The sequence below is a fragment of the Dendrobates tinctorius genome, unplaced genomic scaffold (genome assembly GCF_039654945.1).
Source record: "Dendrobates tinctorius isolate UK_male_01 unplaced genomic scaffold, ASM3965494v1 ptg000195l, whole genome shotgun sequence".
Lineage (NCBI taxonomy): Eukaryota > Metazoa > Chordata > Amphibia > Anura > Dendrobatidae > Dendrobates > Dendrobates tinctorius.
In genome coordinates, this window is record NW_027361862.1 from 1,983,413 (window position 1) to 2,055,501 (window position 72,089).

Below are 72,089 nucleotides of genomic sequence, written 5' to 3' on the forward strand. Positions count from 1 at the left end.
CTCTATACAGTATAATGAGGACATATATTGTTCCATACAGTATAATGCCCTCTTATATTGCTCCATACAGTATAGTGAGCCCCATATATTGCTCCATACAGTATAATGAGCCACATATATTGCTCCATACAGTATAATAATCCCATATATTGCTCCATACAGTATACTGAGCCCCATTTATTACTCTATAGAGAATAATGAGCCACATATATTGCTCCATACAGTATAATGATCCCATATATTGCTCCATACAGTATAATGGCCCCATATATTGCTCCACACAGTATAATGAGCTGCATATATTGCTCCATACAGTATAATGGGCCCATATATTGCTCCATACATAAAAAAATAATCAAATACTCACCTCTTTACATTCCCCATTGCTGCACTTGCCTCAGCATCTTCTGACTGCACTGCACGGTAGAGGGTGCGCTGTAGTGATGTCATCGCGCCCTCTGCCCTGACATGTCATAGAGAGACAGAAGACACAGAAGAGACTGAAGCAGTGTGGAACGGGGAGAGGTACGTATTGGAGAGGGAGGACGATGCCCAGCGCTCACAATGGGCTCCCCCAATTCATGAGCCCCATAGTGTGCCAGTGTCCCTGACTGTGAGTGGGCCCCCAGTTCATCCAGGGCCCCTGGCACTTGCTATGTTGGTGACACTGGCCCTGAATGAGATTGAATTAATGTTTGGGACTAGCCCACAGTGGGAGGGCTTTGCGTTAGGGAAAGCGACTGCTTCCAATAGATAGGATTTCGAGAGTGAAGAGAGCAGTGCTGCTGTTGGGGTGATTCACAAAAGGAAAGGAGACTTGAGGACAGGAATAGCAAAATTGTGAAGTAACCGATGAGACAGAGTGGACTTTCGGAAAAGGGTCCTTCAATAGGACGACGAGTCACAAGAAACCCTGAGTTCGCAAACACCAAAGTTAACGGACCTCAACAGGACTGAGTTTGTGGGAGTAGTGGGGTTCCCGAACAGTAGATCCAGGGCACCAGTAGTGGAAGAAATAGGACGTGGAACCGATGAGCAAGTAGAGAGACTTGCTGATCAGGACTGTGCAGACAAGCAAGGCTGTGACTAAGTAGAGTGAAAAAGTGTGCTTCATTGGCACTGGAGCAGACCGCAGTGGAAAGAAACGATGTGTGTGAAAATGCATTATGCTGTGAAAGAAACATCCATAAGATTTTTTTACCTGCCACACCTTGTACATAACCCCTACCAAGTAATTGTTCAATAAAGACTGTGTGAACGGGAGTCTCCTTTATTCAAGGGCAGAACCTATGGTCCCCTGGTGAGCCCACATCACGGGCTACAAGCAGCACTCACAACACGAATACCAACACTCAGCCAGGACCCCCACTTTCATGTAGCACACTGTGGCGTAAAAAGAAGAGACCAATGCCTTGCCCACGGCTACTACCCTGCGACATGCTAAAGAGACACTGTGATGACACAGCATTTCTTATTGATTATGCCAGACATAAATTTAAGTAGGCAGGAGGCATAGACTATTATTTATATTGACTCTTGGTTTATGTTTTACTTTGATTGGTCAAGAAACACAGACTATTGTTTGTATGAGCCTTAAAGTTGTCTTTTGAGTTAACCTTTGTTGCAGCATATTGTGTGTATTTTGGATGACAGGGAGGCAGGGTCATTGAACAATAGATATTTGTTCATATGCTGATTACACATTGTACCAAGACAGCTAGTTTGTTGACCTGAAAACAGAGGAGGACATACTAGGCAGATTGATTAAATACTTAAACAATGAGAGTTAATTTCCTCCAACCTCCCCCTGATCTGGGGATGATGACTGGAGCCACAGAGGTGGGTATAAAAAGGGATTTCTATCGTTGTGCTAGAAGAATCCGAGAGACTTTACAAAACCACAGCCAGGAACATTGTACAGAATGTTAGCTTAGAGGACCACAGCCCCAGCTGGAAGAACACAGATCTGCTCTACTAACCATCGCTGAACTCTCAGAGACGTCTTGAAGAATCCTGGTTGACCACCAGAGAAATTCAAGCCTTAGTGAGCGCCTTTGTGGATTCGGAGTGGTGTCTATTAGAGGATTTGAGTGGTAATCTGGGTAAACTGAAATGTGTTATATGAGCTGTATGGAGGAAACGGTGGAGCTGGAGAGAAGGCGTCTGATCTCAGTCAGTGTGATCTATGAAAATGTGGGGGTAAGGGGGGTTTGGATAATGTTATATTTGTTAAGCTTATTTTTGCTTCTATTCAGGCTTAGGTGATAAGCAGGTTTAATATGTTGTTTGTAACAATTCAATGCAACGTTTATAACTTGTAATTTGCAACTTCATTACAAAATCAATAAGAATGAGGTTTCAAAAAAAAAAAAAAAGAATCCAGGTTGGGGACAATCAGGTCACTTGGCCACATACCTCACTGCTATCGGTCAGAAGTGGCAGCTGCCCTAATCTTGGCGAGTCAGCTGAAGGGTGAGACTCTGTAATGTCACCATCTTGGGTATTTTGCTGGGACTGATCTATGTTTTATCTGCCCGTTTTGTGGTTCAACAAATTAATGCCGCACTGTTTTACCCTCACACTGTGTTGCCTGAGTAGTGTTCTGCTCACATGAAAAGAATGCAGGCTTTCATTGGTTTGAGCCCTGGTCCATGCGGTCTTTCTAAAGACAGCCGGGCCAGTGGAAAAGAGCCCTCACTGACCTCCGTCTCTCCACAGGCACTTTTTACTTTATCTCCAGCAGAGATTTCTGCCCTGTGCTCGTGTGCAGAGAAGAGCATCAGTTCCACGGAAGGTGCAGTAAACCTGGAGTAGCCAGAAGTTTCCTCCGCTCACAGAAAAAAGTGGAGAACTTCCTGCTGCTGTGACCCCACAGTGCTGTTCACGTGTACTGCCGGATTCACAGCTGCAAGGATCAGAGGCACCAACTCAGGACTGTGCTGCTGCCTATGTATGGGGGCTGGTAAATAGAATAAATGGTGTGGTGCTCCTGCCAGAGGGAACCTCGTGCTGCAGCCTCAACCATCAGAAAGGGCTTTATTGTTTTATATTATAAGAAGAACATGTCAGCATTGTCCAAACCAAGACGACCCCCAAACAACTTCTAGGCACAGAGACGACCTTGGCCTGTGGCAGACACTGCGAGGCTCAGAGCCAACCTCAGTCCATGGAGGACACTTCCAGGCTAAGAGACGACTCCCAACAGTGGGGACAATTCCAGGCTCAGAGAACATCCCCGACCGTGGGGCACATTTCCAAGCTCAAAGAAGACCCCCGAACGTGGAGGACATTTCCAAGCTCAGAAAAGACCCCCGACGGTGGAGGACATTTCCAAGCTCAGAAAAGACCCCCGACGGAGGACATTTCCAAGCTCAGAGAAGACCCCAAACCGTGAAGGATATTTCCAGGCTCAGATGAGACCACTGCCCGTATAGGACATTTCCAAGCTCAGAGAAGACCCCTAGCAGTGGAGGAAACTTCCAGACTCAGAAATGACCCAAAACTGTGGAGGACACTTCCAGGCTCAGAGACGACCCCCGGTTGCTAACAGGCTCAGCAATGTCCACTGGCTGTAGTTACCCACAGTTTCATAATCCCCGGTTGTAGAACAGCACAGGTTCTGATGACTTCTCCTTCAGTTCTTCCTCCAAATCATCTCGTCTGATCTGAAACACATTGTATGGGAACATTAGAAGGATGTGAATGCCCCACATAAAGGTCTATGGCTGTGAGCACGCACCCATCCCTTCTGAGGAAAGATGCTGAATGACACAGGAACCATCATCCCAAAGGTAACAAGAGTGGTCAGGTGTCCAAGCAGAGTGAACATCTGTGGGTTTCTCGTCATATTGGGGGAGCTGTGAAAAGTGAGGAAAATGCAGAGTTGACAAAAGAACTGTGGCGCTGCTCCAACCTGGAGGAAAGGTGCTGACAAAACTCACCGTCTCATCAGAGAGGGAATCAACGCAGTGATGCCAAGAAGAGCCGACCGGGACAGTGCTGTCTCCTTCATGGCCTGAATGGCAGAAAAGATGGTGACCATGGTTGTATCTATGTACAGAGGTACTCATACAGGGCAGGGTCCTTACGCCTGTGATATGGAGAAAAGTATGTGCCCCAACATCCACCTCCGGTGCTTCTCTGTCCTCATCTACAACCATAGACATTACTAAGAAGAAAAGTATGTGCCCCCCATATCCATCATCGGGGGTTTCTGTCATCCAGCAGAAAGACGTGCAATCTGTCACTGCACAGAACACGTCTCTCCTCCAGAGTCCATTGGTGGCGGCTTTACACCACTACATCCGACGCTCGGCATTGCTCTTGGTGATGTAAGGCTGAATGCAGCTGCTCTGCCATGACGCTCCCGGTGAGGGTGCAGTGTTTGTGCTGATACCAGAGGAGGTCTGGACTTTGCAGTTATGGGGTCAGCATAGAGGTGGTGACTTTTCTGCTCCTCAGTACTCCGCCCCCTGACCTATAACGTTATGGTGTCTCAACTTCATCGCTGAGTTGCTGTGATTCCTTCCACATCTCAATAATATCACTCACAGGTGATAGGGGAAAACATGGGTATACACTGGGGTGCTGGAAAGTATTCACCAAGGGATCAGAGGGTATACACCGGGGGTAGAGAGGACGTAGGATACACACCGCGGGGAGGGGGGTTGGGTGGTTACACACTGGAGGGTGAGAGGCTATACTCCGGGTGGGTGAGGAGCGAGAGGTTATTCACGGGGGGGAGGGGGGGGTGCGAAGGGCCAGAGGTTATACACCAGGGGGCGAAGGGCCAGAAGTTATACACCAGGGGGAGAGGGGCCAGAAGTTATATACCAGGGGAGAGGGGCCAGAAGTTATACACCAGGAAGCGAGAGTTGTTAGCTTATACACTGGGAGGCTAGGGGTTAGAGGTTATACACCGGAAGGTGATAGGTTAAACACCGGGGGGCCGGAGGTTATACACCAGAGGCCGGAAGATATACACCGGGGGAGGCAAGGGGCTGGAGGTGTTCCCTATGAGGGGCAGAATTTACCTTCTCTGCTGCTTTGTAAGAAGTGCCGATCACATTTCCCTCTCTATCCACGATCTGAACACCACGTTCCACTTCTGAAAACCTCATCAGTGCAACACTCAGTCCCCCAAACAAAGCTGCAAAACACAGAGAGGCCATACTAGATGTGCAGCAGTGACTTTACAGTCAGTATGGGAGAGGGGAGGATGGACGGCAAACCCTCACTTACCATAGAGTGGAGGTGGGAGTAATTTACCAAAAAAGCTGTGGAACGCCGGACTGCGGGTCCCAAGCCTCTTCATAGCGAGTGCTGGGGCTGCCTGCCGGAGAAGACGACAAGGAAAAAGTATTATGCCAAGACTGATGACACCAGGATAAGTGCACGTCATGTGACCTCCCACCTGATACGTACTCCCATACAGGTGAGGTAGAGAATGGAAGCAGAAAGGTAGAGCGGATGCTGGGACTTCTCCTGAAAAAACACATTAATTTACTCCAATGACACTACCCTACTAAGAACTAGCCCCTCTCCTGCTGAGCACTAAGCACTAGCCCCTCCCCTGACACTCCCCTGCTCAGTTCTAAGAACTAGCCACTCCTCTGCTCAGGACTAAGCAATAGCCCCCCTGACACTCCCCTGCTCAGCACTAAGCACTAGCCCCTCCTAACACTCCCCTGTTCAGGACTAAGCACTAGCCCCTCCCAACACTCCCCTGCTGAGCACTAAGCACTATCCCCTCTCAACACTCCCCTGCTGAGCACTAAGTACTAGCCCTCCCCTGCTCAGCACTAAGCACCTTCCATGACACTCCCCTGATCAGCACTAGCCCCTCCCCTGACACTCCTCTGCTCAGCACTAAGCACTAGCACCTCCCCATGACACTCCCCTGCTCAGCACTAAGCACTAGCCCCTCTCCTAACACTCCCTTGCTGAGCACTAAGCACTATCCCCTCCCAACACTCCCCTGCTGAGCACTAAGCACTAGCCCCTCCCAACACTCCCCTGCTGAGCACTAAGCACTAGCCCCTCCCCTGCTCAGCACTAAGCACTAGCTCCTTCCATGACACTCCCCTGCTCTGCACTAGCCCCTCCCCTGACACTCCCCTGCTCAGCACTAAGCACTAGCCCCTCTCCTGACACTCCCTTGCTAAGCACTATCCCCTCCCAACACTCCCCTGCTGAACCCTAAGCACTATCCCCTCCCAACACTCCCCTGCTGAGCCCTAAGCACTATCCCCTCCCAACACTCCCCTGCTGAGCACTAGGCACTAGCACCTCCCCTGACACTCTCCTGCTCAGCACTAAGCACTAGCCCCTCTCCTGACACTCTCCTGCTCAGCACTAAGCACTAGCCCCTCCCCTGACACTCCCCTGCTCAGTTCTAAGAACTAGCCACTCCTCTGCTCAGGACTAAGCAATAGCCCCCCTGACACTCCTGCTCAGCACTAAGCACTAGCCCCTCCTAACACTCCCCTGTTCAGGACTAAGCACTATCCCCTCCCAACACTCTCCTGATGAGCACTAAGCACTAGCCCCTCCCAACACTCCCCTGCTGAGCACTAAGCACTATCCCCTCTCAACACTCCCCTGCTGAGCACTAAGCACTATCCCCTCTCAACACTCCCCTGCTGAGCCCTAAGCACTATCCCCTCCCAACACTCCCCTGCTGAGCCCTAAGCACTATCCCCTCCCAACACTCCCCTGCTGAGCACTAGGCACTAGCCCCTCCCAACACTCCCCTGCTGAGCACTAGGCACTAGCACCTCCCCTGACACTCTCCTGCTCAGCACTACGCACTAGCCCCTCTCCTGACACTCTCCTGCTCAGCACTAAGCACTAGCCCCTCTCCTGACACTCCCCTGCTGAGCACTAAGCACTATTCCCTCCCATCACTCCCCAGCTTATCACTAAGCACTAGCCCCTCCCCTGCTCAGCTGTAAGCACTTGCACCTCTGTCCCGGAAACTCACCGGCAGAGAACGGTTCCCATTCATTATAGTGAATCCGGCATTGTATGTCTGGAAGGGAAGCTGAGGGAAAAGAATACGGGTTAATAGAGTAGCAGTGCTGAGCACAGCAGATAGAGGCAGAGACTGACTGACCTGAAAGAGGAAGGCAGCTGTGACAGACGTGTGCCGGACCAGTGAAGCCACCACCTGATGAACATACAAGGCTGATCAGAGCATGCCGTCTCCCCGATGCCAAGATCGACCACAAGCAATAATACTCACCAGAGGAGCGCCCAGCAATACGTACACTGCAAGAGAGAAACCTCGTTACAATTCACACCAGGCAGGACAGGGTTAATCTGCACCCACGTGTCAGGAATACGATGTGTTTTAGTTACGCATACAGAGCTCTGCTACATCTCCTTGGTTTTGTGAATGACATGCTCCAGAAACGATCCCCCTTCTGCGGCCCCCCTCCCTCTCCCCTGCTATACAGCTGTGTAGCATGAGCCTAGTGTGCACAAAGAGCAGTTACGACCCTAAACTCGCTGGAAGCAGTTCTGGAAGCACATGTTCTCTTTGTTCCTGCAAACTTGAATATAACAGCACAGCTTATTGATATATACAAGAAACCTATGTTTTTGAGATCTACATCATTAGAGCTATTCACCACACCGTTTTTGGATCTCCTCGCTCACTAGGAACTGAGAAACAGGTATCTGCTTCCCCGTAATACCTAGAGATGTGATGTTTAGTCTCTAATGGAAGATGATTTTGTAAGCAGACATATAATACTTCGGTCGTCCCTCTACGAGCTTCCCCCCCAAGAGTGATGGACAATAGAAGGTTTTTCATAACTTTCCAAAGTGGGTGTATCCAGCCACCCGGTGAGGTCAGCACGGGGGAAGACCCTAAGTTTAGGGGCCAACTATAGAGCAGGGACAGCCATTCTGCAGGTTGTTCAGACCTGGGGGGGAAACAGCATATACCATCCACACTGGTGACTGAATCTCCACATGGCTTGCCATTGAATGATCACTGTAAGTTCATACCTTAATCCATTTTCATTTTATAATTGTCTGTATATAGTGTATCTGTCGCTCTTCATAACATCTTTTGTACTTTTGTAAACACTGCCTATTCTTTTTGGAGAAATCTATAAAATTTTACTAGTTTTTTTCTCCTTGCTCCCCCACGCCCTCCGTGCTAAAATTACGCTACTGATTGAGTTGGCTCCTGACCCGATATTGATTTTAATATCAGAACTAGGAGCTGGTGGCAGAAAATTGTGTTCTGGGGTATTTGGTAGATTCTGGCAGAGACGGAACGGAGGTGTTATGTGTGTATTTCCTGCCTGGGACTGGGAATATACATACTGTCCTCACTGCAGAACGCCAGTAGCCAGTACACAGCAAGGCAGCCCTTCTGGCAACTACTTATCCTAGGTTTAGTTCCCGGACTGACCTGGGGGGAAGGGGGGCGCCAGAGAGCTGCAAGTTCCAAACTGGATATATAGTTTATACAGAGGAGCTGTGGATATATAGCATATACAGAGCATGACTACAAAAGGGAGCTGTGGATAGAATCATAGAATCGTAGAGTTGGAAGGGACCTCCTGGGCCATCTGGTCCAACCCCCTGCTCAAAGCAGGATTTGCTAAATCATCCCAGTCAGATGTCTGTCCAGCCTCTGTTTGAAGACTTCCATTGAAGGAGAACTCACCACTTCTCGTGGCAGCCTGTTGCACTCATTGATCACTCTAACTGTCAAAAAGTTTTTTCTAATATCTAATCTGAGTCTCCTCCCATTCAGTTTCATCCCATTGCTTCTAGTCTTTCCTTGTGCAAATGAGAATAAAGATGATCCTTCTACAGTGTGACAGCCCTTTAGATATTTGTAGACAGCTATTAAGTCTCCTCTCAGTCTTCTTTTTTGCAAACTAAACATTCCCAAATCCTGCAACCTTTCCTCATAAGACAGGGTTTGCAGACCGGTCACCATTCTGGTCGCTCTTTTCTGAACTTGCTCCAGTTTGTTGATGTCCTTTTTAAAATGTGGTGCCCAAAACTGGACACAATATTCCAGATGACGTCTGACCAAAGAGGAGTAGAGGGAAATAATGACTTCACGTGATCTAGACTGCATGCTTCTGTTAATACATCCTAGAATTGCATTTGCTTTTTTTGCTGCTGCATCACACTGTTGACTCATATTCAGTCTGTGATCTATTAGTATACCCAAGTCTTTTTCACATGTGCTGTCACTTAGCCCTATTCCTCCCATTCTGTATATGCTTTTTTCATTTTTATTGCCCAGATGTAGTACTTTGCATTTCTCCCTGTTAAAAACCATTCTGTTAGTTGCTGCCCACTTCTCCAGTTTATTTATCTTTTTGAATCCTCTCTCTCTCTTCTCTAGTATTAGCTATCCCTCCTAGCTTTGTGTCATCAGCAAATTTAATCAGTTTACCCTCAATTCCTTCATCTAAATCGTTGATAAAGATGTTGAACAATACAGGGCCCAGGACAGAGCCCTGTGGTACCCCACTTGAGACATTCTTCCAACTGGATGTGCAGCCATTTACGACCACTCTTTGGGTCTGATCACTAAGCCAGTTATGAATCCACCTAACAGTTGCCTTGTCCATTCCATACTTAGTCATTTTTTCAATAAGGATTCTATGAGAGACTTTGTCAAATGCTTTGCTGAAGTCAAGATTTACTATATCTACAGCATTTCCTTGATCCACCCAATCAGTGATTCCGTCATAGAAGGAAATTAAGTTAGTCTGACATGACTTATTAGCTACAAACCCATGCTGACTCTGTTTAATCACTTCATTCTTATCCAGGTATTGACATACATGTTGTTTAATAATTTGTTCAAAGATCTTTCCTGGTATAGAAGTCAGACTCACCGGCCTATAGTTGCCTGGGTCCACCTTCTTCCCCTTTATGAAGATAGGAACAACATTTGCTCTTCTCCAGTCTTCTGGCACTTCTCCTGTTCTCCAAGACTTTTCAAAGATTATGGAGAGGGGTTCAAAAATTTCTTCTGCTATCTCCTTCAGTACTCTGGGGTGTAATTCATCTGGACCTGGAGACTTGAATTCATTTAAGTTAGCTAAGTGTTTCCTCATTATCTTTCTGCTTATAGATATCCTGGATTCTTCTATTCCCTTAATAGGACAGTGAAGAACAGTTGATGTTTCATTTCCTTTCTGAGAGAAAACAGATGCAAAATAGGAATTTAAAAGTTCAGCCTTCTCAACATCCTGTCTTACCATTTCATCATTTTCATCCTGTAAAAATCCTATAGCATCTTTGACTTTTCTTTTACTTTTGACATATCCCCAAAATCCTTTATTATTGCTTTTGACATCTCTTGCAATCCTCAATTCATTTTCAGCTTTAGATAATCTGATTTGTGGCCTGCAGGTTCTGCAGACAGCATTATATTCTTCTTTAGATATGCCTCCCTCTTTCCATTTTATAAACATTTTTTTCTTCCTTTTTAGCATGTGCTTAAGTTCTGTGTTCATCCATCCTGGTTTCCTCAAATGCTTCCTATTCTTCCCTCTTTTCGGAATTGTTAACAACTGTGCTTTGAGAATTTCATTTTTCAAGATTTCCCATCCTTCCTGGACATTTTTGTCTTTAAGGATATCCAGCCATTGGATCCCTCCAATTCTCTTTCTGAATCCCTTAAAATCTGCCTTTCTGAAATCTAACCTTGACGTCTGAGTCTTCACAGGTCTTCCGCCTCTAGTTATCCAAAATTCTAAAATAGCATGGTCGCTACCTCCTAGGGTCCCAGCCACTTTTACCTCCTCAACCATTTCCTCCCTGTTTATAAAGATTAGATCCAAGGTAGCAGTTCCCCTTGTTTTCTCCCCTACCATTTGGAAGATAAAGTTGTAAGCAAGAGAGGATAAGAATTTCCTTGACCTGTTAGTTTTGCCTGAGAGAGATTCCCAACAAATGTCTGGATAGTTGAAATCTCCCATGACAACTATGTCATATTTTTTGGAGAACTTGGCCATTTGATGCATAAAGAGTTCATCCATATCTTCAGCTTGCACAGGCGGCCTGTAGTAAATGCCTACAATGGTGTCCTTTCCATTGTTCTGTCCTTGTATTCTTACCCAAACAGTTTCCACAGAACTCCCAGTCTCTGAAGCTTGGATCTCTGTGCAGATATACGCATTTCTAACATACAATGTGACACCTCCTCCTCGTTTATCAAGTCTGTTTCTTGCAATTAAGTTGTATCCTTCTAGTCTCGTATTCCAATCATGTGTATTGTCCCACCAAGTTTCAGTGATTCCAATGACATCATATTTCTTTTCCTGTGGTAGTAGTTCCAATTCTCCTTGTTTGTTGCCCATGCTTTGTGCATTAGTATAGAAACATTTAAGTTTGTTATTTTGTCTTTGTTCTTCTTTTCCACTTCTAATAGCAGAGTTCTCAATAGCATTTGTCAGGTGTATGGCGACTTCCAAATACATGTTTTCCAGTCTTCGTAAGGTGCACCCCATCTCTAGCAAGTAGTCCATCTTATAAGTAATTCACTCCGTGATCCAGAAATCCAAATCGTTGCTGTCGGCACCATCGACGTAGCCAGTTGTTCACCTGCAGAATCTTATTCCACCTCCTTGTTCCATGGCCATTCACTGGGAGGATGGAAGAGAAGACCACCTGCGCTCCCAGTTCTTTCACTTTCTTGCCTAAGTCTTCAAAGTCTCTGCAGATGGTTTCCAGGTCGTTTCTTGCGGTGTCATTTGTCCCCACATGTAGTAGCAGGAATGGGTAGTCATCTGTAGGTCTGAAGAGTCCTGATATCCTGTCAGACACATCTTTAATTTTTGCACCTGGAAGACAGCACATTTCTCTTGAGGTTATATCCGGTCTGCAGATAGCGGCCTCTGTTCCTCTCAACAGGGAATCCCCCATGACCACCACTCTCCGTTTCTTCTTCACAACATTTTTCTTTCTCCATCCAGGAGGACTCTGAAGGTGTACAAGGTTGCTGTTTGCGGGCAAAGTCTTATCCTGATATATTTCTTCATCGTTTTCCTGCGTGAGAGCCTGGTACTGGTTCCTGAGCAGTATGGGTGCTGACTGCCTCCTGATCCTCCTGCTTCTCTGGGTCACATGTCTCCATTCCTCTGTTTCTTCAGGTGCACTTCGAATTTCTTCTCTTTCTGTAACATGAAGAGATAATTCTGCTCTGTCCAAGAACTCTTCACCTTCCTTAATGATCTTCAACGTAGCTAACCTCTCTTCGAGATTTTGCAACTATTGGCGCGCGGTTTTCCGATTTCCTCTTTTCAGCTGCAATGGCCAAAACACAGTGATCGTTGAGCTCACGGAGACTCTTCACTTATCCCAGAAGGCACTGGGAATATGCAAATGATCTCCTCAGGACTCTTCCCCTGGTTTTATAGTATATACAGTGGAGATGTATATATATTATACACAGAAGAGCTGTGCATAATATTATATTATAAACACAGGAGCAGTGGATCTATAGTATATACAAAGAATGACTACAGAAGGGAGCTGTGGCTATATAGTATATAGAGAGGAACTGTGGATACGTTATACAAAGGAGATATAGATAATATATACAGAAGAGCTGTGGATAATATTATAGAGGACCTGGGGATATATAGTATATACAGAGGAGATGTAGTTAATATAAACAGAGGAGCTGTGGGTAATATATACAGAGTAGTTGTAAGAATAATATATATCGGAGGTTTAACATCGGTCTTATTTTTGGAAAAAAGAGAAACAGAAGGAAATAAAGATAAAATGGAGAGTGTTTATAGAAAGGTCCCTGACCACCAGAGAAATTCAAGCCTTGATGAGCGCCTTTGTGGATTCGGATTGGTGTCTATTAGAGGATTTGAGTGGTAATCTGGGTAAACTGAAATGTGTTATATGAGCTGTATGGAGGATACAGTGAGGATATGGAGTGGAGCTGGAGATAAGGAGTCTGATCTCAGTCAGTGTGATCTATGAAAATGTGGACGTAAGGGGGTTTGATAATTTTATATTTGTTAAGCTTATTTTTGCTTCCATTCAGGCTTAGGTGATAAGCAGGTTTAATATGTTCTTTGTAACAATTCAATGCAACGTTTATAACTTGTAATATGCAACTTCATTACAAAATCAATAAAAATGATGTTTCAAAAAAAAAAAAAAAGAATAATATATACAGATGTGGCTAATATTATATACTGAGGATCTGTGGATATATAGTATATACTGAGGATCTGTGGATATATAGTATATACAGAGGAGCTGCAGATATACAGTACATACAGAGTAGCTGTGGATATATAGTATATACAGAGGAGCTGCGGATATACAGTATATACAGAGTAGCTGTGGATATATAGTATATAGAGAGGAGCTGTGGATATATAGTATATACAGAGGAGCTCTGGGAAATGTTTACAGAGGAGCTGTGGATAATATTATTATAGAGGAGCTGTGGATATATAGTATATGCAGAGAAGCTCTGGATATATAGTATATACAGAGTAGCTGTGGATATATGATATATACAGAGTAGCTGTGGATAATAGTATATACAGAGGAGTTTGGGATACATAGTATATTCAGAGTGTGTGACCACAGAGAGGAATTGTGGATATACAGTATGTACAGAGCGTGTGACTACAGAGAGGAGCTGAGGCTATATGGTATATGCAGACTATGTGACTACAGAGAGGAGCAGTGGGTATATACTATATACAGAGCACGTGACTACAGAGGAGCTGTGGGTATATAGTATATACAGAGTGTGACTACAGAGTGAAGCTGTGGATATATAATATATACAGAGGAGATGTGCCTAATATTACTGTATACACAGAGGAGCTGTAGATATATACTATATACAGAGGAGCTGTGGATATATAGTATATACTGAGGATCTGTGGATATATAGTATATACAGAGGAGCTGCGAATATACAGTATATACAGAGTAGCTGTGGATATATAGTATATAGAGAGGAGCTGTGGATATATAGTATATACAGAGGAGCTCTGGGAAATGTATACAGAGGAGCTGTGGATAATATTATTATAGAGGAGCTGTGGATATATAGTATATGCAGAGAAGCTCTGGATATATAGTATATACAGAGTAGCTGTGGGTATATGGTATATACAGAGTAACTGTGGCTAATAGTATATACAGAGGAGTTTGGGATACATAGTATATTCAGAGTGTGTGACTACAGAGGAGCTGTGGATATACAGTATGTACAGAGCGTGTGGCTACAGAGAGGAGCTGTGGATATATAGTATATACAGAGCGTGTGAATACAGAGAGGATCTGAGGCTATATGGTATATGCAGACTATGTGACTACAGAGAGGAGCAGTGGGTATATACTATATACAGAGCACGTGACTACAGAGGAGCTGTGGGTATATAGTATATACAGAGTGTGACTACAGAGTGAAGCTGTGGATATATAGTATATACAGAGAAGCTGTGGATATTTAGTCTATACAGAGGAGATGTGGATATACAGCGGGGAAAAAAAAGTATTTAGTCAGCCACCACTTGTGCAAGTTCTCCCACTTAAAAAGATGAGAGAGGCCTGTAACTAACATCATAGGTAGACCACAACTATGAGAGTCACAATAAGAAAACAAATCTGGAAAATCACCTTGTCTGATTTGGCAAGATTTATTTTGCAAATTATGGTGGAAAGTAAGTATTTGTTCATTAATAAAAGTTCATCTCAGTATTTTGTTATATATCCTTTGTTGGCAATGACAGAGGTCAGACGTTTTCTGTAAGTCTTCACCAGGTTGGCACACACTGTTGGTGGTATTTTGGCCCATTCCTCCATGCAGATCTCTGTGACGAACAGCAGACCGCTGCCACCAAATTGTGCCGGACAGCGCAGCCTGTGCCACCAATACGTCACGATCCCACCACTGACATGGGTTTGTCAGCGTACGGAGGGACGCGACGCACTGCCGGCATACGGCTATCACAGGCACAGTGGGGGCTTATCTTAGTTATCCCACCACTGTCACCATGTGATCAAAACACAGCAAGCTAATCTTACTCTAACAACTTACCGCAGGGGGGTATTTTGGATGCCCCACCACTGCTAACAACCTTCCAAGAACTGCGGGGATTTATGTATATCCCACTTTCTCAGTTCCACTTTGGAACTCGCAGCTCTCCAGCACCCCCCTTACCCTCAGGTCAGTCAGGGAACTGCACCTAGGATAATTAGTCACCGGACGAGCTGCTTGTTGCGCACGGACAATTAGACTACTGCAGTGAGGGAATTATCAATGCTGTGGCCTCAACCACTCATCCAGCAATATAAGACCCTTCCGGACTGCCAACCAGCCTAACCAACCGCACACACCACGCTGCCATCAGCTCCTGGTTTCTCCACTTAAGTTATAGACTAAATGGAGGGGTTCGAAGCCAACCCGAACAGTAGCGTAATTATCTAAAAAAGGTGCATAGTTCGTTTCTTAGAGCATGAAGGCAGACTGAATAATTTTATCATTTATTTCCCAAATGGGCCGTGATTACAGATAAAAGTTGATATAAATTGAGAAATCAAATATGTACAATACAAATATAACACTGTAGCTCCAACTGACTCATTGTAAGGGAGGGGTGCCTTATAGCCCAGGGTCTGTGACATCACGAAAAGGGCAGTCTGCAGAAGTTCATCCCCCCTTTCTCCAAGTTGCCAATTAACTAAAAAACTTATGATAACCATATCTCAACGAGGGAAGCTCGTATCAACACACTGAGAGCCTCATAGGTTGTAGTTCATCGAATGTAATAGAACAACATCAGTCATGCCATACTTAGGACACTCCATTTGGGAGCAATCCATATCTCAGTTTCTGGAGGGATTAGGATTTTGCAACTTAGAGGGTAGAACGCTGGGTTTGTTGCCTACGCAGCGATATGGTTATTATATCTCTTTGCACGAGGGAAGTGCCCGTTAGAGTGTCTTAATATTTCCTATACCTTGCAGGGCTACAATTTTGTTTCTAGTGTCCTTCGACAGCTCTATGGTCTTCACCATAGTGGAGTTTGGAGTGTGACTGTTTGAGGTTGTGGACAGGTGTCTTTTATACTGATAACAATTTCAAACAGGTGCCATTACTACAGGTAATAAGTGAAGGACAGAGGAGCCTCTTAAAGAAGAAGTTACAGGTCTGTGAGAGCCAGAGATCTTGCATGTTTTTAGGTGACCAAATACTTATTTTCCACCATAATTTGCAAAAATAAATCTTACCAAATCAGACAAGGTGACAAGGTGGTCACCTAAACCAGGGGAAGAGTCTTGAGGAGATCATTTGCATATTCCCAGTGCCTTCTGGGATAAGTGAAGAGTCTCCGCGAGCTCAACGATCACTGGGTTTTGGCCGTTGCAGCTGAAAAGAGGAAATCGGAATTTTGGCTCATCTTACATCATTTTTAATATGGAAGAGGCCAGGAGCCATTTGGTGAGCTGCATTTCTTGCTACATGTTCACAGATTTACCAGTGGAAAAGCCAAACTTCACATGCCACAAATGCAAGCTTGTGTCCCTGTTGGAGGAAAAGTTGCAAAATCTCGAAGAGAGGTTAGCTACGTTGAAGATCATTAAGGAAGGTGAAGAGTTCTTGGACAGAGCAGAATTATCTCTTCATGTTACAGAAAGAGAAGAAATTCGAAGTGCACCTGAAGAAACAGAGGAATGGAGACATGTGACCCAGAGAAGCAGGAGGATCAGGAGGCAGTCAGCACCCATACTGCTCAGGAACCAGTACCAGGCTCTCACGCAGGAAAACGATGAAGAAATACATCAGGATAAGACTTTGCCAACAAACAGCAACCTTGTACGCCTTCAGAGTCCTCCTGGATGGAGAAAGAAAAATGTTGTGAAGAAGAAACGGAGAGTGGTGGTCATGGGGGATTCCCTGTTGAGAGGAACAGAGGCCGCTATCTGCAGACCGGATATAACTTCAAGAGAAATGTGCTGTCTTCCAGGTGCAAAAATTAAAGATGTGTCTGACAGGATATCAGGACTCTTCAGACCTACAGATGACTACCCATTCCTGCTACTACATGTGGGGACAAATAACACCGCAAAAAACGACCTGGAAACCATCTGCAGAGACTTTGAAGACTTAGGCAAGAAAGTGAAAGAACTGGGAGCGCAGGTGGTCTTCTCTTCCATCCTCCCAGTGGATGGCCATGGAACAAGGAGGTGGCATAAGATTCTGCAGGTGAACAACTGGCTACGTCGATGGTGCCGTCAGCAAAGATTTGGATTCCTGGATCACGGAGTGAATTACTTATACGATGGACTACTTGCTAGAGATGGGGTGCACCTTACGAAGACTGGAGAACATGTATTTGGAAGTCGCCTTGCTACACTTGTAAGGAGAGCTTTAAACTAGAACAACATGCGAAGGGAAGCAAAAGACCAGAAAAAGCCATACACCTGACAAATGCTATTGAGAACTCTGCTATTAGAAGTGGAAAGGAAGAACAAAGACAAAAGAATCTAATTAATAAAAATATTGGAGAAAGAGAAACCAATCACAAACTAAAATGTTTCTATACTAATGCACAAAGCATGGGCAACAAACAAGGAGAATTGGAACTACTAACACAGGAAAAGAAATATGATGTCATTGGAATCACTGAAACTTGGTGGGACAATACACATGATTGGAATACAAGACTAGAAGGATACAACTTATTTGCAAGAAACAGACTTGATAAACGAGGAGGGGGTGTCGCATTGTATGTTAGAAACGCGTATATCTGCACAGAGATTGAAGCTTCAGAGACTGGGAGTTCTGTGGAAACTGTTTGGGTAAGAATACAAGGACAGAACAATGGAAAGGACACCATTGTAGGCATTTACTACAGGCCGCCTGTGCAAGCTGAAGATATGGATGAACTCTTTATGCATCAAATGGCCAAGTTCTCCAAAAAAATATGACATAGTTGTCATGGGAGATTTCAACTATCCAGACATTTGTTGGGAATCTCTCTCAGGCAAAACTAACAGGTCAAGGAAATTCTTATCCTCTCTTGCTGACAACTTTATCTTCCAAAAGGTAAGGGAGAAAACAAGGGGAACTGCTACCTTGGATCTAATCCTTATAAACAGGGAGGAAATGGTTGAGGAGGTAAAAGTGGCTGGGACCCTAGGAGGTAGCGACCATGCTATTTTAGAATTTTGGATAACTAGAGGCGGAAGACCTGTGAAGACTCAGACGTCAAGGTTAGATTTCAGAAAGGCAGATTTTAAGGGATTCAGAAAGAGAATTGGAGGGATCCAATGGCTGGATATCCTTAAAGACAAAAATGTCCAGGAAGGATGGGAAATCTTGAAAAATGAAATTCTCAAAGCACAGTTGTTAACAATTCTGAAAAGAGGGAAGAATAGGAAGCATTTAAGGAAACCAGGATGGATGAACACAGAACTTAAGCACATGCTAAAAAGGAAGAAAAAAATGTTTATAAAATGGAAAGAGGGAGGCATATCTAAAGAAGAATATAATGCTGTCTGCAGAACCTGCAGGGCACAAATCAGATTATCTAAAGCTGAAAATGAATTGAGGATTGCAAGAGATGTCAAAAGCAATAATAAAGGATTTTGGGGATATGTCAAAAGTAAAAGAAAAGTCAAAGATGCTATAGGATTTTTACAGGATGAAAATGATGAAATGGTAAGACAGGATGTTGAGAAGGCTGAACTTTTAAATTCCTATTTTGCATCTGTTTTCTCTCAGAAAGGAAATGTAACATCAACTGTTCTTCACTGTCCTATTAAGGGAATAGAAGAATCCAGGATATCTATAAACAGAAAGATAGTGAGGAAACACTTAGCTAACCTAAATGAATTCAAGTCTCCAGGTCCAGATGAATTACACCCCAGAGTACTGAAGGAGATAGCAGAAGAAATTTTTGAACCCCTGTCCATAATCTTTGAAAAGTCTTGGAGAACAGGAGAAGTGCCAGAAGACTGGAGAAGAGCAAATGTTGTTCCTATCTTCAAAAAGGGGAAGAAGGTGGACCCAGGCAACTATAGGCCGGTGAGTCTGACTTCTATACCAGGAAAGATCTTTGAACAAATTATTAAACAACATGTATGTCAGTACCTGGATAAGAATTAAGTGATTAAACAGAGTCAGCATGGGTTTGTAGCTAATAAGTCATGTCAGACTAACTTAATTTCCTTCTATGACGGAATCACTGATTGGGTGGATCAAGGAAATGCTGTAGATATAGTAAATCTTGACTTCAGCAAAGCATTTGACAAAGTCTCTCATAGAATCCTTATTGAAAAAATGACTAAGTATGGAATGGACAAGGCAACTGTTAGGTGGATTCATAACTGGCTTAGTGATCGGACCCAAAGAGTGGTCGTAAATGGCTGCACATCCAGTTGGAAGAATGTCTCAAGTGGGGTACCACAGGGCTCTGTCCTGGGCCCTGTATTGTTCAACATCTTTATCAACGATTTAGATGAAGGAATTGAGGGTAAACTGATTAAATTTGCTGATGACACAAAGCTAGGAGGGATAGCTAATACTAGAGAAGAGAGAGAGAGGATTCAAAAAGATAAATAAACTGGAGAAGTGGGCAGCAACTAACAGAATGGTTTTTAACAGGGAGAAATGCAAAGTACTACATCTGGGCAATAAAAATGAAAAAAGCATATACAGAATGGGAGGAATAGGGCTAAGCAACAGCACATGTGAAAAAGACTTGGGTATACTAATAGATCACAGACTGAATATGAGTCAACAGTGTGATGCAGCTGCAAAAAAGGCAAATGCAATTCTAGGATGTATTAACAGAAGCATACAGTCTAGATCACGTGAAGTCTTTATTTCCCTCTACTCCTCTTTGGTCAGACCTCATCTGGAATATTGTGTCCAGTTTTGGGCACCACATTTTAAAAAGGACATCAACAAACTGGAGCAAGTTCAGAAAAGAGCGACCAGAATGGTGACCGGTCTGCAAACCCTGTCTTATGAGGAAAGGTTGCAGGATTTGGGAATGTTTAGTTTGCAAAAGAGAAGACTGAGAGGAGACTTAATAGCTGTATACAAATATCTAAAGGGCTGTCACATTGTAGAAGGATCAACTTTATTCTCATTTGCACAAGGAAAGACTAGAAGCAATGGGATGAAACTGAATGGGAGGAGACACAGATTAGATATTAGAAAAAACTTTTTGACAGTTAGAGTGATCAATGAGTGGAACAGGCTGCCACGAGAAGTGGTGAGTTCTCCTTCAATGGAAGTCTTCAAACAGAGGCTGGACAGACATCTGACTGGGATGATTTAGCGAATCCTGCTTTGAGCAGGGGGTTGGACCACATGGCCCAGGAGGTCCCTTCCAATTCTACGATTCTGAATTTGTTTTTCTCATTGCGACTCATAGTTGTGGTCTACCTATGATGTCAATTACAGGCCTCTCTCATCTTTATAAGGGGGAGAACTTGCACAATTGGTGGCTGACTAAATACTTTTTTCCCCCACTGTATAGTATATACAGTGGAGCTGTAGCTAATATGGTGTATAGAGAGACGCTGTGGATAATAGTATATACAGAGGAGCTGAGTATATATAGTATACAGTGGGGTATGGAAAGTATTCAGACCCCTTTAAAGTTTTCACTCTTTGTTTCATTGCAGCCATTTGGTAAATTGAAAAAAGTTCATTTTTTCCTCATTAATGTGCACTCGGCACCCCATCTTGACTGAAAAAAACAGAAATGTAGAATTTTTTGCAAATTTATAAAAAAAGACAAACTGAAATATCACATGGTCATAAGTATTCAGACCCTTTGCTCAGTATTGAGTAGATGCACCTTTTGAACTAGTACAACCTTGAGTCTTCTTGGGAATGATCCAATATCCTCTCCAGTTCCGTCAGGTTGGATGGTGAACGTTGGTGGACAGCCATTTTCAGGTCTCTCCAGAGATGCTCCATTGGGTTTAGGTCAGGGCTCTGGCTGGGCCAGCCAAGAATGGTCACAGAGTTGTTCTGAAGCCACTCCTTTGTTATCTTAGCTGTGTGCTTAGGGTCATTGTCTTGTTGGAAGGTGAACCTTTGGCCAAGTCTGAGGTCCAGAGCACTCTGGAAGAGGTTTTCATCCAGGATATGTCTGTACTTGGCCGCATTCATGTTTCCTTCAATGGCAACCAGTCGTCCTGTCCCTGCAGCTGAAAAACACCCCCATAGCATGATACTGCCACCACCATGTTGGGGTTCACTGCTGGGATTGTATTGAGCAGTGTTTTCTCCACACATACCACTTAGAATTATCACCAAAAAGTTCTATCTACACTTTTTCCATAAAAATGTTGTTTAAGCTCCAATTTTTTTTTATTTTCAGAAGGGTAACAGGAGAAAATGAATGCCAAAATTTGTTCTGAAATTTTTCCTGAATACGCAGATATGTGGGGGAAAACGACTGCCTACGCGCACTGCAAGGCTTGAAAGGGAATGAGCGCTATTTTGCCTGGAATAGGTTGCGGATATCATGTCCCATTTGAAGAGCCCACGACATGTCAAAATAGCAGAAACCCCCTACAGGTGACCCTTTTGTAAGCTACAACTCTCAAGGAATTCATCTAGAGGAGTAAGGAGTATTTCTAACACTCAGGCGAATCACAAACTTGAATAACATTGTGCTGAGTAAATGTAATATTACTATTTTTTCTAAAATGTTGCTTTGACCCTGTCAGGGATATAACCCAACTTTTGTATCCACTTTTCATTCCAGTTAGGAACTTGCAGCTCTTTGGTGACCCCCTTACCCTCAGGTCAGTCAGGGAACTGCAGCTAGGTTAGGTTAAGTAGTCACCAGAAAGGCTGCCTTGTCATGTACTGGTTATCGGGCACTCTGCAGTGAGGGCGGTATGTATATCACCAGTACCATGCCGAGGATACACACATAAACCTCCGATCTGTCACTGCAGTGATTCTCCAATACCACCAGGAAGCTACACTGCCACCAGTTCCTCATTTGATACTAATGCCTATATGGGGTCAGGAACCAACCCACAGGTAGTGTGATTTTGTGCGGAGAACGTGTCGGTTCGATCATGGAGCACGGAGAACAAAACTAGTAAATTTATAAGTTTACTCCAGAAAATATAGGCAGTGTTTACAAAAATACAAAAGATATTACAAAAGGAGACAAAATACAGTATGTACAGACTGATACAAATAAAAGGGATTAAAATAGGAAACTTACTATATCTCAGTCACTGGTATGATGTGTCGATAAGGGGAGGGGAGTTCCCAAAGAAAAGATTCAGTCCACAGCATGGATGTTGGCTGTCTTGCCCATCTCTGAACGCGTCTCAAAATGGTCGTTCCTCTTTTATGGTTTGCCCATAAACTTAGGAACTCCCACCTTTGTTGACCTCACATATGGGCTGTTTCTGGGAGGATCTCCTATTTTGAAAAGTTATTAAAAGCTTCTCATTGCCATATCTTTGGCTGGGGAGCTCACAGGGTGGCAACAGGGGCATAATATTTTCCCCTGCGAATTTACATTTGAGACCAAACACAACATGTCTACAGGTTACTGGGGTCAGAAACTATTTCCCGGTCTTTGATGGCCCTAGAGACCGTAAAGTGCTGCCATGCGTAGCCTCAATTCCCCTGATCCTGAAAATCTATTTTTCCTGTCTCTATGATTATTGTGCGTTATTAAATTCAACCTGGAATAGAGAAAGGAAGTTTTGGAGAAGAAAAACGCACTTAACTGGCCAGAGTAATAAAAGTGACCATCTGCTGAAGTGAGGGGGAAATGGATAGAATTTCACAAAGGCAGACACAGGGGGCTGCAGCTGCGAGGGGCATCGCTTGTGGAGTTTGGTCTTTCACAAACCAATGGGGAGAGGGCACAAGGCATCCCTGGATGTGTACCTAGGATATTGGGAAATAACTCATATTTTCCTGACAGACCACAAGTTTGAAATTTTCAAAAGGGATAATATGGGAAAACGAACAATTTGTTGTGCAATTTTTCCTGAGTTCACCGATGCCCCATATGTGGTCGAAAACTACATTTGAGGCACAGTGCAAAGCTTAGAAGGGAAGTAGCGCCATATTACAGGGCAGATTGTGCTGCACTGGTGTGAGAGTGCTATGCTACATTAGAAGAGCCCCTGGGGTTCCAGAATAGCAGAAACTCCCTATGTATGACTCAATTTTACAAACTACACCCTCTCAATGAATTCATCTAGGGGAGCAGTGATCATATTGACACCACAGGTAGGTCACAGAATTTTATACCATTGGGCAGTGAAGGAAAAATAGTTTTTCACCACAAACACGTTGTTTTAGCCACAAATTTTACATTTTCACACTGGGAAATGAATAAGAATGGCATCAAAACCTGCCACACAATTTCTGCCGAATGCAGAAATACTCCATATGTGGCTGTACAGTACTACTTAGCCATACTGCGAGACTCGGGAAGGACGGAGCACTAGTTGGCTCTTGGAGAACAAATTAATTTATAATAGTTTGTGGATTGCATGTACAGAGCACTTAATTGTTAGAAGAGCAGAATCCCCTTCCAGTGACCCCATTTTGGAAATTATACCCCTTTGGGAATTTATCTACAGGTGTAGTGATGATTTTGACTCCATGGGTATTTTCCATAAACAAGCAGCAGTGGATGTTGCTGAGTGAAAATTGTAAAACTACCGGTGTAGTGACCAGTACGGTGTAGTGACCAGTACGGTGTAGTGACCAATACGGTGTAGTGACCAGTACAGTGTAGTGACCAGTACGATGTAGTGACCAGTACGATGTAGTGACCAGTACGGTGTAGTGACCAATACGGTGTAGTGACCAGTACGGTGTAGTGACCAGTACGGTGTAGTGACCAGTACGGTGTAGTGACCAATACGGTGTAGTGACCAATACGGTGTAGTGACCAGTACGGTGTAGTGACCAGTACGGTGTAGTGACCAGTACGGTGTAGTGACCAAAACGGTGTAGTGGCCAATACGGTGTAGTGACCAGTACGGTGTAGTGACCAGTACGGTGTAGTGACCAGTACGGTGTAGTGACCAATACGGTGTAGTGACCAGTACGGTGTAGTGACCAGTACGGTGTAGTGACCAGTACGGTGTAGTGACCAATACGGTGTAGTGACCAGTACGATGTAGTGACCAGTACGATGTAGTGACCAGTACGGTGTAGTGACCAGTACGGTGTAGTGACCAATACGGTGTAGTGACCAGTACGGTGTAGTGACCAGTACGGTGTAGTGACCAGTACGGTGTAGTGACAAATACGGTGTAGTGACCAGTACGGTGTAGTGACCAGTACGGTGTAGTGACCAATACGGTGTAGTGACCAGTACGATGTAGTGACCAGTACGGTGTAGTGACCAGTACGGTGTAGTGACCAATACGGTGTAGTGACCAGTACGGTGTAGTGACCAGTACGGTGTAGTGACCAGTACGGTGTAGTGACCAATACGGTGTAGTGACCAATACGGTGTAGTGACCAGTACGGTGTAGTGACCAGTACGGTGTAGTGACCAGTACGGTGTAGTGACCAGTACGGTGTAGTGACAAATACGGTGTAGTGACCAGTACGGTGTAGTGACCAGTACGGTGTAGTGACCAATACGGTGTAGTGACCAGTACGGTGTAGTGACCAGTACGGTGTAGTGACCAGTACGGTGTAGTGACCAGTATCTTGCAGTGACTCCATACATTATGCCCAGCTTATGCTTCTGGAGACACATACCAGTATATTAGGTGGGCTCTCATCACTACAGAAATGCCAAACATGTGGGTGCTAAATGTAGTTTTCGCACACTGGGGCTCAAAAGGGAGAGGAGCATTTGAGAGTGCAGAATTTGCTGAATTTCTTTTGTGGAGCAATGGCCATTTCCCTTTTCCAGAGCCTTTGTGCTACCAGTAATGTGGAAGCCCCTCTGTTTCCATTAACAGATGACAGATCTGAGTGGGGACTTTTTTGTGGATTGAGTCGAAGCTTTAATTGGGAACATTTTTCATAATGTTTGGGATCACATTTATCTGGCGCTCTATGCTGAGCACTTACATGTGTATTGCAATGCATGAGACCTGTCTGTTTTACACTGGCAGATTGCCTGTTAGTCTCAGTGGCTGGCCACAGCTGGCAGACCCGGAGGTCTTCACGTGACAATGCTCGGGTCTCCCATGATGGGATCACATCTCATCATGGGGGCTTCGGAGAGGCGAGTGAAGCAGTGGTCTACCTCTGCTAACTTCTAAAAGCTGGAAGATGGCAAAAGGTTAACATCATTGGGATGATGTCACCTGTCATGGTTGAGGAGGATCTGGGGGTAATAATTTTCTGGCACCATAAGATCTAGGGGGAGTAAAGTAGGAGATTCACTGGTAGAGGAGGAGGATCTGGGTGTGTTTTCATACTTTTTATGGCTGATATAACGTACAATTAGGCCATGTGCCCACATATGCAGAAATTTCCTGAGCAAAACCTGATTCCTTCCCAGGAAATCCGCATTTTTATTTTTCGCGTTTTTGTCGCTTTTTTTGCGCGTTTTTTTCCGGAGTATCCACATTCTCATTGAATATAGTTGGAAATGCATTTTTTTCTGCAAAATTAATGAACATGCTGCGTTTTTTTCCGCGATGCGTTTTTTGTTCGGAAAAAACCGCTTCATGTGCACAAAAATTGCGGAATGTATTATAAGAATGGGATGCTTATGTATGCGTTTTAAGCGTTTTTGCATGGAAAAAATGCTTAAAAAACGCGAAAAAAACCGTTTTGTGGGCACATAGCCTTAGTCTGATCTACACGTAGGTTAACAGCACAATGTCAATCAGCAGCTTCTAAAGCCTTCAGGATGCTGTCATGTAATATAAGAGGCACAGACTCAGGGACATAACACCATGCAACGTCTTCACGTGCAACGTCTTCTGGAATAAGAAGTTTAGTTCTGGGCACCAGATCATAGAAAGGAGGCGCTGGAGCTCGGTTATGAGGGAAGAGGCGAGTAAGGAGAGATCATGATGGCAGCTTACTGCAGGTCAAGGTGAAGCCCACTGGAGAGGCGCGCTGCGCTCTACAACTACTCCTGCATCACACCCCGCTATGCTCACCTGGTGGCCTGAAGATCAGCGGGAGGACGTGGCCAGAATCTGGGTGAATAGAGGCCTGAAAACAAAGATCACTAGGAAAATTAATTCACATTACATATAAAATGCATGTAAGCATAAATCTCCACCACAGAAGACCCCCAAACCCCAGGAAAAAGCAGCAGACCTGCCCCACTCAGCAGATCCACTGACCCCCGAGAACGAAGCTGTCACTCACCGTACAAAGCTTCATGGCCTCCGTCACCTGCATGAAACAACATGATCATTAAGAGCCATACAACATATTCACCACTGCACAGTACCACTGCTACCATCCTGTCGGTCACTCACTGGTAAGTGGTTTCCTTGGTGCTCATACACACTTGCCTTTATCTTTCCATTTGATTTGTCTATTTCCTGAATGCATCTTAGCTTGTGTCCATTAATTGTCCCCTCCTGTGTTTCTGGGATCCGTCTCCTTGCTACTCCTCCCTCCTGCTTACACCTGGCCTATCTCATCTGCTCTTAAATTGTTAGAAATTTTGACTCCCAGGTGTAACTAACGCGGACGGGCTCCATAAGTGTGCAGCAGAAATGTCCCAGAAGTGAACAGAAGGTCCAAGTATCCACTGTTATTACATGTAGCTACCGTATCTTTCGGAAGGCTATGTGCACACACTGCAGATTCACCTGCGGGGTTTTTCCCGCGGAACCGCAGGTAAAACCGCAGGTAAAGTGACCTGCGGTTTTGCTGCGGTTTGGCCTGCGGTTTCACACCTCTACTATATTAAAGGTGTGAAACCGCAGCAGAATCCGCAGAAACAATTGACATGCTGCGGAGAAAAAACCCGCAGCTTTTCCGCAGGCAAAAAACCGCAGCGTGAGCACTGCGGTTTTGAAAACCCATAAGCTAACATGGTAAAGTACCATGTCTGTGGAACTGCTGCAGTTCTGCAGGGCCAAAACCGCAGCAGAACCGCAGCAAAAACCGCAGCGTGTGCACATGGCCTAAGACGCACTGGACCATATGTGATGTACCATGTCTGCAAGATATGTTTTCTGTTGCAATGTGCTAACAAATCCTCCATCCTAGGACATTGTAAACTCTCAGTAGTAGGAATTCCTTCCCCCCAGGTTTTATCAACCCTGCCACTTCCTCTGGAAGAGCAGGAATGTTAATTAGCTAGACCATCTTCCTCACACCATTTGCCTTCTCTCCTCTTCAGAGCGGGAAAAACTTCTTTGTTTGAAACGAATAAAACTATGAGAGACTATACCATAAGAACCAAATACCCTAGAGATATGAAAATCATATTTTTGTAACCTGAGCGGTCCCAGCTTCGAGACCGCGTATGTTTCGAAGTTCTACCCTGTCCAGAACATGAGATAGGATTTGCGCCCAAATGGACGGTCATATCGCATAGATGTTTGATGTTTTCTTGATGGGCTCATTACGCTGGGAAACATGATACCACTGATGAGTCCATACCAGCTTCTCCCATAAAGTTATAGCTAATCTAAGTTTTGTAGCCAAAACATAACTTGGATAAGAGAGGTGGGATCAACCCAGAATGCACCTCTCTGTGATGTCACATAGGAAAGTCTATAAGGCATTTCCTGGGCAAACCAGCTCAGAACAGCTCAAGTCGTCGTGCTAGAAGGACCCCAATGAGCGGAGAAGTGCAGCTCCGCCTCCACCCACCTTAGCCGCATGGTCTGCCTAAGGAACAATATGGAACTGTGAGTGTAATCTCTTTGTTTTCTCCACTTTTATTTTATACCTGTACTGTACATATTTTATGTCTCAATTTTATAGCAACTTTTATCTGTAATCACTGTCCTCTTTCGGAAAATAAATGAAATTATTTAGATCTGTCTCCATGCTCTAAGAATCGAACTATACGCCTTTGATAGATAATCGCTACTAATTCAAGGGGTTTGCCACGGACCCTCTTAATTTAACACTGTGAATTAAGTAACCGTGACTGGTGGCAGCGCGTTGTGTACGGCTATTACGGCTTGCTGGCAGTCTAGAAGGGTCTTATATTGCTGAGTAAGGGGCTTCAGCCACAGCATTGATAATTCCCTTACTGCAGAAGCCTAATTGCCGGTTCACAACAGGCAGCCCGTCCGGCGACTAATTATCCTAGGTGCAGTTCCCTGACTGACCTGAGGGTAAGGGGGGCGCCGGAGAGCTGCGAGTTCCAAAGTGGAACTGAGAAAGTGGGATATACATAAATCCCCGCAGTACTTGGAAGATTGATAGCAGTGGTGGGGCATCCAAATTAAACTCCCCCTGCGGCAAATTGTAGAGCGAGATTAGCTTGCTGGATATTTTTGGTCACATGGTGCCAGTGTTGGGATAACTAAGATAAGCCCCACTGCGCCTGTGATAGCCGTGTGCCGGCATTGTGTCACGCCCCTCCGTCCGCTGAATCACCCGTGTCAGTGGTGGGACTGTGACATAGTGGTGACACAGGGTCCGCTGTCCGTCGCGTTTTGGTGGCAGCGGGACTCCCGTTAGTGTCGCCCGTAAGTGGACGAACGGCGGTGGGCTGTTCGTCACATATTGGTGGCAGCGCGGTGGGATAATCCTAGAGCATTAGTGATTTGGTTTGAGCAATCATTCCTCTCACTAAAAACCTGCACGGTTCCTGCGGGAATCCTGCATCATAGGTTTTGGAGAACAGACTCAGTGGTTACTAGTCCTGAGACATTAGTGTGTACTTGCAAGTATCCCCCTCCCGTTTCTTCGTTTTTCTTTTTCTATCTTTTATTTGGCAACCATGGCGGCAAAAGGAGAACCTTGGTACACCCGGCAGACAAAGGAAGTTCTTGCTGCGTTATGCACGTACCAAGGCCTTGACGCCACGAACAAAAACAGAGCTCAACTGATCGCGGCTCTAGTGCAGCTGGACAACGACCAGAATCCAGCGAGCGCAGAAGTTGGCCCAAGTTGCAATGGGGCTGCAGCAGAGGCTCCACTCCTGAGCGCTGGCCCCACATTCAACCAGAACGGGGTGGACCCCTATCTGCAAATGGCCTTGGACGAACTCCCCGCCGAAGACAGTGATGGGCGGGTGAGGCTGATCCAGCAAGCTCGAGAGAGAGCAGAGCAGCGAGCCGAGCGCCAGGCGGAGAGAGCTGAGCGCCAAGCTGAGGCTGAGAGAGCCGAGCGCCAGGCGCAGAGGGCCCATGAACTGGAGGTACTCCAGCGGGGTGGGAATGCCCTCACAGCCCGAAGCCGTGAGCCCAGCAGCGTCCAGACTCCTAAACCCCGGCCAGAGCATTTTCCCGTGATGGAAAAGGACGGGGACTTGGACACATTTCTGCGAGCCTTTGAGAAAGCCTGCAGACAGTACCAGCTGCCTAGAGACCAATGGGCAAGGTACTTGACCCCAGGGCTAAAGGGCAAAGCCCTGGAGGCATTTGCTTCTCTTCCGCCAGAAGCCGATGATGACTATGACGCCATAAAGCAGGCACTGATCGCCAAATACCGGCTGACACCTGAGGTATACCGAAAGAAGTTCCGACACCTCCAACGTGGCCCACACGATAGCTACAGTGATGTGGTGCAAGGACTCAGGACCCACTTTGACCAGTGGATCCATGGACTGTCCGTTGAAACCTTTGAGCAGCTACGGGACCTGATGATCAAAGACCAGTTCCTGCATCTCTGCCCAGCTGAGGTCCGACAGTTCATCCTGGACCGCGAACCAACGAACGCGGACAAAGCGGCGCAGATCGCCGACAACCACGAGGCCAACCGGAAGCCCGAGACGCGGAGGCCAGTCGCCACCAGCTGGAAAGGGGGTAAGCCAGCAACCAACCCCAATGCCCCAGCTAGCCGTCCCTCCGGAGGCCCTGTCCCTGTTGCCAACAACAGGCCGGCTACTGACAGTCGCCTGTGTCACCACTGCCAGCGGCCTGGTCACTTCTTTTACACCTGTCCGAACAGGCCGAAGAACCCCCCAGCCAAGGCCCCCGGGCCCAATGCCTCTGTTCTTTTGGTGGGAGGTGTGGTTGGGAGGGCTGACGACAACGTTCAACCTGTTCAGGTGGGGGCCCGTCTTGCTACAGGCCTCAAGGACACCGGGGCTGAACGAACCCTCATCCGTCCTGGACTGGCGGCCCCTGAAGAGTTTGTTGAGGGGAAAACCCTGACTGTCACCGGGATTGGAGGCACCCGTTGTCCCTTGCCAGTGGCACGAGTTTTTCTTGACTGGGGTGCCGGGAGCGGGTTGAGGGAGGTGGGAGTGTCTGAAAATTTGCCCACTGATGTTTTATTGGAGACTGACTTGGGGAGGATGGTTGCATACTATGTCCCTGACACCCTTCCCCAAACTGATAATAAGGGTAACGTTAACCCTGATGATGTTGATGATGGGAAACTGAATGTGTTACCTGCTAATGCCTTGATGAGTAATGATGCAACTAACAACCATTCTTTCCCCAGGTACGATGCTGATGCTGATGTGAATGTACCAAAGCAAACTGATAACCATTCTTCTCCTAGGAAGGATGATGATGATGTTGATGTATCTGTGCCGACTGAACCCGTTAACCCTTTCTTTGAAGCGGTAGATGTGTCCACAGGTACCGAAGTGCTCAGCCCCGTCACTCTGCGGAGTGAGACGGCTGAGGAACCCCTGGCAGGAGTAAGCAACGGTGCTCAAGGAAATGGGGAGGTGCATGGGGACCATGAGGAAGGTAATGCCATGCAGCTGACCAGTGCCACCGAGGAAGGTAACTGGCCCATAAGTAGCACTGCTCCTGAAGTGTTGGGGGTGGATGGGGAGGTAGAGCCCAGGGCAGCACCAGCTGGTGGGTCTGCAGAAATCCCCAGGGAGACAGCATACATAGCAGCTGTCACACGCAGTCAGAGTGCCCAGATCGCAGGTAACGCACTGTCTTCTGGACCCTCTGCTGCTACAGGAGAGACTGAACCAGAGGTGAACCCAGAGCCGGTTCCAGAGGGTCCCAGTAAAGAGGGGACCCTGACGTCACTTCTGGCAGCCTCCAGCATGGAGTTCCAGGCTGCTCTGCACACAGATGCCAGCATGGAGAAATTGAGAGGTCTCGCCGAGACGCCCACCTCCAAGTCTGATAAGGAGAGGGTGTTCTGGGAACGAGGAAGGTTGTACCGGGAGACAGTACCCGGAGATCCTAAAAAGGAGTGGTTGAGGGAAAGACAGCTGGTCGTCCCCTATCAGTTCAGAACTGAGTTGTTGCGGATTGCCCATGAGATTCCACTCGCTGGACACTTGGGGATCAGCAAAACAAAGGCACGGCTGTCTCAACACTTCTATTGGCCCAAGATGGGGACAGATGTAACACACTACTGCCGCTCCTGTGCCACCTGTCAAAAAGTGGGTAAGGCGGGGCCTGCTCTTAAGGCTCCCCTTATTCCTTTGCCGGTGATAGAGGAGCCTTTCCAGAGAATCGCGGTGGACATTGTAGGACCGCTGTCCGTCCCCAGCAGCTCCGGAAAGCGATACATTCTCACCGTGGTAGACTACGCTACCCGGTACCCAGAGGCAGTAGCTCTGTCTTCAACCAGGGCAGATAAGGTGGCTGACGCACTGGTGACCATCTTTTCGAGAGTAGGATTTCCCAGGGAGATGCTTACCGATCAAGGGCCCCAATTCATGTCTCGCCTAATGGAGGCTCTCTGTGAGAAAATGCAGGTGACGCAGCTGGTATCGAGTCCGTATCACCCACAGACTAACGGTTTGTGTGAACGTTTCAACGGTACCCTCAAACAGATGCTCCGCATACTGGTTGAGACCCAAGGGCGCGACTGGGAGCGGTACCTCCCACACCTGCTGTTCGCTTACAGAGAAGTTCCGCAGGCTTCGACCGGGTTCTCCCCCTTCGAGCTCCTGTATGGCAGGCGAGTCCGGGGACCCCTTGGGTTGATAAGAGAATCCTGGGAAGATGAGCCAAACCCCACAGAAGTGTCCATCGTGGATTATGTCATGCGCTTCCGTGACAAGATGCAGACCTTGACGCAGTTGGTGCATGACAACATGACGCAGGCTCAGGCTGACCAGAAGCGCTGGTACGACCAGAACGCCCGGGAGCGGACCTACCAGGTGGGTCAAAAGGTGTGGGTGTTGGTCCCGGTACCAACGGATAAGCTTCAGGCAGCCTGGGAAGGCCCGTACGTCGTCCACCAACAGCTCAACCCGGTCACCTACGTGGTCACGCTTGACCATGCTCGGGGTAGGCGCAAGGCCTTTCACGTCAACATGCTGAAGGCGCACTACGAACGTGAAGCTTGCATCCTACCGGTCTGCAATCTGCCAGAGGATGGGGAGGAAGATTCCCTCCTGGACATGCTGGCCCAGGCCAAGGCCAATGGGTCCATTGAGGACATGGAGATAAGTGGTTCGCTCACCGTGTCCCAGCGGTTGCAGTTGATGGCCACCCTGGAACTCTTCCGGCCCGTGTTCACCAACCGTCCTGGGAGGACGGAGTTAGCGGTTCATGAGGTGGACACCGGGAATCATGCCCCATTACGGCGAACACCTTATCGGATCTCTGAAACGGTGCAACAAGTCATGCGCCAAGAGGTCGATGAGATGTTAAGGCTGGGAGTGATTCGACGGTCAAAAGGTGCGTGGGCTTCACCTGTAGTCCTCGTGCCTAAAAAGGATCGAACCACCCGGTTCTGCGTGGACTACAGGGGGCTCAACGCCATCACAACCTCTGATGCCCACCCGATGCCGCGCATCGAGGATCTGCTCGAGCGGTTGACAAACGCCAACTACATATCCATCATGGATTTGAGTCGGGGATACTGGCAGATTCCCCTGAGCCCTGAGGCACAGGAGAAATCCGCCTTTATCACCCCCTTTGGACTGTACGAGTCCACGGTCATGCCCTTCGGCATGAAGAATGCCCCTGCCACTTTCCAGCGGATGGTCAACCACCTGCTTCGGGGACTGGAGGAGTACGCAGCGGCGTACTTAGACGATATTGCCGTCTTCAGTTCCACCTGGGAGGAACACCTTCAGCACCTCCAGGAGGTGCTCAAGCGTCTTCACCAGGCAGGCCTGACCATCAAGCCGGGGAAATGCCAGATAGGCATGCGCGAGGTCCACTACCTGGGGCACCGGGTAGGCGGGGGTTCCATGAGTCCGGAGCCAGAAAAAGTGGACGCAATCGTGTCCTGGCCCACCCCCAGGACCAAGAAACAGGTGAAGTCCTTCTTGGGCACTGCAGGGTACTATAGGCGGTTCGTACAGGACTATAGCGCCCTTGCCAAACCCTTGACTGACCTCACCAAGCAGAGGCTACCCCAAACAGTCAACTGGACAGATGACTGTGAGGCGGCTTTCCAAGCTTTGAAAGCAGCCCTGTGCAACTCTCCAGTGTTGAGAGCAGTCGACAGCAGTCGCCCGTTTCTGGTACAGACCGACGCCAGCGAGTTTGGCCTCGGTGCTGTGCTTAGCCAGGTCGACTCGGGGGACCAAGAGCACCCCGTGTTGTACCTGAGCCGGAAACTTTTGCCGAGGGAAGTGGCATACTCGACCATCGAGAAGGAGTGTCTGGCCATGGTGTGGGCACTGCAGCGTTTGCAGCCCTACCTGTATGGGCGCGCCTTCACGGTGGTAACCGACCACAACCCACTGAGCTGGTTGCACACCGTGTCGGGAACCAATGGAAGATTGCTCCGCTGGAGCCTTGCCCTTCAACAGTACGATTTTACTGTAAAACACAGGAAGGGCAGTGAAAACGGCAATGCCGATGGGTTGTCCCGCCGGGGCGAACCCGCTGAGGTGCGCATGGCCGATTACCGAGAGGTAATGCCTTCTTAGCGCCCTCTTAAGGGGGGAGGTGTGATGTACCATGTCTGCAAGATATGTTTTCTGTTGCAATGTGCTAACAAATCCTCCATCCTAGGACATTGTAAACTCTCAGTAGTAGGAATTCCTTCCCCCCAGGTTTTATCAACCCTGCCACTTCCTCTGGAAGAGCAGGAATGTTAATTAGCTAGACCATCTTCCTCACACCATTTGCCTTCTCTCCTCTTCAGAGCGGGAAAAACTTCTTTGTTTGAAACGAATAAAACTATGAGAGACTATACCATAAGAACCAAATACCCTAGAGATATGAAAATCATATTTTTGTAACCTGAGCGGTCCCAGCTTCGAGACCGCGTATGTTTCGAAGTTCTACCCTGTCCAGAACATGAGATAGGATTTGCGCCCAAATGGACGGTCATATCGCATAGATGTTTGATGTTTTCTTGATGGGCTCATTACGCTGGGAAACATGATACCACTGATGAGTCCATACCAGCTTCTCCCATAAAGTTATAGCTAATCTAAGTTTTGTAGCCAAAACATAACTTGGATAAGAGAGGTGGGATCAACCCAGAATGCACCTCTCTGTGATGTCACATAGGAAAGTCTATAAGGCATTTCCTGGGCAAACCAGCTCAGAACAGCTCAAGTCGTCGTGCTAGAAGGACCCCAATGAGCGGAGAAGTGCAGCTCCGCCTCCACCCACCTTAGCCGCATGGTCTGCCTAAGGAACAATATGGAACTGTGAGTGTAATCTCTTTGTTTTCTCCACTTTTATTTTATACCTGTACTGTACATATTTTATGTCTCAATTTTATAGCAACTTTTATCTGCAATCACTGTCCTCTTTCGGAAAATAAATGAAATTATTTAGATCTGTCTCCATGCTCTAAGAATCGAACTATACGCCTTTGATAGATAATCGCTACTAATTCAAGGGGTTTGCCACGGACCCTCTTAATTTAACACTGTGAATTAAGTAACCGTGACTGGTGGCAGCGCGTTGTGTACGGCTATTACGGCTTGCTGGCAGTCTAGAAGGGTCTTATATTGCTGAGTAAGGGGCTTCAGCCACAGCATTGATAATTCCCTTACTGCAGAAGCCTAATTGCCGGTTCACAACAGGCAGCCCGTCCGGCGACTAATTATCCTAGGTGCAGTTCCCTGACTGACCTGAGGGTAAGGGGGGCGCCGGAGAGCTGCGAGTTCCAAAGTGGAACTGAGAAAGTGGGATATACATAAATCCCCGCAGTACTTGGAAGATTGATAGCAGTGGTGGGGCATCCAAATTAAACTCCCCCTGCGGCAAATTGTAGAGCGAGATTAGCTTGCTGGATATTTTTGGTCACATGGTGCCAGTGTTGGGATAACTAAGATAAGCCCCACTGCGCCTGTGATAGCCGTGTGCCGGCATTGTGTCACGCCCCTCCGTCCGCTGATACACCCGTGTCAGTGGTGGGACTGTGACATAGTGGTGACACAGGGTCCGCTGTCCGTCGCGTTTTGGTGGCAGCGGGACTCCCGTTAGTGTCGCCCGTAAGTGGACGAACGGCGGTGGGCTGTTCGTCACACCATATGACACACCTAAGTTTTAGAGGAGGAAATTAGGAAAAAAAATTGAAGCAAAAAATGTGGTCAATTCTGTACTTAATATACCCTATCCTGGTATATATGGTCCCCTCATCCTGATACACATGCACCCTGATCCCTATCCTGATATGCAGGCCCCCCATTCTTATCCAGGTATGCAGGGCCCCCACTCCCATCCATTAATCTTCACTCTGCTTCGCTATCCCCAAACCCCAGCATCCTCTAACCAAATAATCATCTCTACTTCCTTCTTACCTCCCCACCTGATCTCATCTGCTGACCTCCTCCTGAACCTCAGATCTCTCCTAATAAAACATAAAACAAGCCGACCACTCTCCTTCTCCCACCTGTTCTCTCGCTCTGCTTCTCATTGCTGGCAACATATCCCCCAATCCTGGACCCCCACTACTAATACCACACATTACTTCCCCCCTCCCATCACTCCCAACCTAATCTAAACACCCAAAATATCTTCTACGTAAAACCCATGCCCTTGAAGCCCACCCCCTGCTCCCTCTCTCTGGATTACTCTGGAATGCCCACTCCATCTGCAATAAACTCAATGTGATTCATGACCTCTTTACCTCTCGTAATCTTTCCTTCCTGGGCCTCACCAAAATATGGTTGACACCGTCCGACACAGCCTCCCCTGCTGCGCTATGTTACAGAGGCTTCCACTTCACCCACACTCCTCGCCTTGGCAACAGACATGGTGGAGGAGTGGGTCTTCTCCTTTCTACCAACTGTGCCTTTAACCCAATCACACCTCTACCCTCCCTTATCCTCCCTTCTTTTGAAGTCCACTCTGTCCGCATGTATTCGCCCTGCAACTCCAAGTGGCCATCATATACTGACCTCCAGACCCGGCCATTAACTTTATTGACCAGTTCTCCACCTAGCTTCTTCACTTTCTCTGTGCTGACATTCCCACCATCATGGGTGACTTCAATATCCCTACTGACACCCACCAGTCAGCAACCTTCAAACTCCTGTCGCTCACTTCATCTTTTGGACTTACTCAGTGGTCCTCCTCAGCCACCCACACAGACGGACATACATTAGACCTGATCTTAACCCGTCTCTGCTCCCTATCTAGCTTCACAACCTCTCCTCTCCAACTATCTGACCACCATCTACTCACATTCTCATCACTGTCCCCCTCACTTCTTACCCATGTCCAACAACTAGTGCACCCCCGCAGAAACCTTGCACATCTTGACACTCGCACAATCTCTGACTCTATTCTACCACTGTCCTCCATATCTTCACTCTACGACACACACTGTCACTCTCGCATTGGCTATCGACTCAGTCATCCCTCTCACGCATAGCAGAGTCTGATAAATCAATAAACAACCCTGACACAATAACATTACTAAAAAGCTTTGCCAAGTATCCAGAATTGCAGAGCGGCGTTGGAAGAAAAAGCATTGGCAAAATGACTTTACCGCATTCAAACAAGCAACACTCGTATGCAAATTGGCACTCACCTCTCCTTCAACCCCAAACCGTTATTCAACACTTTCAACTCCCTCCTCCGCCCACCACTGCTCCCTCCGACCACCCTAATCTCTGCCGAGGACTTTGCCACGCACTTCAAAAATAAGATAGACCAAACACGGCAATTCTTTATTGTCCGACCTCCACAACCCCTTTGTATACTAGACCAATACCGTAACCCCATAACTTCCCTCTCCAAAATCACTGAAGGAGAGCTTACTCATTCTCCTGTCCAAATCACATCCCACCACTTATGCATTTGACCCCATCCCATCCCACCTCCTCCCCACCACACTTATCAAAACTCTTCAACCTATCACAAAATTCTGGTACTTTCCCCTCTGCTTTCAAACATGCCACAATCACACCTATCCTCAAAAAACAATCCCTTGAGCTGAGTGCTATTGTCCAGTGTCACAAACTGGGGTTGTTTGGTTGCCCCCAGTTCGTCAGGGGATTCGTTATACCCCACTTTCCAGTTCCGGTTTGGAACCTGCAGCTCTCTGGCGTCACCCTTACCCTCAGGTCAGTCAGGGAACAACACCTAGGATAAGTAGTCGCCAGAAGGGCCGCCTTGCTGTGTACTGGCTATTGGGCATGCTGCAGTGAGGGCGATATAACTATTCCCAGTCTCAGGCGGGAAATACACTTATAAATTATTATCATTATTATGCATTTACATAGCGCCATTTATTCCATGGCACTTTACATGTGAAAAGGGGAAATATAGACAAGTATAATAAACATGTGTAAGACAAGGGACACACAAGTACAGAAGGAGAGGGGACCCTGCCCAAGAGGGCTCACAGTCTACAGGGATGGGTGAGGGTACAGTTGGAGAGGGTAGAGCGGGTCGTGCGGTGGTGCAGTAGACCGAGGATCATTGCAGGCTGTAGGCTTGTCGGAACAGGTGGGTCTTCAGGTTCTTCTTGAAGGTTTCCGTTGATGGTGAGAGTCTGATGTGTTGCGGCAGAGAGTTCCAGAGTATGGGGGAAGCACGGGAGAAGTCTTGTATGCGGTTGTGGGAAGAAGAGATAAGGGGACAGTAGAGAATGAGATATTGAGACGATCGAAGGTTGCGTGCGGGTAGGTTCCTGGAGACCATGTCACAGATGTATGGAGGAGACAGGTTGTGGATGGCTTTGTATGTCATGGTTAGGGTTTTGAATTGGAGCCTCTGGGCAATAGGAAGCCAGTGAAGGGCCTAGCATAGGGGGGAGGCTGGGGAATAGCGGGGAGACAGGTGGATTAGTCGGGCAGCAGAGCGTAGGATGGACTGGAGTGGTGCCAGAGTGCTAGAGGGGAGGCCAGAGAGTAGGAGGTTGCAGTAGTCAAGGCGGGAGATGATAAGAGTATGCACTAGTGTTTTTGTGGTTTCGTGGTTGAGAAATGAGCGGATCCGGGAAATATTTTTGAGTTTGAGGCGGCAGGAGGAGGCGAGGGCTTGGATATGTGGTTTGAAAGAGAGCGCAGAGTCGAGGATCACCCCAAGGCGCCGAGCGTGCGGGACTGGGGAAAGAGAGCAGCCACTGACAATGATGGATAGGTCTGGTGAAGGGGAGAGTGAGATGGGGGAAAGATGATGAATTCTGTTTTGTCCATGTTCACTTTGAGAAAGCGAGAAGAAAAGAAGGCTGAGATAGCAGACAGACATTGTGGGATGTCAGTCAGTAAGGAGGCAAGGTCGGGTCCAGATAGGTAGATCTGCGTGTCATCGGCATAGAGGTGATACTGCAAACCGTGCGATTCTATGAGCTGTCCCAAGCCGAAGGTGTAGATGGAGAATAGTAGGGGTCCTAGGACAGAGCCTTGGGGAACACCGACAGACAGGGGTGAGGTGAGGAGGTGGTGTGTGAGAGGGAGACACTAAATGTTCCGTCTGTTAGGTATGATGAGATCCAGGATAGGGCCAAGTCTGTGATGCCAAGAGATGAGAGAGTCTGTAGCAGGAGGGAATGGTCTACGGTGTCGAAGGCAGAGGACAGGTCCAGGAGAAGGAGGACAGAGTAGTGTCGCTTGCTCTTGGCGGTTAGCAAGTCGTTAGTGACTTTAGTTAGGGCAGTTTCAGTTGAGTGATGTGGTCGGAAGCCAGATTGTAACCGGTCAAAGGGGGAACAGGAGGAGAGGTGGGAGGACAGTTCAAGATATACATGCTGTTCCAGTAGTTTTGAGGCGTAAGGGATAAGAGATATCGGGCGATAGTTAGACACAGAGGATGGGTCAAGGGAGGGCTTTTTGAGGATGGGTGTGATTGAGGCATGTTTGAAGGATGAGGGAAAGACACTATTTGTAAGTGAAAGGTTGAAGAGGTGTGTTAGAGATGGGATACAGACTGTGGCCAAGTTAGGGATGAGGTGGGACGGGAGTGGGTCGAGGGCACAAGTGGTGAGGTGTGATCTTGACAGAAGGGTGGAGAGCTGATCTTCTGTCATGGTGGAGAAGCTGGCTTTTGCAGAACAGGGCTGAGCGACTAAGAGGGGCATTGGGGGCTGCGGGCCAAAGTTTTGTCTAATTGTGTCGATCTTCTGCTTAAAGAAGGAGGCAAAGTCTTCAGCAGAAATGAGAGGCGAGGGAGGAGGTGATGTGGGACGGAGTAGAGAATTGAAAGTGTTAAAGTGTTGTTTAGGGTTGTGAGACAGGGAGGATATGAGAGATGCAAAGTAAGTTTGTTTTGCGGCAGAGAGCGTGGACTTAAAGCTGGCAAGGGACTGCTTGTATGCGTTGAAGTGCTCAGTAGAATGGGTTCTCTTCCATCTCCACTCAGCGGCCCTAGAAACCCGTCTCAGTTCTTTGGTCAGACTGGTCAGCCAGGACTGCCTGTTGATTGTTCGAGTTTTGCTCTGCGTGAGGGGGGCAGTCAAATCAAGTGTTGCTGTTATTGTGGTGCTATAAAAAGTGGCAGCAGCATCTGTGTCATGAAGGGAAGCTATGTCTGTAAGAGGGAGAAGAGACTCAGAGATTGTAAATTGAGGTGTTTGAGATTCCTGCGAGGGTGAGCGAAAGGGACGGGCTGGGCAGGGTGGCAGAGAGGCAATTGCTCCCCCAGCACCTGTACAGGGCCGGCCGCACAGCAAATTGTGGACGGCTGTGCCCTCTGCTCTGTACTGTGACGCTGCTGGCAGCAGACAGCCGCCCGCGTCACAGTCTATCAGGCCGGGAGCTGTGCACGGTGCACGGCCGTCACCTTGACGGCTGCTCAGCTCCCGCACTCTCCGGCTGTACTTCCGGGTCAGTGTCAGGCGTGCACGATGACATCACATGATGAATGGGGGTGAGTGGGGCTGTATATGAGGAAGGGGGTGAGTGGGGCTGAACATGATGAAGTGGGGGATAAGTGGGGCTGCACATGATGAAGTGGGGGATAAGGGGGACTGCACATGATGAATTAAGGGGTAAGTGGGACTGCACATGATGAATTGGGGGTAAGGGGAACTGCACATGATGAATTGGGGGTAAGGGGGACTGCACATGATGAATTAGTGGGTAAGGGGGACTGCACATGATGAATTAGTGGGTAAGGGGGACTGCACATGAAGTGGGGGTAAGGGGGACTGCACATGATGATGTGGGGGTACAATTAACTGCACATGATGGGAGAGTGGGGCTGCACATGATCTCCTCAGGACTCTTCCCCTGGTTTTCCGATTTCCTCTTTTCAGCTGCAACGGCCAAAACCCAGTGATTGTTGAGCTCGCGGAGACTCTTCACTTATCCCAGAAGGCACTGGGAATATGCAAATGATCTCCTCAGGAGTCTTTCCCTGAAGGCGGGTGAGTGGGGCTGTACATGATGAAGGGGGATGAGGGACTGTACATGATGAAGGGGGGTGAGTGGGGGCTTCACATGATGAAGGGGGGTGAGTGGGGGCTTCACATGATGAAGGGGGTTGAGTGAGGCTAGACATGATGAAGGGGGGTGAGTGGGGCTGTACAGGATGAAGGGGGGTGAGTGGAGCTGTACAGGATGAAGGGGGGTGAGTGGGCTTCACATGATGAAGGGGGGTGAGTGGGGCTGCACATGACGAAGGGGGGGTGAGTGGGGCTGTATATGATGAAGGGGGTGAGTGGGGCTGTATATGATGAAGGGGGTGAGTGGGGTTGTACAGGATGAAGGGGGGTGAGTGGGGCTGTACAGGATGAAGGGGGGGATGAGTGGGGGCTTCACATGATGAAGGGGGGTGAGTGGGTCTACACATGATGAAGGGGGTTGAGTGAGGCTAGACATGATGAAGGGGGGTGAGTGGGGTTGTACAGGATGAAGGGGGGTGAGTGGGGCTGTACAGGATGAAGGGGGGTGAGTGGGGCTTCACATGACGAAGGGGGGGTGAGTGGGGCTGCACATGATGAAGGGGGTGAGTGGGGCTGTATATGATGAAGGGGATGAGTGGGGCTGTATATGATGAAGGGGGTGAGTGGGGTTGTACAGGATGAAGGGGGGTGAGTGGGGTTGTACAGGATGAAGGGGGGTGAGTGGGGTTGTACAGGATGAAGGGGGGTGAGTGGGGCTGTACAGGATGAAGGGGGTGAGTGGGGCTTCACATGATGAAGGGGGGTGAGTGGGGCTGCACATGACGAAGGGGGGGTGAGTGGGGCTGCACATGATGAAGGGGGTGAGTGGGGCTGTATATGATGAAGGGGATGAGTGGGGCTGTATATGATGAAGGGGGTGAGTGGGGTTGTACAGGATGAAGGGGGGTGAGTGGGGCTGTATATGATGAAGGGGGTGAGTGGGGCTGTATATGATGAAGGGGGTGAGTTGGGTTGTACAGGATGAAGGGGGGTGAGTGGGGCTGTACAGGATGAAGGGGGGATGAGTGGGGGCTGCACATGACGAAGGGGGGGTGAGTGGGGCTGCACATGATGAACGGGGTGAGTGGGGCTGTATATGATGAAGGGGGTGAGTGGGGCTGTATATGATGAAGGGGGTGAGTGGGGCTGAACATGATGAAGTGGGGGATAAGTGGGGCTGCACATGATGAAGTGGGGGATAAGGGGGACTGGATCATGATGAATTAAGGGGTAAGGGGGACTGCACATGATGAATTAAGGGGTAAGTGGGACTGCACATGATGAATTGGGGGTAAGGGGGACTGCACATGATGAATTGGGGTAAGGGGGACTGCACATGATGAATTAGTGGGTAAGGGGGACTGCACTTGATGAATTGGGGTTAAGGGGGACTGCACATGAAGAATTAGTGGGTAAGGGGGACTGCACATGAAGTGGGGGTAAGGGGGACTGCACATGATGATGTGGGGGTAAAATTAACTGCACATGATGATGGAGGAGTGGGGCTGCACATGAAGTGGGGGGAAGGGGACTGCACATGATGAAATGGAAGGGGGGATAAGGGGCTGCAAATGATGAAGGGGCACTGCAGATGAAGTGAGGGGGTGATAGGGACTGCAATGGATGAAGTAAGGGGACTTCAAATTAAAATGGGGACTGCAAATGATGAAGTGGAGGAGATGACGGGGGCTGCAAATGATGAATTCAGTGTGAGTGACGGGGCACAGCAATTTAATGTAAGGTGGGGCTGGGGAGAGCAAATGATGATCTATGGGGAGAACAAATAATGAATTTTAAGAGTGGGGGAGTAAATGATGTGTTGAATGTGGGGTAGAGCAGTTGATAATGAATAGAGGGTCGGAGAGAAAGACATGACAATGAATTGAGGCGGAAGGGGCATGTAAATATAATGAATCGGGATTAGGGTTAGAGCGGGAGGTACATAGTGGGGGGCGTTGAGAATGACGTGCCTGGTAATGAATTGGGGAAAAAAGTATAGGTGCTAATTAATTTATATTATTATAATATTATATTCTGTATTCAGATGTGTAGTATAGTAGAAAGGGAAAAAGTGGGGAATTTGCTCTGGAAGATGTGCTCTAGGTAACTGTGTTATTTTATGCAGAGACAAGTCCTGGTTGGAAAAAGTGATGGCGTTCTGTACGGGATGAAAAAGAAAAGTAAAGATGAAGGACTTCAGCTAGAGACATCACTGGTGAGCCCTTGTGTATAATGTCACTGGTGGTCACTGTATTACCTGTACACTGACACTATATACAGAGCTCCTGTGTATAATGTCACTGGTGGTCATTGTATTACCTGTACACTGACACTAAATACAGAGCTCCTGTGTATAATGTCCCTGGTGATCACTGTATTACCTGTACACTATATACTATATACAGAGCTCCTGTTTATACAGAGTTCCTGTGTATAATGTCACTGGTGATCACTGTATTACCTGTACACTGACACTATATACAGAGCTCCTGTGTATAATGTCACTGGTGATTCCTGTATTACCTGTACACTGACACTAAATACAGAGCTCCTGTGTATAATGTCACTGGTGATCACTGTATTACCTGTACACTATATACTATATACAGAGCTCCTGTTTATACTGTCACTGGTGATTCCTGTATTACCTGTACACTAACACTATATACAGAGTTCCTGTGTATAGTGTCACGGGGGATCACTGTATTACCTATACACTGACACTAAATACAGAGCTCCTGTGTATAATGTCACTGATCACTGTATTACCTGTACACTGACACTATATACAGAGTTCCTGTGTATAATGTCACTGATCACTGTATTACCTGTACACTGACACTATATACAGAGCTCCTGTGTATACTGTCACTGGTGATCACTGTAATACCTGTACACTGACACTAAATACAGAGCTCCCGTGTATAATGTCACTGGTGGTCACTGTATTACCTGTACACTATACACTATATACAGAGCTCCCGTGTATAATGTCACTGGTGGTCACTGTATTACCTGTACACTGACACTATATACAGAGCTCCTGTGTATAATGTCACTGGTGGCCATTGTATTACCTGTACACTGACACTAAATACAGAGCTCCTGTGTATAATGTCACTGGTGATCACTGTATTACCTGTACACTGACACTATATACAGAGATCATGTGTATAATGTCACTGGTGATCACTGTATTACCTGTACACTATATACTATATACAGAGCTCCTGTTTATACTGTCACTGGTGATTCCTGTATTACCTGTACACTAACACTATATACAGAGTTCCTGTGTATACTGTCAGTGGTGATCACTGTAATACCTGTACACTGACACTAAATACAGAGCTCCTGTTTACTGTCACTAGTGATCACTGTTCTACCTGTACACTATACACTATATACAGAGCTCCTGTGTATAATGTCACCGGTGATCACTGTATTACCTGTACACTGACACTATATACAGAGCTCCTGTGTATAATGTCACCGGTGATCACTATATTACCTGTACACTGACACTATATACAGAGCTCCTGTGTATAATGTCACTGATGATCACTGTATTACCTGTACACTGACACTATATACAGAGCTCCTGTGTATAATGTCACTGGTGATCACTGTATTACCTGTACACTGACACTAAATACAGAGCTCCTGTGTATACTGTCACTGGTGATCACTGTATTACCTGTACACTGACACTAAATACAGAGCTCCTGTGTATACTGTCACTGGTGATCACTGTAATACCTGTACACTGACACTAAATACAGAGCTCCTGTGTATAATGTCACTGGTGATCACTGTATTTCCTGTACAATGGGTCTATATACAGAGCTCCTGTGTATAATGTCACTGGTGGTCATTGTATTACCTGTACACTGACACTAAATACAGAGCTCCTGTGTATAATGTCACTGGTGATCACTGTACACTGACACTATATACAGAGTTCCTGTGTATAATGTCACTGGTGATCACTGTATTACCTGTACACTGACACTAAATACAGAGCTCCTGTGTATACTGTCACTGGTGATCACTGTAATACCTGTACACTGGCACTATATACAGAGCTCCTGTGTATAATGTCACTGGTGATCACTGTATTACCTGTACTCTATACGCTATATTCAGAGCTCCTGTGTATACTGTCACTGGTGAATCCTGTATTACCTGTACACTGACAGTATATACAGAGCCCTTGTGTATAATGTCACTGGTGGTCACTGTATTACCTGTACACTGACACTATATACAGAGCTCCTGTGTATAATGTCACTGGTGGTCATTGTATTACCTGTACACTGACACTAAATACAGAGCTCCTGTGTATAATGTCCCTGGTGATCACTGTATTACCTGTACACTATATACTATATACAGAGCTCCTGTTTATACAGAGTTCCTGTGTATAATGTCACTGGTGATCACTGTATTACCTGTACACTGACACTATATACAGAGCTCCTGTGTTTAATGTCACTGGTGGTCATTGTATTACCTATACACTGACACTAAATACAGAGATCCTGTGTATGTCACTGGTGATCACTGTATTACCTGTACACTATATACTATATACAGAGCTCCTGTTTATACAGAGTTCCTGTGTATAATGTCACTGGTGATCACTGTATTACCTGTACACTGACACTAAATACAGAGCTCCTGTGTATACTGTCACTGGTGATCACTGTATTACCTGTACACTGGCACTATATACAGAGCTCCTGTGTATAATGTCACTGGTAATCACTGTATTACTTGTACTCTATACGCTATATACAGAGCTCCTGTGTAAACTGTCACTGGTGATTCCTGTATTCCCTGCACTGACACTATATACAGAGCCCTTGTGTATAATGTCACTGGTGGTCACTGTATTACCTGTACACTGACACTATATACAGAGCTCCTGTGTATAATGTCACTGGTGGTCATTGTATTACCTGTACACTGACACTAAATACAGAGCTCCTGTGTATAATGTCACTGGTGATCACTGTACACTGACACTATATACAGAGTTCCTGTGTATAATGTCACTGGTGGTCATTGTATTACCTGTACACTGACACTAAATACAGAGCTCCTGTGTATAATGTCACTGGTGATCACTGTAGTACCTGTACACTGACACTATATACAGAGCTCATGTGTATAATGTCACTGGTGATCCCTGTATTACCTGTACACTGACACTATATACAGAGCTTCTGTCTATAATGTCACTGGTGATCCCTGTATTACCTGTACACTGACACTACAGAGCTCCTGTGTATAATGTCACCAGTGATCACTGTATTACCTGTACACTGACAGTAAATTCAGAGTTCCTGTATACAATGGCAGTTAGTATTGTGTTTTTTTAATTAATGATCAGTATTGTAATATTTAGTCACTATGTGGTAGTAATATGTGGTCTGGTCATGGTGTGGCGCTATTTGTTCCTTGTCTGTGGTATTATTCGGTCACTATGTGGTGGTAATATGTGGTCTGGCCAAGGTGTGGCGGTATTTGATCATTGTATGTGGTATTATTCAGTCACTATGTGGTGGTAATATGTGGTCTGGTCATGGCGTGACGATATTTGTTCCTTGAATGTGATATTAATGGTTGATTAAAAAAAAATGTAAATGTATGTGACTCATTCCCTTAAAGAAAAATACATAAATATATATTTTTAACAGTTTAGAGTAGAGCCCGGCCGAAAGAGTCTACCGTGTCGTGGTATCAGCTTAAAAATTATTTTGGCCAAAACAAAAGCTACTGGTTATGAATGTGATCTGGTGTTTGATGGGAACTGTTAATATCTGATCGGTGAGGATGTGGTGGTGAAGTTGAGTTTTTCCAAGAGTGGGTGGTGGGACGGTGGAGGCAGAGCTGGTGTGGAACCTAGGCTGAGTCTCAAGAGAACCCCAAAATTTTGCCAGTATGGGGCCCCGAAATACCTAGTGGAAGCCCTGGTCTCTCTCATAAGCTGCAGACCGCAGCTTCCTGAGACTTCAGTGTGCTCACGCAGGCGGCGCGGTGACATTATTGTCTCATGTCGCTCTGCGAACCGGAAGAGAAAATGGAGGCTGCAGTGCCGGGAATTAGGATGAGGTGAGTATAAACTTCATTATTTTTAATATTGAGAACTGGGGCCATCCTACTATATATATGGGAGAACTGGGGCTATTGGGGTAAGTGCACACAGAGTTTTTTGGTGGTGCGGATTTTGTAGCAAAATCCGCAGATAAATCCTATCTGCAGTTTTGCCCTGCGGTTTCACACCTCATAATGCATGAGGTGTGAAACCGCAGCGGTTCTGCACAAAAGAATTGACATGCTGCGGATTGTAAACCACAGCAAAACCGCGCGGAAAAATCCGCAGCATGTGCACAGCGTTTTTTTTGTTTCCATAGGAAATAACGGTACTGTACAACACAGCAAAATCTGCTGCGGATCCGCAGAGCCAAAACCGCTGCGGATCCACAGCAGAATCCGCAGCTTGTGCCCATACCCTTATACTATATATATGGAGATGACTGGGGACGTCATACTATGTATGTGAGGAGAACTGGGGCCATCATAATAGATATGTGGGGAGAACTGGGGCCATCGCACTATATATATCCCATATCTCTGTAGTAAGCTCTGTTCTGCTCCCATATCTCTGGAGTAAGCTCTGTTCGCTCCCATATCTCTGTAGTAAGCTGAGTTCTGCTCCCATATCTCTGTAGCAAGCTGAGTTCTGCTCCCATATCTCTGGAGTAAGCTCGGTTCTGCTCCCATATCTCTGTAGTAAGCTCGGTTCTGCTCCCATATCTCTGTAGTAAGCTCGGTTCTGCTCCCATATCTCTGGAGTAAGCTCTGTTCTGCTCCCATATCTCTGTAGTAAGCTCTGTTCTGCTCCCATATCTCTGTAGTAAGCTCGGTTCTGCTCCCATATCTTTGTAGTAAGCTCGGTTCTGCTCCCATACCTCTGTAGTAAGCTCGTTTCTGCTCCCATATCTCTGTAGTAAGCTCGTTTCTGCTCCCATATCTCTGTAGTAAGCTCGGTTCTGCTCCCATATCTTTGTAGTAAGCTCGGTTCTGCTCCCATATCTCTGGAGTAAGCTCGGTTCTGCTCCCATTTCTCTGTAGTAAACTCGGTTCTGCTCCCATATCTCTGGAGTAAGCTCGGTTCTGCTCCCATATCTCTGGAGTAAGCTCGGTTCTGCTCCCATTTCTCTGTAGTAAACTCGTTTCTGCTCCCATTTCTCTGTAGTAAACTCGTTTCTGCTCCCATATCTCTGTAGTAAGCTCGGTTCTGCTCCCATATCTCTGGAGTAAGCTCTGTTTTGCTCCCATATCTCTGCAGTAAGCTCGTTTCTGCTCCCATTTCTCTGTAGTAAACTCGTTTCTGCTCCCATATCTCTGTAGTAAGCTCGTTTCTGCTCCCATATCTCTGGAGTAAGCTCTGTTCTGCTCCCATATCTCTGCCGTAAGCTCGGTTCTGCTCCCATTTCTCTGTAGTAAGCTCATTTCTGCTCCCATATCTCTGCAGTAAGGTCTGTTCTGATCCCATAGCTCTGTAGTAAGCTCGGTTCTGCTCCCATTTCTCTGTAGTAAGCTCAGTTCTGCTCCCATATCTCTGGAGTAAGGTCTGTTCTGCTCCCATATTTCTTTAGTAAGCTCTGGTCTGCTCCCATATCTCTGCAGTAAGCTCTGTTCTGATCCCATAGCTCTTCAGTGAGCTCGGATCTGCTCCCATATCTCTGCAGTAAGCTCACTTCTGCTCCCATCTCTGGAGTAAGCTCTGTTCTGCTCCCATATCTCTGCAGTAAGCTCTGTTCTGATCCCATAGCTCTATAGTAAGCTCGGTTCTGCTCCCATTTCTCTGTAGTAACTCGTTTCTGCTCCCATATCTCTGTAGTAAGCTCGTTTCTGCTCCCATTTCTCTGTAGTAAGCTCGTTTCTGATCCCAGATATCTGTAGTAAGCTCAGTTCTGCTCCCATATCTCTGGAGTAAGCTCAGTTCTGCTCCCATATCTATGCAGCAAGCTCCTTACTGTTCCCATATCTACGTACCAGCCTATTTGTAAAGCCTGTTATCTCTGTTGCTTTAATGCAATGGCCAGAGATAAGCAGGTAAAGGGAGGGCCACCGCAACTCGAGGGCCACTGCCTTGTGATTGCCCCCCAGGCTGAAAAGTGCCAGCCAGCCCCTGGTGAGCGATTTTATGGAGCGGGGGTTGAGCAGTAGGAGAGGAGAAGGAAGAGAATGTCAGTAGGTTGTGGTCAGACAGGGGGAGGGGTGAATTATTGAGATTAGTGAGGGAACAGAGACGGGTGAAGATAAGGTCCAGCGTGTGACCATCTTTGTGAGTGGCCGCAGAGGACCATTCAGTGAGGCCGCGGCAAGCCGTGAGTGATGGAAGTTTAGAGGCAGCCATTGTGGAAGTGTCAATGGGGATGTTGAAGTCGCCTATGATGATGGTGGCGATGTCAGCAGAAAGGAAATGGAGTAGCCAGGTGGTGAAGTGGTCGAGAAAGGTGGCGATGGCTAGTTCTGGGGGGCGGTAGATGACAGCCAGTTGGAGGTTGAAGGGGGAATAGATGCGGACGGAGTGCACCTCGAACGAGGGATCAGTAGCGGAGGGTGGTAGAGGAATTGGGGTAAAGGAGCAGGTATCAGACAGGAGCAAGCCAACTCCTCCACCATGTTTGTTGCTGGGGAGAGGGGTGTGAGAGAGATGGAATCCGCCATAGGAAAGCGCAGCTGGAAAGGCTGTGTCAGAGGGAGTGAGCCAGGTTTCAGTGATGGCAATGAAGGAGAGTTTGTTGGTGATAAAGAGGACATGGATAAATGACAGCTTGTTGCAGACAGAGCGTGCGTTCCATAGGGCTCCAGGTAAGGGGGTTGGGGGAGTGGGGGCTGGATGAATGAGTATGAGGTTATCACGGTTGTGAAGACGTGTAGAGGATCGTGGCAGGGTGGTAGGAGTGAGTGTAGGGATGTGTTGAGGAGGGCCAGGATTTGGGGATACGTCGCCAGCAATGAGGAGTTGTAGACAGAGCATTAGAAGGTGGGAGCAGGATAGGACATGATGTGGCCGTGTGGGTCTGGAGAAAAAGTACTGTATGTGGAGGAACAGTTGTGACGAAGAGGTGAGATGGCTGGGAAGGATGGAGGGGGAAATGACAAGTTCCTTACTGTGTGGAGGGATTGCAGGAGTTAGGGAGAAATAGAGTAGTATGGAGGTGATAGTAAAAAGATGGCGAAACATTGTTGTGGTGTTATAGTCCGTTACCTTACAGTCAATTCCAGTCCAGTCCATAAATCTTCGTCCGTCACTGCCAGAAACTCCCCAAAAGCCCAGAACACTTCACTGTCACCAGCTGCTGGATCAATGATTAATGTAATATCAGGTCAGGAGCCAACCCAATCAGTAGCGTTCACTTAGTTCGGAGGACGTGGCAATAAGTATTAGAGCAAGGAAAACCAAACTAGTAAATATTATAGCTTTTACTCCAAAAAGAAATAGGCAGAGTTTACAAAAATATAAAAAGGTATAACAAACGAGACTCTACAGTATATACAAGCAATTACAAAATAAAGATGGATTAAAGATGAGCGAGCTTCCATGTTTCAGTGACTGGCATGCCAGGTGGAGATGGTTGGTGGGGGAGGGGAACTGCCCCAAATCCTCAGGTCACAATGCACAGCCTCTCATAAATGGATGCCCGGGCTAAAGACACCATCCTAATTGCGCTTCATAATCTTATACCCGCTGTTCATGATCTCACTGAGTGGGCGGAGCTATGGAATGTAGAGCGACGGCGGGACTATAATTATTCTTGTTCTGAGATTAGCTTTCTATGAAGTGGCTGCATGACCTGGTTAAGTAGAAATCCATTTCTCGGATTCTGCTAGTGCTGAAGCTTAGAAAACTCACTGCGTGGTGGTTCTGCTGATGTAGCTGCCAGAAATGTAGGTTTTTCACCCATATCAATAATTGGGGCCATTATATTTGATCTTTAATGAACACTGTACTGGGACAAAGGAGTCTTGGTTTGCCATGTGCTTCAGGCTGCTTTCAACCTGTTTAGGGCCATAAAATTACACAGTGAGGGCTGCTAGCACATTACAACTGTATAGCAGGGGAGAGGGAGGGGAGCTGGAATCACACACATGCAGCTGTGAAGGGAGGAAGCTACAAGGGAGATCATGGCTGGGCATGTCATTCACAAAACCAAGGCGATGTAGCAGAGCTCGGTATGTAGGACCAGTGCAGATAACACTATGTCATATTTTCTGACACCTCCCCCTTTTGGACTGCGCTACAGAGGTAGGACCTCTCAGTACTCCTCCATGCGCACCTCAGCAGGCTCACCCCGGCAGGACAACACGCCTGTATTGCCATGCTCGCTGCCCTTTTAGTGTTTAACGGTAAAGTCATACTATTGGAGGGCAAGGCTCCAGCATAGCAACCTTCTGTTGGTACCAGATACGGTGTGCAGCCAGCTCAGGGGGGTTGTGGTCAGTCACCACGGTGAAGGTGCGCCCGTACAGGTAGGGCTGTAAAGGTTGCAGGGCCCAAACCATGGCCAGGCACTCCTTTTCTATGGTTGAATAGGCCACTTGCCTCGGCAGAAGCTTCCGGCTCAGGTACAACACGGGGTGCTCTTGGTTCCCCGAGTCGACCTGGCTAAGCACAGCACCGAGGCCAAACTCACTGGTGTCGGTCTGTACTATGAACGGCCGACTGCTGTTGACTGCCTTCAGCACAGAAGAGCTGCACAGGGCTGTTTTCAACCTCACAGCCATCTGTCCAGTCGACTGTTTGGGCAGCTTCTTCCTGGTGAGGTCCATCAAGGGCTTAGCAAGGCTACTGTAGTTTTCTCCAAAGCGCCTATAGTACCCTGCAGTGCCCAGGAAGGACATCACCTGCTTCTTGGCCCTGGGGGTGGGCCAGGACGCGATTGCGTCCACGTTTCCCAGGCTCTACCCTCATAGAACCCCCGCCTACCCTGTGCCTCAGGTAGTGGACCTCGCTCATGCCCAGCTGGCACTTTCCTGGCTTGATGCTTAAGCCTGCTTGGTGGATGCACATGAGCACCTCCTGGAGATGCTGAAGGTGTTCCTCCCAGGAGAGACTGAAAATGGCAATGTCATCCGGGTACACCACCGTGTACTTCTCCATTCCCTGAAACAGGCGGCTGACCATCCGCTGGAAAGTGGCAGGAGCATTCTTCATGTCGAATGGCATGACCGTGGACTCGTAGAGCCTGAAGGGGGTGATAAAGGCGGACTTCTCCTGCACTTCGGGGTTCAGGGGAATCTGCCAATATCCCAGACTCAAATCCATAATGGATAGATAGTGTGCACCAGCTAACAGCTCAAGAAGCTCTTCGATGCGTGGCATTGGGTGCACATCTGTGATGGCGTTGAGCCCCCTGTAGTCCACGCAGAACTGGGTGGTTTGATCCTTCTTTGGCACCAGGACTACAGGTGAGGCCCATGCGCTCTTGGACAGTTGAATCACCCCCCAGCTGTAAGATCTCATCGATCTCCTGGCCCATAACATGCTGCACCTCGTCAGAGATCTGATAGGGTGTCCGCCGTATTGGGGCATGATTCCTGGTGTCCACTTCATGAACCGCTAACTCAATACACTTCTGGGTCTGTTGGTAAACACGGCCCAAAAGGGTTCCAGAATGGCTCGCAGCTGCGACCGATGGGTTGCGGATAGCTTACCTCCACGTCCTCCGAACACTCCGGGCTTGGCTTGGGCCAGCATGTCCAGGAGGGGGTCTTCCTCCCCGTCTTCGGGTAGGTTGCAGACCTTTAGGACGCAGGGTTCACGTGCTTGATGAGTCTTCAGGATATTGACGTGAAAGGCCTTGCGCCTACCCCGAGCGTGGTGAAGAGTGAACACGTAGGTGACTGGGTTGAGCTGTTGGTGTATGACTTATGGGCCTTCCCAGGCCGCCTGAAGCTTATCTTTTGGTACGGGGACCAACACCCACACCTTCTGACCCACCTGATAGGTCCATTCCCAGTGAGAGATAGAAGTTTAGTGGCTGTTGAGAGGGAAGTGTCAATAGGGATGTTGAAGTCACCCATGATTATAGATTATAGTGGGGATGTCAGCGGAGAGGAAATTAGGTAGCCAGGTGGTGAAGTGGTCAAAGAAGGTGGTGGCAGGCCCTTTGGGGTGGTAAATGACAGCCAGTTGGAGGGGGAGTAGATGTGCACAGAGCGCACCTCAAAGGAAGGGAGGGTAACAGAGGGTGGTAGTGGGATTGTAGTGAAGGAGCAGTTATCTGACAGGAGAAAACCAACTCCTCCACAATGCTTGCTGCTGGGGCGGGGTGTGTGGGAAAAGTGTAGTCCACCATACGAAAGTGCAGCAAGAGAGGTTGTGTCAGAGGGGGTAAGCCAGGTTTCGATGATGGCAAGGAAGGAAAGTTTGTTAGTAATAAAAAGATCATGGATGTAGGAAAGTTTGTTGCAGACAGACTTACCTTACGCCTAATCCATTGAAGTCATTGTCCCTTGTAAAAGACAGGAAATAATAAACAACCATTATACTCACCTTATACTTAATCCATTGAAGCCCTCGTCCCTTGCAAAAGACAGAAAATAATAAAACAACCATTATACTCACCTTACGCCTAATCCATTGAAGCCCTCGTCCCTTGTAACAGACAGAAAATAATAAAACAACCATTATACTCACCTTACGCCTAATCCATTGAAGCCCTTGTCCCTGTAAAAATTAAATAAATAATACTAATAAACACCTGTCCAAAGTGAATATTAGCAATACTGTCCCACGCCATAATCGATCTCTGCAATATCTGGTTTACAACCTGAATGATGGCATGATGCGACCATCCAGGCTGAAAACCATGAGATGCTGCAAGTGCAGCTTTAGTGACAGGCAGTGCCATCATAGAGGTCACTCAAGGTGCGTTCCCACATGTCACTGTGAGCGGCCCGATGAAATGTGATGTCAGCCTTTCCTGAAAATTAAGCAAACAGCTGTGAGCTGTTATTAATAGCCTGAGACCCCAAGGGGTACTGTCCCTAGTCCCAGATTATTAACATCAGCCCCCAGCTGTGGGTTTTCCCTCCTGCTGGTTTTGAAAATTGTGCGGGATCCCATGCTGCTGAATTCAACTCCCATCTTTGTCACTTGGTCACGGTGATCTCAGGGAGACCACGTAACAATGATGAGAGCTGCCTTCAGCCGCCGGCGCCTGGAAACAGCGCAAACTGTACCGCTTCTTCACAGGCGCTGGTACGTGACACGCGGATATCATCTGTGTTTCATCAATGTGTGCGGCACGCATGTTGGACGTGCTGCACAGAAAAACCTGACATGTCGGTGGGGTTTTCACACGGACAGACGATCTGGGTGAAAAATCTGACATGTGCGCACCACCACTGAATGCAATTTATATTATTATATTATGCTTTGCTTATACAGCGCTCTCTTATTCCGCAGCGCTTTACATACATTATCACAGCTGTCCCCGATGGGGATCACAATCTGCATTCCCTATCAGTCTCTGGAGTGTGGGAGGAAACTGGAAAACCTGGAGGAAACCCACACAAACATGGGGAGAACATACAAACTCCTTGCAGATGTTGCCCACTGTGGGCTTTGAATCCAGGACCCCAGTGCTGCGAAGCAACAGTGCTAACCATTGAGTCACTGTGCTGCTCTATACATAGTACAGTGCTAACCACTGAGCCACCGTGCTGCCCTATACATAGTACAGTGCTAACCACTGAGCCTCCCTATACATAGTACAGTGCTAACCACTGAGCAAAAGGGCTGCCCTATACGTATTACAGTGCTAACCACTGAGCCACTGCGCTGCCCTATACGTAGTACAGTGCTAACCACTGAGCCACTGCGCTGCCATATACGTAGTACAGTGCTAACCACTGAGCCACCGTGCTGCCCTATACCTAGTACAGTGCTAACCACTGAGCCACTGTGCTTCTCTATACATATTACAGTACTAACCACTGAGCCACCGTGCTGCACTATACGTAGTACAGTGCTAACCACTGAGTTACTGTGTTGCCCTATATGTAGTACAGTGCTAACCACTGAGCCACAGGGCTGCCCTATACATAGCATTGCTAACCACTGAGCCACCGTGCTTCCCTATACATATAGTACAGTGCTAACCACTGAGCCACTGTGCTGCCCTATATTAAGTACAGTGCTACCACTGAGCCACTGTGTTGCCATTTATAGTACAGTGCTAACCACTGAGCCAACTCGCTGCCTATATATAGTACAGTGCTAACCACTGAGTCACCATGCTGCGCTCTCTATAAATATATAGCACAGTGGTAACCACTGATCCGCGGTGCTGCCTTATATGTAGTACAGTGCTAACCACTGAGCCACAGTGCTGCCCTATATACAGTACAGTGCTAAGCACTGAGCCACAGGGCTGCGCTATGGGTGTGCGTGTCTGCATTTGCGGTCCTTAAAAAGTGGACCACATACGGACATAATAAACAGACGTGTGAAGACGGCCTAACCTTGTGGGTGTAACAGGAAAAAATGTGGAGAAGTTCAAAGGATATGAAGACTTTTTCAAGACACTGCATATATACTACACACAGGACTGTTACTTTACCTCATTTTCCTGATCTTTGTCTTTATTTCTCCACTCAAGAGATTGCACCAAAGATTTCGCCTTCTTGATTTCTGCCTGAATGAAAACATCCCGGTCACATTGCTGTCCTCTATTCACAGGTATGAGTGGCATCAGAACTCCAACCTGCCGCCTCCGCTGCCAATACCTGGCTCCTTCCTGCTCGTCACAACTATTTCCCTCTACTGCCACAAACACTGCCACCACCTTCCTGTTCCCGTCACATCAACGGATGACCGCTCCCTCTTCCTACATCCATTGTTGCCATCTCCCTCCTGTCACTACTTTCACTCCTGCACTCCTGTCACTCCTCATCCACTTCTGCCTTCATCCTACCACCACCTCCACTGTCGCCACATTCACCTTCCCACCACCTCCATTGTCGTCACCTCAACCAGCCAACCACCTCCACTGCTGCCACCTTCACCATCCCACCACCTCCACTGTCGCCACCTTCACTATCCCACCACTCAACGGCTGCCACCTCCACTGCCGTCACCTGTACCATCCAACCACCTCCACTGACTCCATCCTCACCATCCAACCACCTCCACTTCTACCAACCCACCACCTCCACTGCTGCCACCTTCACCATCCCACCACATCCACTGTCGCCACCTCCATTGTCTTCACCTCAACCATCCAACCACCTCCACTGCTGCCACCTCAACCATCTCACCACCTCCACTGCCGCCACCTTCACCATCCCACCCCCTCCACTGTCACCACCTCAACCATCCCACCACAAACCACTTCCACTGTTGCCACTTTCACCATCCCACCACTCACCACTCAACTGCTGCCACTTCTACCATCCCACCAACTCCACTGCCGTCACCTGAAACATCCAACCACCTCCACTAACGCCATCTTCACCATCCAACCACCTCCACTGCTGCCACCTCAAACATCCTACCACCTCCACTACTTCCACTTCTCCCCTTCAATTGCTGCCACCTCCACTGCCGCTACCTCAACCTTCCAATCACGTCCACTGCTGCCACCTTCACGATCCCACCACCTTCACTGCTGCCACCTCAACCATCTCACCACCTTCACTGCTGACACCTTTACAATCCCACCACCTCCACTGCTGCCACTTCTACCATCCCACCACCTCCACTGCCGTCACCTTCACCATCCTACCACCTCCACTGTAGCCACTTCAACCATCTCACCACCTCCACTGCTGCCATGATCACCATCCCACCACCTCCACTGCCGCCACCCTCACCATCTAATCACTTCCACTGCCGCCACCTCCACCATCCCATCACCTCCTCCGCTGCCACTTCTACCAACCCACCACCTCCACCATCTCACCACCTCAAACATCCCACCACCTCCACTGCTGCCACCTTCCTACTGTCCAGTACTAGGCACTTACATGAGAAGCTCTGATTTCCGGTTTAAATATTTCCCACATTGTGAACAAGAAAATCCTTTCTCCTTTGTATGAATTTTTTTTATGAGTAACAAAAGACATTTTGAGATGAAAATTATTTCTATTTTTTGCACTTGATAATGTCTTATTTGCTGTAAAAGCAGTTTGACTTTTATTGCCTCCTTTGTGTCTTTTATTTTTCTGTGATGATTCAGAAGACAGGATCTGTTTAAAAGAATCAGATGATAGCTCTTTGCAGTGAAGGGATGATGGAATATCTGGAGTAATGGCATTCACTTCACTTCTATTTTGTGTGATCTCAGTCATCTGATATTGCAGATGTCACTTGTCCCTGTGATCTCCTGGTACAATCATCTTGGTAGTCATCTGTAGGAATCTCCTCTTTACACCGCTCATCACCCCTCACATATGTCTCTGTAGTATTAATATGGGTCTGATCTTTACCCTGATGATCCTGAGGAACATTGGGATCTTCTTGGTTACAGTCCTGTGGAAGAAGAGGACGGGGACATCTCTCTGGTGTTGTCCTCTTACTGGATAGATCTGGAGATGTGAGGGGCTGGTGAACCTCCATTATGACATCCGTGTACAGATCTCCTTCTAAATACTCCCACTCCTCCATGGAGAAATAGACGGCGACATCCTGACACCTTATAGGAACCTGACACATACAATGATACCGTCATCCCCCCGATCCCTTCATAGCGTTACTGTATAATGTCCCAGCAGTGTCACCTCTCCAGTCAGCAGCCCAATCATCTTGTAGGTGAGTTCTAGGATCTTCTGGTCATTGATGTTGTGATGTACAATGTCTGCAAGATATGTTTTCTGTTGCAATGTGCTAAAAATCCTCCATTTTGTAAGAAGCTGCCTGCCAGTGTCTCAGTTACATTGCACACTGCAGCAGCTTCCCTTCCCCCCCAGGTGTTATAAATCAACTTCCTGCCACACCATTTGGCTTCTCTCAGCCTCAGCTGAAAGAGGGAAAAAAAAGTGCGGGAAAGGAAAACTCTTTGTTTGAAATCAGGAGTTAGAAGTAAACCTTTAAGAGCCTGCCCTGCGAAAACCGTACCAAGTAGAGATATGAAAATCATATTTTTGTAACCTGAGCGGTCCCAGCTTCGATACCGCGTATCTTTCAAAGTTCTACCCTGTCCAGAACATGAGATATGATTTGTTCCCAAATGGACGGTCATATCGCATAGATGTTTGATGTTTTCTTGATGGGCTCATTACGCTTGGAAACATGATACCACTGATGAGTCCATACCAGCTTCTCCCATAAAGTTATAGCTAATCTAAGTTTTGTAGCCAAAACATAACTTGGATGAGAGAGGTGGGATCAACCCAGAATGCACCTCTCCGTGATGTAACATAGGAAAGTCTATAAGGCATTCCCTGGCAAAACCAGCTCAGAAGAGCTCCAATCCTTGTGCTGAGCAGAACCCAGATGAGTGGAGACGTGCAGCTCCGCCTCCACCCCCCTTAAAGCCACATGGGATGCCTAACAACAACTGACTAAATGTGAGTGTACCTTCTTCTTTCATCCACTTTGTTTTATACTTGTCTAATGTACATATTCTATGTCTCAATTTTATAGCAACTTTTATCTGTAATCACTGTCCTCTTTCGGAAAATAAATGATTTAATATTTAGCCTGTCTCCATGCTCTAAGAATCGAACTATACGCCTTTGATAGATAATCGCTACTAATTCAAGGGGTTTGTCACAGACCCTCTTAATTTAACACTGTGAATTAAGTAACCGTGACTGGTGGCAGCGCGTTGTGTATGGCTATTGCGGCTTGCTGGCAGTACAGAAGGGTCTTATATTGCTGAATAAGGGGCTGCGGCCACAGCATTGATAATTCCCTTACTGCAGAAGCCTAATTGCCAGTTCACAACAGGCAGCCCGTCCGGCGACTAATTATCCTAGGTGCAGTTCCCTGACTGACCTGAGGGTAAGGGGGGCGCCGGAGAGCTGCGAGTTCCAAAGTGGAACTGAGAAAGTGGGATATACATAAATCCCCGCAGTACTTGGAAGATTGATAGCAGTGGTGGGGCATCCAAATTAAACTCCCCCTGCGGCAAATTGTAGAGCGAGAGTAGCTTGCTGGATATTTTTGTCACATGGTGCCAGTGATGGGATAACTAAGATAAGCCCCAACTGTGCCTGTGATAGCCGTGTGCCGGCATTGTGTCTCGTCCCTCCGTCCGCTGATACCCCCGTGTCAGTGGTGGGACTGTGACATAGTGGTGACACAGGGTCCGCTGTCCGTCGCGTTTTGGTGGCAGCGGGACCCCCGTTAGTCGCCCCCGTAAGTGGACGAACGGCGGTGGACTGTTCGTCACAGATGTCCTCACGGATCAGGGGGTGAGGTGGAGGCCCCGTGATTGGGCTCATGGGTCTTCCCCATCCCTCAGACACAGGGTCCGACAGCGATCACTAGAGGTCTTCTTCACTGTGTAATCCTGTCCATTAAGCTGGGAGAGGATCTCTAGTGGGAGGTGTAATATTCTCTTCACCATCTAATATAGAAGATCCAATCTTGTAGGAATCTCCACCTGCAGAGCCGCACACCACATATACGAGGACATCAATGACCAGAAAAATAAAAGACACAAAGGAGGCAATAAAAGTCCAACTGCTTTTACAGCAAATAAGACATTATCAAGTGCAAAAAACAGAAATAATTTTCATCTCAAAATGTCTTTTGTTACTCATAAAAAAATTCATACAAAGGAGAAAGGATTTTCTTGTTCACAATGTGGGAAATATTTAAACCAGAAATCAGAGCTTGTGAGAGAGAAGAAATCACTTACATGAGAAGCCAGTAAATGGCTGGGGTCCAAGACTTCGTGCCAGTGGGCATGTCTCTGCAGAAAAGACTGAAAAGCAGACCAGTCATCAATGATCACATAACCGGGCCATAGAGCACAAAAACACCACTTTATGAGAAAGAATAAAAAAAAGATAACTTAAAATTTAGAAGATGCACTAACAGAAACTGCTACAGACGGAGACTGTGGTCTGTCTCCATAAGGATGTCTCTAGAAGGATACAGCAGAAATATGCCTGAAGAATAACCCCTGCTATAGATGCTTCATTATTATTGTCACTATGCTTCATTGTGGCTATCAATCTGACAACTGATCTGCTTCATCCTCAGGTATGGCCACTGGCTGCACTACCATCATCACCCATCTTTCCTGACCCCACTCACCCTGTATCTGTCTGATATTTCTGTTTTTTTTCCTCCGCATGTTTTCTCACCTTCATTCCTTGATGCTAACACACAGGTGGCTTTATCTGTCCATTTGGATCTGACTATTTCCTTCTGCATTTTCCCTTCTGACTTCTAATTTCTCCCCTCCGGTGTCTGTGATCAGTCTCCCACCTGCCCTCCCCCCTGATCACTCCTGGCCTATTTCATGTGCACTTCGCTTGCTATAAATTCAGACTGTCAGGGCTGTCTGTCTTTATAAGGACGTCTCTAGAAGGATACAGCAGAAATATGCCAGAAAAACCCCAGAAGTGAACAGAAGCTACGATTAACCACTGCTATTAAATGTACTACCTTTCTTTCTCTTCTCTGCACACTTCCTCTCACCATGCTGACATACGCTCTAACAGTTATGGCTCCATTACTCCTCACTCTCTTTCGCTATCCACAAACCCCAGCACCCTCTAACCAATTAATAATCTCTCCTTCCCTCTTGCCTCCCCACCTGACCTCCTCCTCAACCTCAGATCTCGCCTAATAAAACATAAAACAAGCCGCCCACTCTCCTCCTCCCACCTGCTCTGCCTCTCTCTGCTTCTCCTCACTGCTGGCGACATATCTCCCAACCCTGGACCCCCACATCTCAGACCTCCCATTATTACCCCCTTCTATTGCTCCCAACCCAATATAAACACCCAAAATCTTGCCCACTTCAAATCCATGCCCTTGACGCCCACCACCCTGCTCCCTCTCTCTGGATCACTCTAGAATGCCCGCTCCATCTAATATATAAAGCTCAAAGTGTGTATGTGTGTGCATGTGTGTATGTTTGTATGTCCGGGATAGGCATCCGCACCGTCCCAGCTACAGCCACAAAATTTGGCAGTGTCACACGTCTGGACCCCGAGAGCGTCCTAAGCTATGTTGTGAGGTGAAATTTTAACCCCGCGCGTTCCAATTCACCAAACAATTTTGCCCCTATCTACATACTGGGGGAAAAAGTGTGTGCACGTCAAGCCCCTCCCCTCATTGTGATGTCATAATGCCCCTATTTGCATACTGGGGAAGCAGTGTGTGCGTATCAAGCCCCGCCCCTCATTATGATGTCACAACGGTTTCCATGGCGACGCTGATGTCATCAAAGGTCGCAAGCCCCGCCGCCGCTCATTATGTCATAATGGTTGACTATGGGATGGAGGATGTGTGATGGGTATATGGGTACTGGACTATGGGATGGAGGATATGTATGACGGGTATATGGGCACGGGACTATGGGATGGCGGATATGTATATTGGCACGGGACTATGGGATGGAGGATGTGTGATGGGTATATGGGCATGGGACTATGGGATGGAGGATGTGTGATGGGTATATGGGCACTTGACTATGGGATGGAGGATATGTTTGACGGGTACATGGGCACGGGACTATGGGATGGAGGATATGTATGATGGGTATATGGGCACGGGACTATGGGATGGAGGATGTGTGATGGGTATATGGGCATTGGACTATGGGATGGAGGATATGTATGATGGGTATATGGGCACGGGACTATGGGATGGAGGATATGCATGACGGGTATATGGGCACGGGACTATGGGATGGAGGATATGTATGATGGGTATATGGGCACGGGACTATGGGATGGAGGATATGTATGATGGGTATATAGGCACGGGACTATGGGATGGAGGATATGTATGATGGGTATATGGGCATGGGACTATGAGATGAAGGATGTATGATGGGTATATGGGCACTCGACTATGGGATGGAGGATATGTATGATGGGTATATGGGCATGGGCCTATGAGATGAAGGATGTATGATGGGTATATGGGCACTCGACTATGGGATGGAGGATATGAATGATGGGTATATGGGCACGGGACTATGGGATGGAGGATAATTATAATTTGCTATAACTAACCACAGTTAGTTACTATGCCCGGGCAGCACCGGGCTCTTCAGCTAGTCTGTAATAAACTCCATGTAATACACAATCTCTTTACCTCTCGCAATCTTTCCTTCCTGGGCCTCACCGAAACATGGCTGACACCCTCCGACACCGCCTCCCCTGCTGTGCTATGCTACGGCGGCCTCCACTTCACCCACACTCCTCACCCTGGCAACAGACATGGTGGAGGAGTGGGCCTTCTCCTTTCTACTAACTGCATCTTTAACTCAATCTCTCCTTTTCCTCCCATCTTTTGTAGTCCCTTCTGTCCGCATCTACTCTCCCTCCAACCTCCAAATGACCAACATACACCGACCTCCGGGCCCGACCGCTGCCTTTATTGACCAATTCTCTACCTGGCTCCTTCACTTTCTCTCTGCTGACATTCCCACCATCATCATTTGCGACTTCAACATCCCCATTGACACGCACCAGTCAGCAGTCTCCAAACTCCTGTCCCTTAATTCATACTTTGGACTTACTCCTCCTGGTCCTCCTCAGCCACCCACACACATTAGACCTGGTCTTTACATGTCTCGGCTTCCTATCTAACATCACCACCTCCCCTCTCCCTCTATCCGACCACCATCTACTCACGTTCTCATCACTGTCCTCTTCACCTGTCACCCATGTCCAGCAACTAGTGCACCCCTGCAGAAACCTTGCACAACGAGACCCTCGCACACCCTCTGACTCTATTCTACCACTGTCCTCCATAGCTTCATTTCACGACACAGACAGTGCAACCGCTTTCTACAATGCCACTCTCGCATCAGCCATCAACTCGGTCACCCCTGTCATGCATAGGAGAGTGCAACGAATCAATAGACAACCCTAACATTACTAAAAAGCTCTTGCAAGTATCCAGAATTGCAGAACGGCGTTGGAAGAAAACGCACTCTCAAGTTGATTTCACTGCACTCAAACAAGCAACACTCACATTCAAATCAGCTCTCACCTCTGCTATACAGGCCTACTTTACATCCCTTGTATCTTCCTTATCCCACAATGCCAAACAGTTGTTCAACACTTTTAACTCCCTCCTCCGTCCACCACTGCTCCCTCCGACCACCCTAATCTCTGCCGAGGACTTTGCCACGCACTCAAAAATAAGATTGACCAAACACGGCAAGTCTTTATTGTCCGACTATCACAACCCCTTTGTATGCCAGACTAATGCCCAAACCCCATAACATCCTTCTCCAAAATCACTGATCACACCGAACCAATTGTGCACTTGACCCCATCCCACCCCACCTCCTCCCCAACCTCACCACTACACTTATCCCATCCCTAACTCATCTCTTCAACCTATCACTAACTTCTGGTACCTTCCCGTCTGCTTTCAAACATGACACAATCACACCTATCCCCAAAAAGCCATCCCTTGACCCGAGCGAGCGCTATGTACCAGCTAACGCCCCATATCTTTGCTCCCAATCTCCTTGAGCAGAACGTCCACGCTGAACTTTCCTCTCACTTTGCATCTAACTCGCTCTTCGACAATCTATAATCTGGCTTCCGTCCCCACCATTCCACTGAGACTGCCCTGACCTAACTTAGTAACGACTTACTTACAGCCAAAGCTAACAGACAATTCTCTATACTCCTCCTTCTAGCCCTGTCATCTGCCTTTGACACAGATGACCACTGCCTCCTACTACAGATCCTCTCCTCCTTTGGCATCAAAGACCTTGCCCTATCCTGGATCTCCTCATACCTTACCAACCGCACATTTAGCGTTTCCTACTCCCATACTATCTCCTCATCCCACCCTCTCTCTGTTGATGTCCCTCAAGGCTCTGTCCTAGGACCCCTACTCTTCTCAATCTATACCCTGGGCCAACTCATAAAGTCCTTTGGCTTCCATTACCATCTATATGTTGATGACACTCAGATCTACCTCTCTGGCCAAGACGTCGCCTCTCTGCTGTCCAGAATCCCGAAGTGTCTATAAGCCATATCCTCCTTCTCCTCTCGCTTCCTCAAATTCAATGTGAACAAATCTGAACTCATCATCTTTCCTCCATCTCACAGATCTTCCTTACCTGATCTATCTATCACAATAAATGACACCCCACATTCCCCTCTCCCAGAAGTCTGCTGCCTCGGAACAATCCTTGACTCTGCCCTATCCTTCAAACAACACATCAAAGCTCTTTCTACCTCCTGTCGCCTCCAAAATATTTCCAGAATCCATCCTTTCCTCAACCCTCAATCTACTAAAATGCTTGTGCATGCCCTCATCATCTCCCGCCTCGACTATTGCAACATCCTTTTCTGTGGCCTCCCTGCTAACACCCTCGCACCTCTCCAGTCCATCCTTAACTCTGCTGCCCGACTAATTCATCTCTCTCCTCACTACTCCTCCGCTTCTCCCCTCTGCAAATCTCTTCACTGGCTCCCATTCCCTCAGCGTATCCAATTCAAATTACTAATACTGACCTACAAGGCCATCTATAACCTGTCTCCCCCATATGTCTCTGAACTAATATCCCGAAATCTTCCCTCACGTAATCTATGGTCATCCCAAGACCTCCTTCTCTCCTCCACACTTATTCGCTCCTCACCCAACCGCCTCCAAGACTTCTCCCGAATATCCCCCATCCTCTGGAATTCTTTGCCCCAACAAGTTCGATTATCCACCACCCTCGGATCCTTCAGACGGAACCTGAAAACCCACCTCTTCAGGAAAGCCTACAGCCTGCAATGACCCCGCTACCTCCTCACCACTACTGGAGATACCGCCTCAACCAACACCGGAACTGCTGCAACCCCCCGACCTACTGTGTCCTTCCCCACCATCCTGTAGCATGTAAGCCCCCAAGGGCCGGGTCCTCTCTCTCCTCTGTATCAGTCTGTGATTGTTACCTTACTGTAAGTGATATCTGTAATCTGTATGTAACCCCTTCTCATGTGCAGCACCATGGAACCAATGGGGCTATAGAAATAAATAATAATAATAATAATAATAATAATAATAATAATAATAATGAGCAAGTACAAAGAGGAGGCAATGATTACAGGGGTATAATGTGAGGACAGTGATTACAGGGGTATAATGTGAGGTCAGTGATTACAGGAGTATAATGTGAGGACAGTGATTACAGGGGTATAATGTGAGGACAGTGATTACAGGGGTATAATGTGAGGACAGTGATTACAGGAGTATAATGTGAGGACAGTGATTACAGGAGTATAATGTGAGGACAGTGATTACAGGGGTATAATGTGAGGACAGTGATTACAGGAGTATAATGTGAGGTCAGTGATTACAGGAGTATAATGTGAGGACAGTGATTACAGGAGTATAATGTGAGGTCAGTGATTACAGGGGTATAATGTGAGGACAGTGATTACAGGAGTATAATGTGAGGACAGTGATTACAGGGGTATAATGTGAGGACAGTGATTACAGGGGTATAATGTGAGGACAGTGATTACAGGGGTATAATGTGAGGTCAGTGATTACAGGAGTATAATGTGAGGACAGTGATTACAGGGGTATAATGTGAGGACAGTGATTACAGGGGTATAATGTGAGGACAGTGATTACAGGAGTATAATGTGAGGACAGTGATTACAGGAGTATAATGTGAGGACAGTGATTACAGGGGTATAATGTGAGGACAGTGATTACAGGAGTATAATGTGAGGTCAGTGATTACAGGAGTATAATGTGAGGTCAGTGATTACAGGAGTATAATGTGAGGACAGTGATTACAGGGGTATAATGTGAGGACAGTGATTACAGGGGTATAATGTGAGGACAGTGATTACAGGAGTATAATGTGAGGACAGTGATTACAGGAGTATAATGTGAGGTCAGTGATTACAGGGGTATAATGTGAGGACAGTGATTACAGGGGTATAATGTGAGGACAGTGATTACAGGAGTATAATGTGAGGACAGTGATTACAGGAGTATAATGTGAGGACAGTGATTACAGGAGTATAATGTGAGGACAGTGATTACAGGGGTATAATGTGAGGACAGTGATTACAGGGGTATAATGTGAGGACAGTGATTACAGGAGTATAATGTGAGGACAGTGATTACAGGAGTATAATGTGAGGTCAGTGATTACAGGAGTATAATGTGAGGACAGTGATTACAGGGGTATAATGTGAGGTCAGTGATTACAGGAGTATAATGTGAGGTCAGTGATTACAGGAGTATAATGTGAGGTCAGTGATTACAGGGGTATAATGTGAGGACAGTGATTACAGGGGTATAATGTGAGGACAGTGATTACAGGGGTATAATGTGAGGACAGTGATTACAGGGGTATAATGTGAGGACAGTGATTACAGGGGTATAATGTGAGGACAGTGATTACAGGAGTATAATGTGAGGACAGTGATTACAGGAGTATAATGTGAGGTCAGTGATTACAGGAGTATAATGTGAGGTCAGTGATTACAGGGGTATAATGTGAGGTCAGTGATTACAGGAGTATAATGTGAGGTCAGTGATTACAGGGGTATAATGTGAGGACAGTGATTACAGGGGTATAATGTGAGGACAGTGATTACAGGAGTATAATGTGAGGACAGTGATTACAGGAGTATAATGTGAGGACAGTGATTACAGGAGTATAATGTGAGGACAGTGATTACAGGGGTATAATGTGAGGACAGTGATTACAGGGGTATAATGTGAGGACAGTGATTACAGGAGTATAATGTGAGGACAGTGATTACAGGAGTATAATGTGAGGTCAGTGATTACAGGGGTATAATGTGAGGTCAGTGATTACAGGAGTATAATGTGAGGTCAGTGATTACAGGAGTATAATGTGAGGACAGTGATTACAGGGGTATAATGTGAGGTCAGTGATTACAGGGGTATAATGTGAGGTCAGTGATTACAGGAGTATAATGTGAGGACAGTGATTACAGGGGTATAATGTGAGGACAGTGATTACAGGAGTATAATGTGAGGACAGTGATTACAGGAGTATAATGTGAGGACAGTGATTACAGGAGTATAATGTGAGGACAGTGATTACAGGGGTATAATGTGAGGACAGTGATTACAGGGGTATAATGTGAGGACAGTGATTACAGGAGTATAATGTGAGGACAGTGATTACAGGAGTATAATGTGAGGTCAGTGATTACAGGGGTATAATGTGAGGTCAGTGATTACAGGAGTATAATGTGAGGTCAGTGATTACAGGAGTATAATGTGAGGACAGTGATTACAGGAGTATAATGTGAGGTCAGTGATTACAGGGGTATAATGTGAGGTCAGTGATTACAGGAGTATAATGTGAGGACAGTGATTACAGGGGTATAATGTGAGGACAGTGATTACAGGAGTATAATGTGAGGACAGTGATTACAGGGGTATAATGTGAGGTCAGTGATTACAGGAGTATAATGTGAGGTCAGTGATTACAGGGGTATAATGTGAGGTCAGTGATTACAGGAGTATAATGTGAGGACAGTGATTACAGGAGTATAATGTGAGGTCAGTGATTACAGGGGTATAATGTGAGGTCAGTGATTACAGGAGTATAATGTGAGGTCAGTGATTACAGGAGTATAATGTGAGGACAGTGATTACAGGGGTATAATGTGAGGACAGTGATTACAGGAGTATAATGTGAGGTCAGTGATTACAGGAGTATAATGTGAGGAGAGTGATTACAGGAGTATAATGTGAGGTCAGTGATTACAGGAGTATAATGTGAGGTCAGTGATTACAGGGGTATAATGTGAGGACAGTGATTACAGGGGTATAATGTGAGGACAGTGATTACAGGGGTATAATGTGAGGTCAGTGATTACAGGAGTATAATGTGAGGTCAGTGATTACAGGAGTATAATGTGAGGACAGTGATTACAGGGGTATAATGTGAGGACAGTGATTACAGGGGTATAATGTGAGGTCAGTGATTACAGGAGTATAATGTGAGGTCAGTGATTACAGGGGTATAATGTGAGGACAGTGATTACAGGAGTATAATGTGAGGTCAGTGATTACAGGGGTATAATGTGAGGACAGTGATTACAGGGGTATAATGTGAGGACAGTGATTACAGGGGTATAATGTGAGGACAGTGATTACAGGAGTATAATGTGAGGTCAGTGATTACAGGGGTATAATGTGAGGACAGTGATTACAGGGGTATAATGTGAGGTCAGTGATTACAGGAGTATAATGTGAGGACAGTGATTACAGGAGTATAATGTGAGGTCAGTGATTACAGGAGTATAATGTGAGGAGAGTGATTACAGGAGTATAATGTGAGGACAGTGATTACAGGAGTATAATGTGAGGTCAGTGATTACAGGAGTATAATGTGAGGACAGTGATTACAGGAGTATAATGTGAGGACAGTGATTACAGGGGTATAATGTGAGGTCAGTGATTACAGGGGTATAATGTGAGGACAGTGATTACAGGAGTATAATGTGAGGTCAGTGATTACAGGGGTATAATGTGAGGTCAGTGATTACAGGAGTATAATGTGAGGTCAGTGATTACAGGAGTATAATGTGAGGTCAGTGATTACAGGAGTATAATGTGAGGACAGTGATTACAGGAGTATAATGTGAGGTCAGTGATTACAGGAGTATAATGTGAGGTCAGTGATTACAGGAGTATAATGTGAGGTCAGTGATTACAGGAGTATAATGTGAGGTCAGTGATTACAGGAGTATAATGTGAGGTCAGTGATTACAGGAGTATAATGTGAGGTCAGTGATTACAGGAGTATAATGTGAGGTCAGTGATTACAGGGGTATAATGTGAGGACAGTGATTACAGGGGTATAATGTGAGGTCAGTGATTACAGGGGTATAATGTGAGGTCAGTGATTACAGGGGTATAATGTGAGGTCAGTGATTACAGGGGTATAATGTGAGGTCAGTGATTACAGGAGTATAATGTGAGGTCAGTGATTACAGGAGTATAATGTGAGGTCAGTGATTACAGGAGTATAATGTGAGGTCAGTGATTACAGGAGTATAATGTGAGGTCAGTGATTACAGGAGTATAATGTGAGGTCAGTGATTACAGGGGTATAATGTGAGGACAGTGATTACAGGGGTATAATGTGAGGTCAGTGATTACAGGGGTATAATGTGAGGTCAGTGATTACAGGGGTATAATGTGAGGACAGTGATTACAGGGGTATAATGTGAGGTCAGTGATTACAGGGGTATAATGTGAGGACAGTGATTACAGGGGTATAATGTGAGGTCAGTGATTACAGGAGTATAATGTGAGGTCAGTGATTACAGGAGTATAATGTGAGGTCAGTGATTACAGGAGTATAATGTGAGGTCAGTGATTACAGGAGTATAATGTGAGGTCAGTGATTACAGGAGTATAATGTGAGGACAGTGATTACAGGAGTATAATGTGAGGTCAGTGATTACAGGGGTATAATGTGAGGTCAGTGATTACAGGGGTATAATGTGAGGACAGTGATTACAGGGGTATAATGTGAGGACAGTGATTACAGGAGTATAATGTGAGGTCAGTGATTACAGGAATATAATGTGAGGACAGTGATTACAGGAGTATAATGTGAGGTCAGTGATTACAGGGGTATAATGTGAGGACAGTGATTACAGGAGTATAATGTGAGGTCAGTGATTACAGGGGTATAATGTGAGGACAGTGATTACAGGAGTATAATGTGAGGTCAGTGATTACAGGAATATAATGTGAGGACAGTGATTACAGGAGTATAATGTGAGGTCAGTGATTACAGGGGTATAATGTGAGGTCAGTGATTACAGGAGTATAATGTGAGGACAGTGATTACAGGGGTATAATGTGAGGACAGTGATTACAGGAGTATAATGTGAGGACAGTGATTACAGGGGTATAATGTGAGGACAGTGATTACAGGAGTATAATGTGAGGTCAGTGATTACAGGAATATAATGTGAGGACAGTGATTACAGGAGTATAATGTGAGGTCAGTGATTACAGGGGTATAATGTGAGGTCAGTGATTACAGGGGTATAATGTGAGGTCAGTGATTACAGGGGTATAATGTGAGGACAGTGATTACAGGAGTATAATGTGAGGTCAGTGATTACAGGAGTATAATGTGAGGTCAGTGATTACAGGAGTATAATGTGAGGTCAGTGATTACAGGAGTATAATGTGAGGTCAGTGATTACAGGAATATAATGTGAGGACAGTGATTACAGGAGTATAATGTGAGGAGAGTGATTACAGGGGTATAATGTGAGGACAGTGATTACAGGGGTATAATGTGAGGTCAGTGATTACAGGAGTATAATGTGAGGACAGTGATTACAGGAGTATAATGTGAGGTCAGTGATTACAGGAGTATAATGTGAGGACAGTGATTACAGGGGTATAATGTGAGGACAGTGATTACAGGAGTATAATGTGAGGTCAGTGATTACAGGAGTATAATGTGAGGTCAGTGATTACAGGGGTATAATGTGAGGAGAGTGATTACAGGAGTATAATGTGAGGTCAGTGATTACAGGGGTATAATGTGAGGTCAGTGATTACAGGGGTATAATGTGAGGACAGTGATTACAGGAGTATAATGTGAGGACAGTGATTACAGGAGTATAATGTGAGGTCAGTGATTACAGGGGTATAATGTGAGGACAGTGATTACAGGAGTATAATGTGAGGACAGTGATTACAGGAGTATAATGTGAGGTCAGTGATTACAGGAGTATAATGTGAGGACAGTGATTACAGGGGTATAATGTGAGGACAGTGATTACAGGAGTATAATGTGAGGTCAGTGATTACAGGAGTATAATGTGAGGACAGTGATTACAGGAGTATAATGTGAGGTCAGTGATTACAGGAGTATAATGTGAGGTCAGTGATTACAGGGGTATAATGTGAGGTCAGTGATTACAGGAGTATAATGTGAGGACAGTGATTACAGGAGTATAATGTGAGGTCAGTGATTACAGGGGTATAATGTGAGGACAGTGATTACAGGAGTATAATGTGAGGTCAGTGATTACAGGAGTATAATGTGAGGACAGTGATTACAGGAGTATAATGTGAGGTCAGTGATTACAGGGGTATAATGTGAGGACAGTGATTACAGGAGTATAATGTGAGGACAGTGATTACAGGAGTATAATGTGAGGTCAGTGATTACAGGAGTATAATGTGAGGACAGTGATTACAGGAGTATAATGTGAGGACAGTGAATACAGGAGTATAATGTGAGGTCAGTGATTACAGGAGTATAATGTGAGGACAGTGATTACAGGAGTATAATGTGAGGACAGTGATTACAGGAGTATAATGTGAGGACAGTGATTACAGGAGTATAATGTGAGGTCAGTGATTACAGGAGTATAATGTGAGGACAGTGATTACAGGAGTATAATGTGAGGACAGTGATTACAGGTGTATAATGTGAGGTCAGTGATTACAGGAGTATAATGTGAGGTCAGTGATTACAGGGGTATAATGTGAGGACAGTGATTACAGGAGTATAATGTGAGGTCAGTGATTACAGGGGTATAATGTGAGGTCAGTGATTACAGGGGTATAATGTGAGGTCAGTGATTACAGGGGTATAATGTGAGGTCAGTGATTACAGGGGTATAATGTGAGGACAGTGATTACAGGGGTATAATGTGAGGACAGTGATTACAGGGGTATAATGTGAGGTCAGTGATTACAGGAGTATAATGTGAGGTCAGTGATTACAGGAGTATAATGTGAGGAGAGTGATTACAGGGGTATAATGTGAGGTCAGTGATTACAGGAGTATAATGTGAGGACAGTGATTACAGGAATATAATGTGAGGTCAGTGATTACAGGGGTATAATGTGAGGTCAGTGATTACAGGAGTATAATGTGAGGTCAGTGATTACAGGAGTATAATGTGAGGTCAGTGATTACAGGGGTATAATGTGAGGTCAGTGATTACAGGGGTATAATGTGAGGTCAGTGATTACAGGGGTATAATGTGAGGTCAGTGATTACAGGGGTATAATGTGAGGACAGTGATTACAGGGGTATAATGTGAGGTCAGTGATTACAGGGGTATAATGTGA

At 46.6% G+C, this 72,089-nt stretch overlaps 1 protein-coding gene across 1 annotated transcript; it reads right to left on the reverse strand.

The window, feature by feature from the left end:
- Positions 1-3,019: 3,019 nt before the first annotated feature.
- SFXN4 (sideroflexin 4) lies at positions 3,020-60,145 on the reverse strand. Its single transcript, XM_073552719.1, has 14 exons — positions 60,140-60,145; positions 59,689-59,754; positions 55,444-55,518; positions 26,345-26,371; positions 26,131-26,185; positions 7,244-7,269; positions 7,115-7,168; positions 6,983-7,042; positions 5,425-5,484; positions 5,242-5,332; positions 5,034-5,149; positions 3,942-4,015; positions 3,740-3,857; positions 3,020-3,665 (listed from the first exon to the last, which is right to left on the reverse strand). The coding sequence occupies exons 1-14, from the start codon at positions 60,143-60,145 to the stop codon at positions 3,588-3,590; spliced, it is 906 nt and encodes a 301-aa protein (XP_073408820.1). The 3' UTR covers positions 3,020-3,587.
- Between the last annotated feature and the right edge of the window lie 11,944 nt (positions 60,146-72,089).

Bases quoted from the DNA above. Each gene is read 5' to 3' on its own strand.
- SFXN4 (XM_073552719.1), bottom strand. The intron at 5,485-6,982 runs GTGAGTTTCCGG...GTGTTTTTTCAG, and splicing joins ATGGGAACCGTTCTCTGCCG to GAGAAGTCCCAGCATCCGCT. The intron at 3,666-3,739 runs GTGCGTGCTCAC...AATGTGTTTCAG, and splicing joins TCTTTCCTCAGAAGGGATGG to ATCAGACGAGATGATTTGGA.